General features: G+C 30.8%; 3 protein-coding genes and 1 pseudogene across 5 annotated transcripts; 1 reads left to right on the top strand and 3 right to left on the bottom strand.

The window, feature by feature from the left end:
- Positions 1-12,166: 12,166 nt before the first annotated feature.
- LOC117908403 (cold-responsive protein kinase 1) lies at positions 12,167-17,205 on the bottom strand. Its single transcript, XM_034821983.1, has 7 exons — positions 17,026-17,205; positions 15,236-15,382; positions 14,960-15,075; positions 14,635-14,845; positions 14,003-14,240; positions 13,243-13,393; positions 12,167-12,762 (listed from the first exon to the last, which is right to left on the bottom strand). Exons 2-7 carry the CDS (start codon positions 15,303-15,305, stop codon positions 12,391-12,393), a joined length of 1,158 nt encoding a protein of 385 aa, XP_034677874.1. The 5' UTR covers positions 15,306-15,382; positions 17,026-17,205; the 3' UTR covers positions 12,167-12,390.
- Positions 17,206-42,018: 24,813 nt separating this feature from the next.
- On the top strand, positions 42,019-50,419 carry LOC117909613 (renalase). 2 transcript variants are annotated; one of them, XM_034823686.1, is made up of 9 exons: positions 42,019-42,129; positions 42,217-42,316; positions 42,642-42,822; positions 43,993-44,065; positions 44,161-44,340; positions 46,185-46,282; positions 46,531-46,619; positions 46,731-46,904; positions 50,049-50,419. In XM_034823686.1, exons 1-9 carry the CDS (start codon positions 42,087-42,089, stop codon positions 50,218-50,220), a joined length of 1,110 nt encoding a protein of 369 aa, XP_034679577.1. In that variant the 5' UTR covers positions 42,019-42,086; the 3' UTR covers positions 50,221-50,419. The 2 variants fall into 2 exon arrangements, with proteins under 2 accessions (XP_034679577.1, XP_034679576.1); XM_034823685.1 differs by having other exon boundaries at positions 46,170-46,282.
- Positions 50,420-51,029: 610 nt separating this feature from the next.
- LOC117909617 lies at positions 51,030-53,061 on the bottom strand (annotated as a pseudogene).
- A 2,150-nt stretch (positions 53,062-55,211) lies between these two features.
- Positions 55,212-64,504, bottom strand: LOC117908393 (release factor glutamine methyltransferase). 2 transcript variants are annotated; one of them, XM_034821971.1, is made up of 4 exons: positions 63,773-64,504; positions 60,676-60,921; positions 57,804-58,008; positions 55,212-55,520 (listed from the first exon to the last, which is right to left on the bottom strand). In XM_034821971.1, the coding sequence occupies exons 1-3, from the start codon at positions 64,463-64,465 to the stop codon at positions 57,877-57,879; spliced, it is 1,071 nt and encodes a 356-aa protein (XP_034677862.1). In that variant the 5' UTR covers positions 64,466-64,504; the 3' UTR covers positions 55,212-55,520; positions 57,804-57,876. The 2 variants fall into 2 exon arrangements, with proteins under 2 accessions (XP_034677862.1, XP_034677861.1); XM_034821970.1 differs by lacking the exon at positions 55,212-55,520 and adding an exon at positions 59,015-59,133 and having other exon boundaries at positions 57,885-58,008.
- Between the last annotated feature and the right edge of the window lie 7,585 nt (positions 64,505-72,089).

Below are 72,089 nucleotides of genomic sequence, written 5' to 3'. Positions count from 1 at the left end.
AATAATTAATTAATTAATTTAATATTATTAATATTTTCCTAAATTGCCCCTAAAAAAAAAACTTGGGCGTTACATCAACACACAATAAAGACATAACCATGCAAACACTCTATCTGCCTCCTTTGTTTTAAATCCAAACTCTTCTAAAATAGAAATTTCAAATTCTTGCACTCACATCTCAAATTGACCCCCATAGAGATAAAGTCTCCAAATTTTGAAAGCAACCACCACATCAACTAACTCTAACTCACAAATAGGATAACTTTCTCCATAACTCTTCAATTTTCTTAACATAAGCTACGACTCTTCTCAATTGTAATAAGATACATCCATGTTCATTTCCAAAGTCTTCTCAACAATCAATACACAATTTCTCCTCGCACGAGGTAACTAAAACAAAAGCTACTATTAGTCATTTTTTTCCACTTCTTAAAAAACTTTGTTACCTCTTTCCTTCCTTTAAGATATTACTTTTTTTTTTTTTTTTTGTTAATTAAGTAAGAGGAACTACCATTTGAGAAAAATTCTCTACAAGTCTTCTTTAGTAACCCTAGAAAATTATTATCTTAAAAAACACTCAAGTTTCTAATAACTTCTAATCTAGAATCCTTTCCATACATGTTTTAAACCTTCTTTTGTCCCCAAATTTGCCTCAGTAATTAAAATAACTTTTCAAGACATCATCCAATCTTTTAGGTTTATTAGTAAATCTTTTTAAGACTTTTACCTAGAAACCATTCCCCCTATTACTTTTTACCATTCATTTTAGGTCACCTTTATCAATGTATTTTTAATTTTTATTTTTAAGTTGTGTCAATGCTTTCAACATCTATCTATGTTGCTCAATTCCATCAACAAGTTAATTCCAATAAAAACATAGGATATCCCAACAAAATAAAGTATACTTCTAACATGAGTAACAAATTTCACACAATAATTCTTATATTCAAATGTCATGAACAATTAGAATTCTATATGTTCATACTCCATTCTACACACAAAACCATTTTCAGAAACCAGATTTAATGAATACTTTTTATTCAAATTTTTCATAGACAATCGGAAAATTAGAGATTTCAAAACAACTTCTCTACCTATCCGACAACTTGATTAGCCTCAACCTTTAGCTTTTTCCTTCACTTCCCTTTTAAGTTGTCTTTCAAGTTCTATAAGAAACTCTCTTCTTCACTTTCATATTTCAACTTTTATACCCAAAACAGAGGTTGAACTTTAAACCGCTACCAGATATTCCCCTTGGAACCTCTCTTAGTATCCTTTCTAACTCTGGTTTTCACATCTAGACTAAGCTCTTTTTACTTGAATCACAAAACAATAGTTAACTCCCGTCACAACCAAGTAAAACAACAACTACCTATTGAAATTTCAACCACTCAGCTTAGCCAACTAATTGACTAAACAACCAACTTACTTTCAACAAAAAAAATACCACAAAACAACCATCTACACACAAAACCGTTTTCAGAAACCAAATTTAATGAATAATTTTCATTCAATTTTTTTTATAGATAATAAAAAAATCAAAGATTTCAAAATAACTTCTCTACCTATCTAACAACTTAATTAGCCTTAACCTTTTTTTCCTTCACATCCTTTTTAAGTTGTCTTTCAAGTTCTTTAAGAAAACTTCCCTCTTCACCATCACATTTCAACTTTTATACCCAAAACAGAGACTAAACTTTAAACCGCGACCAAATGTTCCCCTTGGAACCTCTCTTAGTATCCTTCCTAAGTTTGGTTTTTCAAATTTGGACTAAACTCTTTTTACTTGAACCACAAAACGATAGTTAACCCCCCTCACAACCAAGTAAAACAACAACTTCCTATTGAAGTCTCAGTCACTCAACTTAGCCAACTAGTTGACTAAACAACTAATTTTTGACAAATAAAAAACCACAAAATAACACTTAGTCTTTGATTGCCTTTCACTTAACATAATATGTCAATTATCAAAATAACCAACTTCTTTTGCTAACTAATCAAACACTTTACTTAACCAAAGCTCTAAACCTCATTAAAAAATTAAGTACTCTTAAATTATTCTTTTATAAAATCTAGACCATCACACAAGGGATGTCAAAAATCACTAGTATCTAGTTTATATTAGACACTAGTTTCTTACTAGTATCTAGTTTATCACTAGTATCATCCCTTAGTCCATTTAACATTGGGATAAGTAAAGTTTCATCATTTGCAACATAAATCACTCATTAATCTCTTTATTCCATTATTTTCTTAGTTTCTAACTCTAGGTTTTCATATTTCACACCACAGAATGATCTTTTAGCCTCTTGTATAGGTGTCATCATAAACACAATCCATAATAGAGTAAAAAATAAATAAAAATACAAGAATTCAATCAATAGAAACTAAAAAAACAATATTTATACTATATGTAAAAGTCGAAATCCAGACAGTTTTGTTATAACTATTTTTTAACCCTATTTCCTTCAAATATTTACCCACTTGTCATCCTTCCCCAGTGCGCCTTCTCATTTGCTCCCACATCATTTGCATGACTTTTTTTTTGTTTTAATCGAAATCTAGACAGTTCTGTTATCAGTGTATTCAATCTCACCACCAAACGGAAAATCTCAAAACCAAAACCATATTTTCGACAAACCTCCACTATTGAACCCACCACCATTGAACCTAAAACCCCCCAAAAAAAAACACTCCACTTAGATCTGTTTTTGCTTCAAATTAGGGTTCTGAAAAGCAACTCCGAAGTTTACTTCAATGCCAGAAGAGACAAAAAAGAAAGTTGGATCAACGAAAGATAATGGAGGGGAAAAACATATCGAGAACTGTAGAAATCAGTGGATCACAGGTAACAAACCTTTTATATGTTTGATTTCAAATATATATATGAATTATATTTTATTAGGATTAATATTTCTTTCATTAGAGGAAAACCCAGGTCAGAAATTTGTTTGGTCATGTCCTTAATTTTGGTTGTTCTTTGTTTAATGTTTGGTTGTTGAGAAAATGGTGGCATTAAGGGTTTGAATTTTGGAGTTTTGTTATTTGGGACCCGAGAAAATTAGTGTCTCTCATGAGTCTCAACTCGCCCTAATTTTTTAGTTGGGTTTTGCATTTTATTGGAAAAATATAATAGATTACATCTGATTTTTAAGTTGAATCTTGCAATTCCTTGCAAATTTACAAGAATATAGTAGATTTTCTAGTTGCGTTTTGGATTTTCTCCAAACCATGGAAGATGGTGTCTTCTGTTGACATTATTTACAATTTTTGTTTGCAAATAATCTTGAAACTTTATTCACAAAAAATGTTGGTTTTGAGATTAACGTGGAGTCATTAATATGACGGTTGGAAATTGTTTCTCTAAGTTTTTATGGTGGATCTACGTTTTCTTTGTGAACTTCTTGTTGCTTGAATACTCTTAATTCCATTTTCGCTATTTACATAAAATATAATAATTTTTTAATTACCAAATAAAAGGCTTGGGTGGAGGCGAAAAAGGCTTCCTTTTGGGGATATTTACCTGCAAGTCATTTTTTTCTTCTTTTGGAGTTTGCAGCCAAAATAGTTTTTACTTGAAAAAAAAAAAAAACTAAAGTAGTGCATATTTCAAAATAATTGTCAAACTAGTCTTTTGAATCCACATCAGCAAGCTATCTTTGACTTTATTTTCCATTCAGCAGACTTTTATTCTAAAAACCCATTTTTTCATCCGAAACCATTTAACAAAGTTATTTTTATCTAAACCCTAACTATTATTTTCTCTTCTCACATTTGTGGCTCCCACTATCTGTAGCTCCCATTTTCTCTCATCATCGTCTGCGGCTCCCACCATCTGCGGTTCTCACCATTTGCGGCTCCCACCAACAGCTCCCATCAGCAATGTCTTGTAATGGCTAGGTAAGTTTTTGAAGCATTTTAATTTTTGGTAAAATAATAGGCAAATATTTAGGTAAGTGGGTTTAGGACAAAGTGATTCATGAGTTTTTTTCCTCTCATTTTCCTTAGCTTTCTCACTAACCAAACAGAGGAAAACGAAACATTAAAAACAATCTTTGAAATTTTTAAAAATTTAAGGGCTTGTTTGGTTTCAGTTTCCGAATATTGTTTTTTGTTCTTGAGAAAGCTGTTTCGAAACATTAAAAACAATTTTTGAAAATTTTAAAAATCTCAAGTTGTTTTTCGTGTTTTCTTAACTATGAACGAAAGAAAAAAAAAACACAAAAAAATCATGGAGAAGAAAAAAAGAAACACTCGCGGAGAATAAAAAACCATTCACCAAAAAAAAAAAAAAAAAAACACCAGTAGAGAACAAATCACAAACCCTAAAACAATGTGTCCTACAACAAATTCAATCAAATCCCAAATCCACACATAGAGAACAAATCCACAAGCCCTCAAATCAAATTTGTGCTCTCAAATTTTTCTTTTCCAATTTCCTTCTCCAAAAATTGACCGGTTGTGGCAATGCTGCAATCTGAACGGAGGTGGGTGAATGCATGTGTGTGTGAGAAAAATAAGAGCACTGGGGAAATTGAGGTGAAGCTTGAGCTCCTTTTGCATTCGGAGGTTGAGCCTCACGGCTTGAGCCATTTTGCGGTTGGTTTCTGCACTTTGGGGGTTTGGCTAGATTTTGAATTTGGGCGGTGGAATGGTTAGCTTCTGCACTTTGAGGGTTTGGGTAGATTTTAAATTTGGGCGGTGGTGGGTTCGGGTTCAGAGTGGATTGATCTAATTGAATGATTTGATGGAGCAATGAAAGAGGAAGAGAGGAGTATGAAACGAGAGAGAGAGAGAGAGAGAGAGATCGTGAGAAGAGAGACGAATGAGAGAGATTTGAAGAGAAAGAAGAGGTGCAAGTGAAAAATTAGGGTAAGGGGTAGGTTTGAAAATGGGTTTTTTTTTTTCTAAAAAAAATAATGATTAATTTTTAATTTTATTATTAAAAAAGAAAGGATGTTGGAGGGATAAGATTTAGTAAAAAATAGGAAATAAAAAAGGCAAATAGTTAAGAAAATTTCAAATAATTATATTTGATTAATAAATATCCTTATAAATCATAAATCCTTTAATTAATAATATTTCTTACCAATATTTAAAATAATAAAATATGTCTAATTTTACATAATTGTCAATATTTTCTTTAAATATTTGTATCCAATGTTTTTACAATCAATTTAGAGTGGTAACAAAAGTTTTAAATTTGAATTATAACCTTTAAATATTTGTATCCAATGTTTCTTACCTTATCATTAATCCTTATTTAGTATGATATTTACTTGTTTATTATTAAAATATTTAATCTTCTTATTTATTGTAATTAAAATAAAAAATATATGACCAAAATTTAAAATAAAATAAAAACTAAAAATATAATTTGATTTCCCATTCAAATCCTTCACCCTCTTATTATTATATTTTATTGAATTTTTTTATTTATATCTTTTTCTATAAATAGAGAAGAGTTATGAAGAAAACATTAATTTAAAAAAAAAAAAAAAAAAAAAAAAAAACCAACTTCTAAACATGTTTTTTGTTTTATTTGTTATAAAAAAACATTTTTTATTAACACAACCAAACATGTTTTTTCTATTTTTAACAACAAAAATTGTTTTACATACTTCAGTTTCGAAACACAATTTTATTTCTAAAAAAAAACCAAAAATTGTTCTTAAAAACTATTTTTCATAACAGTTTTCAAAAACAGCAACCAAACATGTTGTAAATTTCATTTATTTTCAATCTATAAATGTTATTGCTAAGTATGTGACAAATTTTTTATTTTTTCTTTTAGCACACCCATTATTTAATATTTATATTCCATTAATATTTATTTTAGATTTCTCATTGTGGCCAACTAAATAATTCAAAAGTGAAATTGGTTAAATTATTACTTAAGAGTGGATAACATATTTGTACATAAATCCTACAAATGTTATAATATTTAATAGGAAGAAGAAAATAAATTGATATTTTAATTACTATTTTTGGACTTATTAAATTGTATAAAAGTCAAGGATGTAAATGATAAAAATGTCTTTATTGGGTATATTTTAATTTATTTTTCAAGTATTTTAAATTTATTAAATTGGTAATAAGTCTTAAAAATGGACTTTGAAATGATATTGTATGAAATGTTAAATATTTTCAAAAAAAAATCTAAAAAAACACTTAGTCCTCCATTTTAAGCAAATCAAATTATATTTTAAAAATATTATTATTAATGTTACATTTTATAAAACTTTCATTAATTACATGTAAAACCATTACCAAAATGTTAAATTATATACAAAAAATAAAAAATAAAAAAAGAAATAACACTAAAAACAAATTTAATATATAGAAAATATTAGTTTTTACTTAAAATTTAACTTATTAAATTATAAATTGTAAAAATTGAATTAAATTAGAAAAATTAAAAAATTAATAAGATATAAGAAAAAGTGTATTAATATGTCTATTCTGCTTTCTCAATAAAGAACATTTTCAATTAATTCTTAGTTGTAAGTATCCTATGAAAAGAGGGAATAAATTTCAGCCTTGCCTAGTAAAAAATGATAGTGTTGTAGCTCGAATGTTAGAAATGCATAACAGATTTGGGATGGATGAAGTTGAGTTATTTGTTGAACAAGTACCTATTGACTTACAAATGAATTCACCAATTGGTAATTGCATACCTTTGTTACTTGGTGAAAATGATGGTACTAGTAATGTTCAAAATCCATTTACTTTTGAGCATAGATCAAAAGATGATGAGGAAGACGAAGAAGGAAGACAATGTGATGATGACAATGTAGGAGTCGAGGATGTTCATAATGATGATAATCAAGATAGGGAAGGTAGCTCGCCTTTTTTAGCTGTTAGTGAGGCAATTGAAATAGAACAAATGAGATATGTGGTTGTGGATGGGGAATGATGTAACTTGTCAAACAATCCAGATACAGAGGATTTAGATGACCCAATTGAATTATCTCCAGTGCAATATCATTTGGCACCATCACCATAGTTTGAAAATGTTGAAAACATTGGTCATGTTGTGTCAAGTGATTGGACCCCATAGGAAAACACTCTTATGGGATATCCAATCAGAGAGTTCATAGTTGGACAAATATTTAATTCCAAAGGATATTTACAATATGCTGTAAAGATGTACTCTATTAATTCGCACCAAGAGTGCAGTGTTGGCATACCTATATAGAAAGCTATGTCGTGCAAGTTAGGATAGTGCCATAGAGATTTATGGACCTATCACACTATTACAAGTATTTCTACATAAATATCTATTCTAATTAATTGACTCACATTATTGTTGTAAGTTGTATAATTTTGATAATGCTATCTAATTTTGTAGTTGTGGTCATGGAAGAGACTTCATGTGGGTTGACCTAATTTCGATCGTCCTCCAATGCCTATAGTAGTCCCATATGTGCATGATGATGTAGTTGATAGTTTACATGATCATCTATTGACATATGAGGCACTCCCAGTCGATCCATTGTGCCATAGGTGGAGAGTACCCCTATCTTGGTCTCATAACCCATCACCACATGTGTTGACATTCTATCGAGATCAATTGGATGCTCAAACACAAGATCAGGTAAAATGTTGATGCGTAAGATTACCTTTGAAACATTTTCCACCAATGTGACTAATTAATTTTTTTTAAAATTACAGGTATTATGGGAACCATATACAACATATTTGATTGCACATCTTCCGTCTATATGGCTAATAAAGAAATTTGGCGAACTATGTCACCTCTAATATGCTTTGATATTATCGAGTGGCATAGACCAGAGCGAGTTTTACGCCAATTTTGTATGCAACAAGGGATTACTCCACCTTGTTTGATAAATATGGAGCTACATTTAGTGGATAAGCGAGGACGACATCAGTATGATTGGGTGCCATTCCATGCTCAATATATTTCTCTTTGGGCTACTCGTTTTGAGCGTATTGCGACAACACCACTTGCTATTACTACCATGGATTTTTATGATCCATATATGCAGTGGTATTGACGTATCACACGACGCCTGATCGCACCTGTTTTGCATAGAGATCATATGAGGTTCCATAGTACAGCTTCTGCCACTGAGTTATTGGTGAGACCATTTGAGATACAAAACCATTTTTTAATGAATGTTAAACTTAAATTATGTGCAAATGCCTCATGTTTCATTTTCTTATACAAATCACTATCGTTTCGTAGATAGTTATTTCAAATGATTTGGAGGAAACTCATCGAATTGTTATTGATGTTTTACGTGCTATAGGAGGGGACCATCGCATACACTCGACACATGAGCCATCCACATCTTCAGGGCCATCTATGAGACCACCATCATTGATTACGCCTGTTAGGGTACCACCCATTAGAGGTCGAGGGAGAGGTGGTCATCGAGCTGGTCACCGACATGTACCTCTGGCATCTACTTTGGTACAACCCTCACATCCACCAATTACATCTACCTTTCCTATATTTCAGCCATCTATATCATTAGAGTCACCACTCCCTCCCCCTGATGTATCCATACCAGCCCATTCATCTCGAGTTGAGACTACCATACCATCTACCCTTACCCCTGTTGAGCCATCTATATCATTAGACTTACCTTTCTTCCCTCATGTTACATCTATACAAACTTTTTCACCTTCATCTCCACCTCCATCTCCACCTCCACTTCCACCTCCATCCCAGCCATCTATATCATTGGATGCACCCCCACCTGTTATAGAGCCTGTTGCACCCCCACCTATTACAGAGTCTATTGCACCTCCACTTGTTACAGAGTCCATTGCACCTCTACCTTTTCTTCAATGGACAACTCATGTCGCACAATTACATGTATGGGTACCTAGAGGACATCGAGCTCCACGTGTACGTCAAGTTCTACCTCCATCAGTTCCATCTAACTCAACAACTCATGTAGATGACGTGTCACAGTCTATAAAGATGGAGACTTTTCAGATAGCACATATGGATACAACAAATATGGCCATCTACCGTAAATGTTCACAACGAAAGAGAAAGATTTCATCATGCGGGACACATTGAGAGCTTTTTTCATGTTTGTAGAACTATAATACATTGGTTCATACATTTAAGGTTATATAAAGTGTTAATTCAAATTAGTGATGTTATGTTATTCACATGTTTCCTTGATAATTTAAACAAATAAAACTCAAATGCATCCTAAAGTCTAAATGAAAGAAATTCTAACTAAACAAATTGTTACAACCATTACCTATTTTTTCTTTCATATAATTAAAAATATATACATTTTAACCAAGACATAAGTTCAGATCATACTTAATAAGGAATAACCTAAAATCATAATCATTGGCATTAATTTTCATATGAAAATATAAAATTTTAAAATAATATGAATAAATAATTTTCTTTAATTCATATGTGAAAATATTCATAAAACAAATAAATAGTTTATTTACCATAAATATATAAATTTTTATGGGAATGCATGTAGGCCAAATTATTTTCTCAAAATTTCAAGGAAAATATGAAAAAATAAAGATATATATATATATATATATATATATATATATATATATATATAATTTTAAAACAGTCGTAATGAAAAATTTTATTAAGGATAATTTGTAAAAAAAAAAAATAATTTTTAATTGACAATGGAAAATTGTATGAAATCTTACAATTTTTCCTACTCCAAAACGAACTTTAAGGAAATTTGGTACATCGTTAAGAAATTTTAGTACATCCATAATTTACACTAAAATTAAAAATAAAAAGCAAAGTTCTACAATATCATTTTTTTTTTTTTAGTTATGGTTACATGAATTCCCCTTAAAAATATTTGTGAAACCACAGTTAGTAACTGTGGTTTGAAAGAAAATTATAAAACCACAGTCACGGACTGTGGTTTTATGGTTATTATGATAAAAAAAATATTTTAAAAATAATATTAACATTGCAATACCATTAAAACGGACGTGGATTAAAAATAATTTTGAAACCATAGTCTGTGACTGTGGTTTTAAGGATATTTCTGTAACTTTTAAACCCACAGTCACCAATAGTGGTTTTTTGCACTAAAAAAGAAACTCATGTGGATGCTTATATGGATACAAAAGATTCATTTGACAACTATTTTGAAATGGATACTATTCTTACCATTTTTTTCAACCAATAGATTATTTTGGACTTAAACTCCTTTTGCCCCCACGTCACTTGCAGACTTTTTTTTATTTTAAAATAAACATAAAACCATAGATCATAATTATGAGTGATCAGTGGATATAGTTCAGCATCCAAATAGGGCATTGCAAAACTCTTAGTAATTTTTTTTTTTATATCCATTCTAGCAACGTTTTTCTCCTTTTATTTTTCTATAAACAATTTCTTTATTTATATGAAATAAAAACCATTCGTAAATAATCATTTTATAATTAATTTTTTAACTATTGTAAATGATTATAAAATTCATATATAAAAATTTAATTTTTTTTCTTAAAATTAGAATTTTCTTAAAATCACGTCAGAAAAGTGAAAAATAAAGAAATTATATAGTATAAAATAATTACACTTATTTGAATAAAATAATATATTTTTGAAAAAAAAAATCTCAATCACATTCTTTTTTTCATTTTATTTTTAATTAAAATAAAATAAATAAAATTTCATCATAGACAAATAATAATGATGGTAAAATTAATATTTATCAAATTTAACTTTTTAAATTCAAAACATAATTATTTTCTAATTATAATAGATGTCACAACATTAAGACCTATTTTTTTTTAATATTTATAAATGTCCTCACTTTCATACCAATATCAAACCATGAACAAAGAAAGATACTAGAAAAGAATATACTTTTTTTACTTCCATAAGAGTTGTAAATGTTATTTGAATAAAATTATTATTATTTTTTAAAATCCAATAAATAATCAAATATGTTTGTTTATTAAATAATAAAAATAAATTAAATTAACTATAATTCATTAATTATAATTAATTAATTTAATAAAAAATATTTAATTACCCTTTATTTAATGTTAAATTTTCTATTAAAAAAATATAAAATATAAATAAATAATAAATAAAATTTAATTTTATCTTCTCTCCAAAAAAAACCAATATGATTTAACATAGTAATATAATTATTTAATAAATATAAATGTTTTAAAATAAAATATATTAAAATACAACCATAAAATAGATAAATGGTAATTTAAAAAAAAATTAATTAAATATTTAAAATTAAATTTAAATATTAAAAAAATAAAATAAAAAACCAACACTATTAGCTAACACTTTACATGTTTTGCTCGTACAATAAGCCTAGTATTGATCAAAGTAAAGAGAAAACAAACCAAAGTTGTATTTTTCCTTGTCAAGAAAATCCAAGAAATCCTAGAAACCCTAAAACATTGAGTTTTTATAGTGAAAGTGAAATTCTAACATGAGGTAAAGCTTCTATTATCCACTTATTCACAAAAAAAAATACATAAAAATAATAAAAATTATGATTTCCAAATGCCCAGAGCCACTTGTACAATTTAAAGTGGAGAAGTTGATTTTGAATTTACAGAGATCAATTTCGAATTTTTCGAAATTGACTTAAAATGGAGAGTGGTGTTTTCCAAATGTCCAATGAGTGATTTTGAAATTTTCGAAATGGATTTGAAATTAAAAGTTGAAGGATCATTTCTACAATTCGAAATAATTGCAAAATGATTGACTACTCGGTAACCGTATAACTTCTTTGTTTCAACTCTAATGATATGTGATTTGTCTCATAACTCTCACAAGAATCTATTCAAAATGAGTGCAAATTTAGAGTTGACTTTATTCAATTTCAACTATCTTACCTCATCCTCTCAAATCATTTTCCATGAATTATGCTTTTGGGTTTGGCTGGCTCTCACCATTTCCACAAGTCTCAATTCTTGTCTTTGCTTGATCAACCTTCTTCAAAATATACATAATGAAATTCATGAAAACATATAGACTGCTCTTTCTGTCTCTGTGCGTAGAAGCCTACAGGAAAGAACGATGATATGATTGTAGAGGCTGACAGAGGAAAAGAGAAGGGAGGGGGATTGGACAAAAAATGGAAAAGAAAAGAGAAGATGATTGTATAATTTACACAAAGCAGAAGCCTAAAATAGCCTAAAAACAGGATGAACCAAATAAAACTGCCTAATCTTGTAGGCCATAATCTGCATTCATTTACCAAACCTTATCCATTTACAGAAGAGTACTTTGCCCGTGACATCTAGTGGGAAATTCTATCAAGAAGAGAAAAAATAAAAATGGAAAAAGAGGAGAACATGACTACAATCTTTACAAAAATAAGAAGCCTCAAAAGTCAAAAATAGAATGAACTAAATAGAATCGATGAATGTTCAAATGCTCCGGTCGTATACTGCAGTGAAGGTGATTCCTGATGACATAGTTGAATTGTCTTGGTTATCCGAGCCAGATGATAAATTATCAGATACGATCTTCGCATCAGGGACAGGTTTGGGTTCACTTCTGATTTTGAGGTCCATGAAATCAGAGATTAGGCCAGGCTTCGTAATCGCTCTGGAATCAACATCCATGTCACCAATTAGCATCTTCACTACACTTGACATGGATGGCCGGAGCTTTGGAGTGTCCTGGGTACAGAGAAGACCAATCTTTAGGAATCTACAGGCTTCCTCTGCATCAAAATCCCCATTCAATGACTCATCTACCAGCCCTACCAGCTCCTTTCGCTCATAAAGGTCCCAGGTCTGCAATCAAAGAATCCACATCTCATTAATTCTATGAAAAACTATCAGACAGTTAACTGCAACATTCCCAAAGAAAAAACAATGCCAACAGAAAGAACAAATTGATACCGCATCGATGATAGTTTTGGTATCAATCTGTTCTCCAGATAATTGAAACCCGACAATAGCTCTTATTCTCTTGTTGGATCTTGTTAGACGTTGCCAAAAATTCTGGCACAAACAATCAGCATCCAGCTAGTCAATGTTTACTAAAATACCTTGGTAGGCATTGAATTAGTTTCATTTTCAGAGGAGCATAAGTAAGCCAAAATTGTTGCTTGATTCTTTGTATATTTCAAATGATCTAAGGGCAAATTTTCAAAGGAAAATTTCTGAATTAAGATGACATGGGCTAATGTGCTAGTCAAATCACCGAAGAGCCATGCAATCACCATCGCAAGTAAAAGGTCTATGGTGGCAAGGGCTTAAAAACTCCATTACCCTTTCAAGAAGATATTGTTCTCCAACAGGTAATCGTGTATTTGTGTTGCATCTCCCACAGACTATTTCCACAAGGAGAACACCAAAACTGTAAATATCAGCTTTCCGTGTCAACTGCCCTCTTATAGCATACTCCGGTGCCAAATAACCTCTGAAAAAGAAAAGCAAAACGTAAGTACAAGATAATACTTGTTTCGGACAAAAAGAGATAAAAAATAATGATGATGATAATAATAGTAACAGATTCAAAGGGGGACAAATCATAAGGAAGAGTTCTGACATTTTGGTAAATGAATATGAAAGTCAAAAAGGTTTGGTAAATGAAGGCAGAGGGACAGAGTTCTGAAATTTTAGTAAATGAATATGAAAGTCAAAAGGTTTTCTTTGTTTAATTATATCAAATATCTCACCACAAAGCCACAGAACACAATCAAACAAAGACTACTTTTTTTTTTTTTTTTGATAGGCAATCAAACCAAGACTCTACTTGTGATAGTAGTTGGAAAGTAGTTTCTAAAAATGTTGATTTCCATTAGTAGATATCACATGTGGGACTGTAGATTCACTGACCCTGAACCTATGACCATTTCATGTTGAGTCACTATCCTAAAAACCAGTACAATATTTTTTGTAATGGCAATATTTCTAATATTGTAACTCAGATGGACTCGGTTTCCAGGCAGTCCTGATTTCAGAGAAGACTATAAATTGAAAATGAAAGCATGACTTAACCAAGAGAAACGGGAATTCTGGAACTCACATTGTTCCTGCCACGCGTGTGCTAACATGAGTCATGTTGGACGGGATAAGCTTTGCAAGACCAAAATCTGCAATCTTGGGATTTAGATTTCCATCAAGGAGGATATTACTTGCTTTGATATCCCTGTGAACAACATATGGTCGCACTTCCTCATGAAGAAAGGCAAGCCCACGTGCAACCCCAATACAAATTCTATATCGTGTTCGCCAACTAAACTGCATGCCACTGTACCCTCCACCTGTCAGTGAAAAGGTTCTAAAGCCTTTAGGCTCCATTTGATTCAACAGAAAATCAAATACGGAACAGTTGTGTTGTGCTGCAGGATGAGACATGTGCCACTGAGATTTGATACTTCTAAACTTAGACTTGTATTCATAATTTGAAACAAATTATTCCTAAACTTATATTCTAAAAACAACTTCCCACATATTATCAAGTACATTTCCTTTATTTTTTACTACTATACATTTGTTTTAACATATTATCAAGTTCCAATTCTTCCAAACACAACAGCAGTGGCAGCCTTCTAGAACAATTTCTTTGATGTGAACCTCTATTGCAATAAGTTCATCCCCAATAAAACAATTAATGGAAAATTGATATCCAAGTCAAAAAGAAAATTAGGTAATTACCAAGAAGAGTTTGTGCTAGGCTATTATTCTCGAGGAAGTTGTAGACCAAAATTCTATGATTTGCTTCCACACAACAGCCATAAAGCTTAACTAAGTATTCATGCTCTATATTTGAGATTACATTAATCTCTGTCAGGAACTCCCGCACCCCTTGTTTAGATTCAGCTGCAAGAACCTTTATAGCAGCAATTGTTCCATCTTTAAGCCTTCCCTGACCATCCAAAAGAAGGTGTAAGTCATTGGAAGAAGTGATAATTCAATTACCATTTTAAAATGAGATAATAAAGTAAGCATTGTTAATGTAAAACTATTACTTCTGCAATACCTTATAGACAGAACCAAAACCACCCTCCCCAATTTTATTGGCTGGACTAAAATCGTCAGTAGCATTCTTTAATTCTTTGTACGTGTAAAGCCGAACATTGTGTATACCAGAAACCTCTGTTCAGAAATCAAACTTGATTAGAAGCTTTTTTAAGATGGAATAAGCAAGATATCAGGAGACGTGTGACAGCAAGTTAACTTTTCCTTGAGGCAATTATTTGATAAAAGGCACAAATTTAATCTGTTTGGAATTATTATGAACTGTTTTTCAATTTACCTTCATCAACTTTATCAGTTTCACCAGCTGGTGAACTGGCCCTCCTACCAAAGCAAGAGAACCAGGTCATAACTGTATTATACACTGATGACTATCCCTTCCACGTCAGTTGCAAACAAAAGCTTCAGATGAAAGCAAGTCCAAGACCTGCCAACCAAAACCATCAGAAACACATTATTTCATACACGTCATCCCGAACAATAAAAAGTTAAACCATTGAACGTTCATAAGTTATAAACCATATATGTTTAATGTGGAATCTATGCCCCCAAGAGTTAATTCTTTACTCTTTTGGGTACTTTTCAATCTCTACTCTTCCTTTAACTTACAAAATCGGCAATTAGTTGAAGAACAAAAACATTTTTTGACTTGGACAAAGACTAAATGTGTACTTATTGAACCACATGGCAAATGAAAATACCTTTAATATCCGAACTTTTATGTTAAACTTTAAAATTAGAAAATACAATTCCGTTTTCAGCTTCATAGTTAACAACATAGCCATGTGATTCTAGGTTCTAACAACATACATATATTGACATTTTTCTAGATTTTAAGAATTTACTACGTAATATTCAGAAGTTCTCTTTAAAGAATTAACCAAACAATAAGGAGGATTCCTAACTTCAATAATGCATGTTATAGTTTAATCATATGGTGCACAGGTGTTCCTCAGACCAATAATTGTGTTCCAAAACCAGTCATTGTATGGTACATGTGATGTACAGTTCTTCCTCAAAACACTCCAAACCAAATAAAAAATAGGCTTTCTAGCTCAGTGATCTGTGTAGCATACATCTAACATTTAAAAATTGGGGTAATAAAAAACTTGCATCAGGAGGAAGTGATCTTAGTTGGATGCAGAAAGGACTTTCTATCATATGTCTAACAATCAAAATCTTAACCCGAATCTAGCAGCTCTTGGTAAAAATCACAAGCATGAAGAAGAGAATGGAAATGAAAGAAACTAAAATTTGACATTGTATTCTATTACCAGTAATATTTGCCCCATTGAAATCTTGGACATAACTAGGGAAATGAATGGGAAAATGCTGAAACATACCTACCTTTCTCGAGTTACTTTCAACTTTTTCTTTTCCCTCATTCCCTCTTATATCCTAAAGGACAATTTTCCTCACTATTCTCCACTTTAATCAGTAAGTGAACAACCTCAAGATTTCAGAGTTGTGCCCATAAACTTGAGGAAAAAACAAGTCTAATCAAATGGGCAAATATCAATATCAAATGTCTAAAACCCAGTTTCATTAAATCAGAGCAACAGAATACAAATTGCAGGTTGTAAAGTTTGCAGTTGCTTTGCATACCAACAATCCAGAACAGAATTCAAATTCCATAGAAGCCAAATCTACAAAACCGAGTCCTCTAATTCCACAGAATTGAAAACCCAAACCAAATCGAATCAAATCCAATTCCATTCAAACAAGGAGTCCCATACAATCATTTAAAAAACAAAAAATTTCAACAAACAAAAACAAAATTAATAAGATCAGATACCAATTTTTCATCCAAATCCCAGCAGTCATTCAAGTTTGACCACAGACCCACTCATTTTTTCCCCCAAGGAACCAAAACCGACATAAAAAACAAAGCAACACTTGAGCTAAAAAGACCAACATGGAAGAAAAGGCAACAACTGAATTCAAATCAGAGCTGAGTCCCACCAAAACGGGGCAAAGAAACAAAGACCCACATAGCAATAAGAGTTCAAAAGAGGCAACAACAAGTAAAAAAGAGCAGAGAATGAAAGGGAAAAAGAAAAAACAAATCACCTGATACCCAGAAACTGAGAGAGAGAGAGGTGTTTGTGAGGGTTGGTGACAAGAGGATACGCAGGTTAAAGGAATTTATGTAGCAGGATGGGGGTGTAGGGTAAATACGGATGAAGGGAGTGGGGAAAGGTTTTGTTGATGGCGAGTCTTGGCACAAAGTCCATGAAGGAATTGGCACGCCCTTTGAATTTTCTATTTGCCCCCAGCCCCCATGTTCATTGCCATTCCATTTTTTAATGAAAAAACTATAAATATAACTCCTAACTCACAACTCACAAGAAATGTTAGTGTTTTTTTTTTAAGTTTTAATTTATTTAATATTTAAAATTGGAGATTTAATAATTAAAATTGAGTTTTTAAATTCACTCATCAAATGGTTTATTTATTGCAAGAAAATAATTTTTTTCTAATTTTGAACACAGGTTAATTTCATTCCTCTCCTCTAAGACTTTAACTAAATAAATCCAATCTCATAGATTTGAAATTTTATTGTACATCTTTTTTATTTTGAGTGATAAATGACTATGAGTGAAAATAAGAAATAAAAATGATAAAAATTGTATTTAATAAAATTTTAAAAATATGGAAACTAGATGTAATTAACCGAAATCTCAAGACAGATAAAATGAAATTAACTATTTTGGATATTAATACATCAAAACAATTTCGATTTAAAACATAAGTGTCTTTTTTATAAAGGAAATTTTGAACTCCTATATTTTCAATAGTTTAGAACTTTTTACATATTTCAAAAAATTTCTCAAATGGGTCCAAATTAATTTGAAAAAAAGAAAGTCATATCATTCTTTTATTTGAAAAAAAAAAATTGTTTTTAACATTTGAGTCTCCAAATAAAATTTTGTTCTTGAAAACAATTAACAACTTTAACTTTTATCATAATTTTTATCACTAATTTATATTAAAAAATTATAATTATTATAATTATATATATGATAAAATGTGGTTTTTATTTATTAAATTAAAAAAATCACTATTCACCTACCAAAATGTTAAAATGAGAATTAATTATTTTTTTAATAAAAATCCAAAATATTTAGACATTTTGGTATAGGGTTTTCTCAAACCATAACATAAAAAATAATTCTAAAATTATGATACTTTCAAATTTCAAATGAGTGAACTTTTCTGTTGAAATGACACCTCAGTGATGTTTTAAGATAAAAAAATAAAAAAATAAAAAAATAAAAAACGAATTCAATATATAAAGCAAATTTATAAGAAAAGACGAGTTCAATAAAAAATAAAATAAATATTGAAAAGTATCGTATTTTTATAAATAATTATATTTTAATAATATAAACTCAACTAATAATTTAACACTGAAAGCAATGGATAAGGAAAAATAAACTAAATGAATATTCAAAACAAACCGGAGGAAAGTCCACGATTTTCCACAAAACCCCAAAATAGAAAACAAAAAAGGTGGTGTTTGTGTGAAGGAGGAAAGGGGAAGGAAGAAGGAGTCAGAGATGAGAATGGGTCAGCAGTGGTTGCACACGTTTGATTGTATCACCAAACAATGCCTTAATTATAATAATACTCATTCCTCCCTCGTCTTCTTCCTCTTCTTCGTCTGGGTTGACATATTTTTTTGTATTAAATAATAAAAATAAAAGGCGTTGGAGTTCTGTGTAGCAAAGAAGAACCCTCCAACCGATGGTCAATGTTTCACATTCCCCACATTTTACACAACTTATAGTTTTTAAAGAATATATAGTATAGATGGATGGCTGCGTCTCCTAGTCCTAATTGGGCTATCATGGAAGGCTAATCCCTAGGGTCATATTTAAGTTGAGAAAAATAATAATAATAATAATATATTCTTACGTGTGGATTAATTTTTCAATGGTCCGGCGTGACACCACGTGTGAATTTGAGACCGTAGCCTTATTCCTTGTCTTCTTGAATCTTCGTCTTTGTTTGAATTGAATTGAATTGAATTGTACCCTGATCCCTCAGCGTCTTGAATCTTTGCCTTTGAATAGAATTCCAAGAGAACATAAAAGCTTTTTAAAGTTTGTAATATTATATATACATATATACTAAAACTGACATTTAAAGAAGAAAAGTTATCGACTCATAGTGTACTAATAAGACTGATGATTGAACTAAGTTGAGTTAGTGATATGATAAATACATAATTTATATATTATTAAAATTTTTAAATATATATAAATAAAATTTTTAATAATATTTTATTTTTTATATTTGATATATCAAATTAAATTGTAATGATAAATATAAATGTGCTAATATAATAAATTTTATTAAATGGATCATATTTAACTATAAAATTATATTTAAGATGAAAAGAAAGTTTTAATATTTAATTTTATCTTCATCTATTTTATTATTTTATACTTTTAAAAATTATTTTTATACTTATCATTATGTAATTATTTAAAAATAATTGTGAATGTAAATATTTATATTTTTTAAATAGACTTAAATAAAAAAAAAAATTGAAAGAAAAAAATATCAATATTTTGTATATTTCATTTTATGAAACATTTAATAATTTGGTTGCATAACCTAGTGGTCCAATTATTAGGTTTTTTAATCCAATTATCAGGTCATGATTATACAAGGCACATTGGTTCCAAATAAAGGGGACTCGCATTATGATTTTGATCAAAATAATATCAATCATTTTAAGGAAAACTGTTAAATTCAAAGATCAAATTCGTTGGTTTAAATAGTTCAACAAGAGTTTCACTCTAGTCAACCAGACCAAAGAGGTTGTCGAGGATCCAATCGTTTGAACTAGACAATCCATTTTTAAAACTCCATTTGGCTTCTTCTTTTTTTTTTTCCTTTTAATTTTTGGAATTATTTATTTTTAAAATTACATTATAATACTTTGCTACTAATTTGATGAGATGAACTAAAATAATTATTTATTTTATTGAAATAATATTTTCTTATATTAAATGACATTTTTTATATGTTGGAAGCCAAGTATCAAATTTAAAATAATATTGTCACAAAATGATATGTAGGTGTGGACCCACATTTTCACGTGCGTCCTCACTTGACGGCTAGACTCAATTTTTATTTATTTGTGAAAAAATGATTTTTTTAAAAAAAACTTTGAATTGCCACTTATTTTTGTTTTATTTTTAAAGAGAAAACAAAATAAAAAAGAAAACTCTAAGTGTGACTCCTTATTTGGAAAAAAAACAATCTATGGAAAAACCAAAGTTGGGTATGAAGATCAGGTTACCTATTAGGAAGGTATGGTGATGAACCATAACATCCTCTTTAAATCCGTATATATACTATCTCTACTAAACAAATTAAGGGAATTGTGACAATTAATTCATTAATCATGGATACCAAGATTAAAGGAACAAATCAATATACACAAAAAAAAATAATGATTAATTACAATAATGTACAAAATAAATGACGAAAGAATTATGCAAAATGATTTACTAAACTAAATAAAAAAGATATTTCAAAAGAATTAGTTTTCTGGAAATTTCAAAGGATTTTATTAAAAATAATTTTGAATTAATAATTTCAATTTATTTATTTACAAAAAAATGTTAATTCATTTTCTTCAAGTGATTTGACTAAATTTCATTTGTATTCAATTTTTTTTTTTAAAAAAAGAAGTTAATTACACTTATGGTTATTAAAAGAATTATTAACAAAAATTCAATTTGACAATAAAAATGATTTTTACTTGCTTTTACTAGAAAAGAATGAATTTTTACAATTTTATTTACAAAAGTTTTTCAATTTGTTTTCATTTAAGAAAATTGATTTATACAAATGATTTAAAAAAACATAACTTTATTTGCAAAAGGAATTTTAATTAAAAAAATTGCTTTTATGGCTTTATTTGCAAAAATATTAAAATTCAATCCAATTTTATTAATAAAATGATTTCTACAACTTCAATTTACAAAAATAACTCTCATCCTATTTTCATTAAAAAAAATTATTTAAATCCTCTATTTCTAAAAATTACTTTTAATCTCATTTTAATTAAGGAAAAAGAATTTGTTTTTAAAAAATAATTTTTGGACAATTTTATTAAAAATTAATTTTTGGGATAACTTGTTGTACAAAATTATTTTAGGACAATTATTTTATAAAAACAATTTTTTTTTAAAAAAAATTATTAAAAACAATTTTCTAGATTTTCCTAAAAACATTTTTCTAAATTTTTATAAAATAAAATAAAATGAAACTTTCTTTTATTAAGAAAAAATGTTATAGAATTATTATTTTATTAAAATATGTTTATAGAATTGTTCCTCTTATTTAAACAAAATTTTTGGTTTATTCAATGTTCAATTATGTAAATAAGTAAATATATACAAACAAATATTTACAGAAACGAACAAAAATAAAATCAAATAGTAGTGGAAAATAAAATGCATACCCAAATAAGCTTACAACAACTTTAATTCATCAATTAAAATGAACCAAAATTAGCAAATATAACCCAACAAAAATATTTCACATATCATGGGCCTTAATAAAAAAATTTCAAATTAATAACCAAAATATAAACTCAATTAGTCAACCCAAATATAACAAATCAAAATAAATTTAATTAGATACAAAAATCCAAAATAACATCCAAAATATATCACAATTACCTCATGCCAAATTAAATAATTCAAAAAATCAGAACCACATAAATTATCAACTAATGTAGACCAAATTAGAAAATTCCAAATTAATTAACAAAACTCAAATTTCATATTGATTAACAACCCTAAATCTCATAAACAATTACTATTTAAATTGAATCAATAATAATAATAATAATAATAATAATAATAATAAGAAATAATAAAAATAAAGTAAAATAAAATAAAGAAATACATAAATGGATTTATACATTTCTTTGAAGAAACTATAGGTGGCCGAAATTGCTAGTCGGCGGCGATTGTCCTTAGTGGAGTTGAAGAGTAAAAGAAAGAGAAAAAAAATGAAAAAGGAAAATAAAATAAAATGAATAATAAAAAGAGAAAATGAGTGAGGTGAGATAGTGAGAGCAGGGAAGGGGGATTGCCGGAAATGGTGTTGGCGTCACGTCGCCGCCGGCAGTAGCAACGATGAAGACTGACGTGAAAGGTTGATGGGCTTTTGAGAAACAAAAAAACATGAAATAAAATAAAAGAAAGAGTAAAAAAAATGAGAAATGCGAGAAGAGGAGGGAGAAAAGGGGTTTGTGTGGGTGTGGAGGATGTATTTGGAAGTGTCAGTGTGATGGAGGAAAAGAAGAAAAAAAAAATGGAGGGAAAAAGATTGGAAGAAAAATGGGTAGAAGAAGAATAAAAATATAAAAAAATAATAATAAAAAAAAAAGGGGGAAGAAGTGAGAGGGGAGATGTCTCCATGACGTGGCAGAATGGAGGGTAGGTGGGAGAGAGAGAGAGGAGAGGGGAGAAAGAAAGCGGAGAATGAGAAGAAAATAGGGGAAAAATAAAAAAAGAAAAAGATAAAATTAAAATAAGATAAAATAAAAATAATAAAAATAAAACAAAATAATAATAATTAAGATTTAAAAGTTATGAGTAAACCAAAAATATCATATGTAATCGAGGTTTGAAATTTAAAGATAAAATTGAACTTAAAATTAATTTAAAAATAAAATTGGAACAAATTTTGAGGTCTATAGTAACACATACACTTTGTGTTTGTATTAACTGATTTAGTATTGATAATTTATCTAATGACATAGAAAAGCTAGCCACAATTGTTGATAAATGAATTAAAAATAAAATAATAGAAAGGAAGATAAGCATGGCGAAAGAATTGGGTTTTCTAAAATTTTTATTATATATATACAAATTTCTTAGTTGAAAAAGAAAAATAATTAATAAATAACTAAACCAAGAGCTAGAAGAGACATATCAGTGCTTGAGGAAAGTTTTACAGGCATGGTTAGCGAGCCTCTCATTTTCTATTGTTCATATTTTCTTCTCTGTTGATCTATGGATATTATTTGATGCTCTGATATAGATTCTGGATGCCCCATTTCATTTTGTTGATCATCGGTTAGTTACAAACTTGTTACTGTGTTACTCCTCTTTTCTTTTTAAGTTAAATTTGGAAAAAAAAAATATGAAAGAAGACTCATCTTTGTTTTTGGTGCTTGAAAGTCATGACTATGTTCTTCTGTTGAGCTCACTTAAATCTTTCCACCTGCACTTTAAGCACATAGACAATCCGTGAAATGGTACTTGGCTTGAAGGGTTTGGTTTGTTTTGTTTTGTTAACTGTATCCTCGTTTCTCTCTCTGTTTTCTGGGAGATATGTTTGGGTTTGAGGTGAAGGGGGAAACCCAAAACTTCCTGGGCACGAAGAGGTGATACATGGCCTCTGTTATGTTGCTAGCAATAGTTTGGATGAAGCTTCAAAACATGAAGCAATGGGCAACGATTGGTGGAAATTGGAAACTACTTGATTGCTGAGACACATCGGGCTATGAGCCATTTCATCCCAATTGTTCCCAAGGCACTTCAACCCACTCCTAGCATGAAATTCAGGTGCCCGAACAGCACTAACACGGATTGCTGCCTGCAAAATGCGTGTTATTAGTGTATTAAGCATGGCGGCAAGGGTTCCTTTAGGAATACAGGAGGAACATGTAAGGGCTGCAAGGTGTTTTTTTTTTTTTTTTTTTTTTTTTATACACGAGCAGCACGCACCATAGTAATTCCTCCTACACACACAGGTTGTTGCATATTGAAAGCACAGACTACACCTTTAGATACACCAAATACCATCAAATTTTGAGGAGTGTGGCTGCAACTGTGTTGAGGTTAGCAACGCTTTGATGTTGTTGTTTTTTTTCTTTTTTTTTAAATCGATGAAATGGATTGAAAATATATGTCGGTTGTGAGATGATGTAATGCTTGCTTTGAATTTTACAAATCAATAGATGAATTGAAGGTAGTGTACAACCGGTTAATGGAGTTGTTAGTGCTTTGATGTTTTAGGTTTTTAAATTTTGAATAAATCAAAGGAATATAAATGTGTGGCTGCATGCATGAGTTAGTGCTTTGATGTTTTAGATTTTTTAATTTTGAATAAATCAAAGGAATATAAATGTGTGGCTGCATGCATGAGTTAGTGCTTTGATGTTTTAGGTTTTTAAATCTTAAATAAATCAAAGGAATATGATTGATTGGCCGTGTGCATGAGTTGTAGTGCATTGATGTTTTCTATTTTTTCTTAAATTGATAAATCAAGGAGAATACAATATATGGCCGGCCATGAGATGTTTCAAGTATGTTAGTGGTTTGTTTCATTTAATTAAAAATCAAAGTGGAAGTGGTCGGTCATGGTGTTTTGGTTTGTATTGTTTTAAATTTAAAATGAAACAAATGAAAACTAATATCCATGTAGCTTTATAATATTCGTGAAATGTTGTTTGTTTATTTTTAGTTTATTTTATTTTATTTCAATATTATTATTATTATTATTATTATTAGTATTTTTTTTCATTTTCATAAAATCATTTGTTGTTAATTTTTAAATATCTACGTTATTTATATTGCTCCTTAAATTTTTATTCTTATTTTTGATCGATCCGGGTTAATTTGCATTGTCATTAAAATTATTAGTTATTATTTTTGGTTGATCCATGTTAATTCTTTGTAGTCCTTTGAATTTTTTAGTTTTTAATTTGATGGCCTATGATAATTTGTATATACCTAGGAGTTTTTAATTGTTGATTTTAATAACTCATGTTAGTATATATTGCTTCTTGAATTTTTGGTTTGGGTTGATCCATGTTGATACATATTGCTCTTTGAATTATTCATCGATATTTCAGTTGATCCATTGTTGGTCAATAATTTTCTTTAAATCTTAAGGTTTTAGTTTTTATTTGCTTCTTATTAGTTTGGGATTTGAATATCCTTAGATGTTAGTTTTTATTATTTTCCAATTATTCATTCTAATTGAACCAAAATTATTTCATGTTTTTTTATTATCTCTAGCATTAGTTTGGTTGTTCCTCATTAATTTAGGTTTTTAATATCCCTAGTTGTCAATTTATTTTAATGTTTCATGTTAGTATATACTCTTAATAATTTTAAGGTTAGTTTCCCTTAATTAATTTTCTCATGTTCTGATATTCAGTTGTTAGTTTTCAATATTTCATGTGTAAATAGTATTAAAGTATGTGAGGTTGAGATTGTTTTATTATTATTATTATTATTATTATTATTATTATTATTATGTTATAAGATATTCCATCCCAGGCCCACGCTTTGCATGGCCACTTTCGGGATGCGAGTCCCACCGACTACGTACCTTCTTTTTATTTTTTATTTTTATTCTCATACATCAAAAATATGATTTTCAAAACTTCGATCTTCACGTTTCGATTTTCAAAAATTCCAATTTTCCAAAAATTTCTATTTTCGAAATAATTTTCCAAAATTTCATTTTTTAAGTTTAATTTTCCGAAATTCCATTCTCGAAATTTCAATTTTCCAAATTTCCGATTTTTAAATTTAATTTTTCAAAATTCCATTTTCAAAATAATCTTTCCAAATTTCCAATTTTTTAATTTAATTTTTTCAAAATTCCGTTCTCGGAATTCCCATTTTCCAAAATTCAAAATTTATTTATTTATTCATTTTTTATTTAATTTTATTTTTATTTATTTATTTATTTTGAAATACTATTCTCAAAGAGATTTCCAAAATTTTCAAACTTATTATTTTTATTTTTATATTTTAAAAATAAAATAAAATTCCACACTTCCGAAATTTCAAATTTAATTTTCAAAATTCCTCTTTTCAAATTTTTTTTATATAAAAATGAATAAGTTTTCATAATTCCAAAATGATGGAATTTATGAGAATTAATTCATAGCAAAAATTAATTGGGCTTTGGTGGGAGCCCGACATTCATAACATTTTTTTCAAAAATAATTCAAGTAAGTTGTGCTCTCCATTTTGTTCGATTTTGATTTGGTTTTGTATGAGATTTTTTTTACACTTGTCATTGTACACTAACCTTATTTTCATGACAGCGCTTTATTACCTACTATTAAGGTACACTCTCACTCTCACTTCGTTTATCATTTCGTCATCATGACTTATTTTTGAACTATGATCATTTTGGTATCCATTGATCTTCTAGTTAATTGTCATGTTTGGTTCACCTTATTTAGTAGAGACCCATTTTTTTAGGGGCTTAGAGGGGTGCTATGGTCTTTACCGTACCTTCCCAATAAGTAATCTGATCCCCGAACCCAGACTCAGGTTTTTCGCAGACAGCTTTTCCAAAAAAAATTAGGAGTCCATTTAGGGGTTTTATTCTTACTTGTTTTCCCCTTTAAAAATAAATAAAAAGTAAGTGGCGACTCCAAGTCTTTTCTAAAAATCATATTTTTCACCCGAATAACGAAAAACGAGTCTCGCCGATCGAGTGGGAACGCATCATTAAAAATACGGGGTCCACAGATATGGATGATTGGGATCACACATTTGATGATGGATGATCTTAGGTTATCCAATTTTCCGATCTACCATACATCTGATGTCATACTGGGGCGTGTTTCCCTTTTGGTTGAGATTTGTAGGTTTTCATGGAGTCACATGATATTCATCGCTCATGAGAGGCATGTCGAGTTAATAGTCTATTGTTATCTTATCATGATCTCCCATGGGAGCCTCTCTTGAGCCATTTAATCAAACTTACACCTTACGGTATTTGGATGTCATCATGCTTCTCCTTCTGGGATACGTCTTTTTGACTTGTGGGTCCGATTCAGTTATGGACGTGGATGATCAGGATCACACATTTGATGATGGATGATTTGATATCATCTGATTTTCTAACCTACCACACATCTGATGTCATACTGGGGCATATTTCTGTTTTGGTTAAGATTTGTAGATTTCCATTTATTTGCATGATCATCCCCATTTACGAGATACATATCGAGTTAATGATCTGTTTTTATTTTACAATGATTCCCTAGTGGAGCATTTCTTAAGTCATTCAGTCAGGCTCATACTTTCTGATATTGTCGTGATTCTATGATGGAGTTATCTCAGGTGCATAGACTCTCATATCATTATTTCAGTGGAGTACATGTCAGATCTCTTATACATCCTCATTGAGTTATTCTCGAGTTATCAGGACGACCAGATGCCCTAGTTGCTATACTGGGGCATATTTCCCTCTTAGCTGTAGATATGATTGTTTTCTCACAGACCTGTTACAGTCTTCATTACTCGGACGAGGGATATTTTTTTGCATTACTGGTCATAGTTTCGATGATTTTGGCCTAGATGAGCCTCCAAATGAGCATGACCTTCTGGGTTTTGACTGCCCTACTATCCATGACTTTTCAGTAGATTATTGTGTTGAGGTCGCGATAGTTACCCCGACGGACTATTTTCTTGAGACTCCCCATTGGATCATTCATTTGAGATGACGATGGATTCCTCCAGCCAAGCATTTTGAGTTAGAGACGTTCAACTTTGTGACACTTCTTCAGGCCTTGTGATTTAGTCAGATGGGCTGTGAGGCCATATTAATAGTCGATTTGACCATTTTGACTCGCTAGCGGAGCATCCTATTAGACTCATGGAATCTTTTTCAGACCATTCTAGTGGATTGAGAGTCATGGCGGCACGTTACACTAGGGCATATTTTCCCCCTCATCATTTCCTCGCAGATCAACGTTCAGAGCCGCCATGTTTTCTTAGTTACGACGTTTAGAGTCATTCTTTTCAGCTTGGCATTCAGAGCCGCATCTTTGGTTTGACATTCAGAGCCACCATCTTTTTTCACTTTGACGTTGAAAGCCACCATCCCTTCTTAGTTATGGCATTCAGAGCCACCATCTCTTTACAACTCGGTGTTCAGAGCCGTCATCACTTCTTAGTTACGGCGTTTAGAGTCGTCCTTCTTAGTTTGACATTCAGAGATGTCAGTTCTTAGTTACGGCATTCAGAGCCTTCATCTTCTTTAGTTTGGGGTTCAGAGCCGCATATCCAGTTTGGCGTTCAGAGCCATCATCCTATCACGATCAGGCATTCATTGCCACTTTTTCGACGTTAAGAGCTACGTTCCTAGCATTCAGAGTTGTCAGTTCAGTTTGGGCGTTCAGAGCTTCGTCTTTAGTATTCAGTGTTATTAGTTTTTTTAGTTCAGCGTTCAAAGCCACGTCTTTAGTTCTACATTCAGAGTCATCATGTCTTTACTTAGGCATTCAGAGCCATCATGTCTTCAGTTAGGCGTTCAAAGACATTATCTTTCCATAGTTTGGCATTTAGAGCCTGTTGTTCGTAGTTAGGCATTCAGAGTCATCGTTCACATTCAGGCAATTAGAGCCATCATCTCTCTACAGTTTGGCGTTCAGAGCCATCGTTCACAGTCAGGTGTTCAGAGCCATTGTTCACATTCAGGCTTTCAGATCCATCATTGTTCACAGTTTAGCATTCAGAACTGTCGTTTACAGTTTAGCATTCAAAGTCATCATGTCTTCAGTTAGGCGTTCAGAGTCATCATCTCTCTATAGTTTGGCCTTTAAATCCTATTGTTCGCAGTCAAGCGTTCAGAGCTATCATCCACATTCAAGGGTTCAGAGAGATCGTCGTTCACAGTCAGGCGTTCAGAGCCATCGTTCACATTCAGGTGTTCAAAACCATCATCGTTCACAATTTAGCGTTCAAAGCCATCGTTCACAGTTTAGCACTCAGAGTCATCATCATCTCTCCACAATTTGGTGTTTAAAGCCGTTGTTCGCAATTTGGCGCTCAGAGCTATCGTTCACAGTTTGGCATTTAGAGCCCATCATCCACATTCAGGCGTTCAGAGTCATCGGTCACATTCAGGCGTTCAAAGCCATCATTTCTCCATAGTTTGGTGCTCAGATTCATCGTTCACAGTCAGGCATTCAGAGCCATTTGTCAACTTGGCATTCAAAGCCATCATATCTTCAGTTTGGCATTTCGAGCCATTAGTTAACCTGGCATCCGGTGCCACCATTTTCCTCTAGTTTGGCGTTCAGAGCCACAGTCCTAGCATTTAGAGTTGTCTTTATCTTTTAGTTCGGTGTTCAGACCCACATTGCTAGCATTTAGGGTTGTCATTTTCTTTTAGTTTAGCATTCAGAGTCATTCTTACTATCTAGAGCCACTTTCATCAGTTTTAGGCATTGAGAGCCATGTCCTCAGTTTGGCATTTAGAGTCATCATCTTCTTCATTTTGGCATTTGGAGCCATTGTCTTGCCTGGCATTCGATATCGCCATCTTCCCTTAGTTCTGATGTTCGGAGCTGTTGTGCATACTCATTCCGACATTTTGAGTCATTTCCTCTCATTTGGAGTTCAGAGCTGTGTTTCCTTAGCCTTGTCATTCATAGTCATGGCTCATGGCATTCATATTCACTGGCATTGCACATCTTGCCTTCATGATTTTACATTCGTCCTCATTTTCCTCACCTCGTTACCTTGTGCTTATCGCTTGTTCATCATGCTCTTCTAGACTTTCCCTTCCCTTGCACATGACATAGTCCATTGAGTTCATGACACATATTTCGATCATGTTGTTTAACACTCTACACTTAGCATTCTCATGTAGTTCACATAGGGAAGTGCCCTTTGGACGTATTCTTTCTTGTACTCTAGGGTGGTTCAACCATTACTCATTTTTTACATCAATTTTTGAGTCACTTTAGGAGAAATATCAAATAGAGTCTGGATCCCTAGTGCATCTTTGGAGGCACTCTGAGAGCTACATTTCTTTAAGGATTTTAGAGCCTTAAGCGAGCTTGTGTTTTACTTATGTACCTTTTGGTGGTCTTTCTTTGTTTTTCGGTAAAGTTCACTTCATTCCACTCACTTTTCACTTTCTTTTCACTCTAGTGTTCATATTCCTTGCACTCGTGAACTCTACCGAAGAGGGGCATATTTGTAAACCCCCTCAGATAGAAATGTTTTGTTTTATTTATTTTTTATTTTTTTATTTTTTCTGGCCACCCCGAGAAGGAGTCGTTCTTGGGCATCCAAAGAGGACTGAAAGTAAAGGAAAACGATGGATGAGTGAGTTGTATTAGGCAGCCATGGGGCTGATGGGTGAGCTGTATTTGGGCGGCCATAGCAACTGATGGGTGAGCTATTTTTTTGGGTGGCCAGATGGGACGGAAAGACAATAGGGGAAAGAGTTTTAGTGAGAGAAGGGAGAGATTTTTGTTGCGGTTATAGAGTGACATTTGGGAGAGCTTTAAAAAAAAAAAAAACCATCTGAGATGGTGGGCATAGGGAGAAAAATTTGAGAGAGCTTGGAAGGAAAATCTAGAGAGTGGGTGCTGGGTTTTTGGTGGCAGCTGAGGGATTTTAGAAGGAACGAGAAAAAGAAGAGAGGTGAGCGGAAATTTGAGAGTGACGTCTGAAAACAGAGCAAGGGGATGAGCAATTTTTTTTTATTTTTTTTTGTGAGGGAAAAAAGAAAAGAAAAAAAGCTCAAAGCATGTGATTTGGGGCTTTGAGTGTCTTTGCTCAAGAAGTAAAGTAGTAGAAGACACCATTTATTCAAGAATGCAGTTCAAACATTTATGAGCCACTTGGGGTTGACAGCAAACAGGTTAGTGAATGTTATGCTTTCGAAAACAATTCTCATGTTTTATTTCCTTTTTCCGTAGGTATTCTCATGTTCTATTATGTTATTATTTGTTCAAGAATTGATGCTTCATATACTGGTGCATGAGATACAATATGGGTTTGAATGTTTCAATTTTGAGAAACAAGTTAATGTGACTTTAAGATGGGATTTCCACTACCTATTTATGCTACAAATATTCCCACTTCTGTTCTTTTCTACCCCACTTAGATAAACCAAACAATGGGAAATGGAGATGGGAGAAAAGGAAATGGAAGGGGTCTTATAGAGGGGACGTCTGAAAACAGTAGCTGGGTGAGAGAACCAAGAAGAGAAAAACAAGGGAACGGGATTTTTCTGGGATTGGGAAAAGGCTCTCCAGATGAAAGTTGTGTTTAATCGATTTATCCTTGAGGAATATGGATGCATCATTTTCAAATAATCTCATAGGTTTCATTCTCGCCTTTGTCTCTAGTGTCTTCATCTAATCCAACTTCATCATCAAGAAGAAGGGTCTCCAGCGAGCCGTCGCGTCGGGGCCTCCAACTAGTTCAGGTGGATTAGAGCCGCTTTGTTGGATTGGCATGGTGAATATGATTATTGGGGAAATTGCCAATTTTGTAGCTTACATTTTTGCTCCTATTATGCTTGTAATGCCTCTTAGAGCATTGAGTATAATTGTTAGTGTTGTTTTAGCACATTTCTTACTGAAAGAGAAACTGATGAAAATGGGGATATATGGGTGTATTCCGTGTATAGTGGGGTCCACACTGATTGTCCTTCATGCGCCTAATGAACATAGTTTGAGTTCAGTCAAAGAAATCTGGGAATTAGAAACTCAACCAGCCTTTTTTTTTTTGGACACGACCTTGGCAATAGCTGTAGCTTTGGTCTTGGTGTTGTATTGTGAACCACATACCATGCATGGACATCCTTCAATGCATCACCCAAAGGGCCATGTGTTAGATTTTTTTTTAGTTCTTCATCATTGAATGTTAAATATTCAATTTTTATAAAAATTCCATTTCCGAATAATTTTCTAAAATTCCAATTTTCACATTTATTTATTTAATCATTATTATTTTCATTATTACTATTATTCTATTTATTTATTTTTAAAATTTCATCTTTAAATAGCTCTTCAAAATTCCGATTTCCAAATTTAATTCTCAATTTCCAAAATTCCAATTTTCACATTTATTTATTTAATCATTATTATTTTCGTTATTATTATTATTCTATTTATTTATTTATTTATTTTTTTAAATTTCATCTTTAAATAGCTCTTCAAAATTCCGATTTCCAAATTTAATTCTCAATTTCCAAAATTCCAATTTTCACATTTATTTATTTAATCATTATTATTTTCGTTATTATTATTATTCTATTCTATTTATTTATTTTTAAAATTCTATCTTTAAATAACTCTTCAAAATTCCGATTTCCAAATTTAATTCCCAATTTTCAAAATTCCAATTTTCACATTTATTTATTTAATCATTATTATTTTCGTTATTATTATTATTCTATTCTATTTATTTATTTTTAAAATTCCATCTTTAAATAATTCTTCAAAATTCCAATTTCCAAACTTAATTCTCAATTTCCAATATTCCAATTTTCACATTTATTTATTTAATCATTATTATTTTCGTTATTATTATTATTCTATTTATTTATTTATTTATTTTTAAAATTCCATCTTTAAATAACTCTTCAAAATTCCGATTTCCAAATTTAATTCCCAATTTCCAAATTTCCAATTTTCACATTTATTTATTTAATCATTATTATTTTCGTTATTATTATTATTCTATTTATTTATTTATTTTTAAAATTCCATCTTTAAATCATTCTTCAAAATTCCAATTTCCAAATTTAATTCTCAATTTCCAAAATTCCAATTTTCACATTTATTTATTTAATCATTATTATCTTCGTTATTATTATTATTCTATTTATTTTTTTTTTAAAATTCCATCTTTAAATAATTCTTCAAAATTCCGATTTCCAAATTTAATTCCCAATTTCTAAAATTTCAATTTTCACATTTATTTATTTAGTCATTGTTATTTTGGTTATTATTATTATTCTATTTATTTGTTTATTTTTAAAATTCCATCTTTAAATAATTTTTCAAAATTCCAATTTCCAAATTTAATTTCCAATTCCTAAAATTTCAATTTTCACATTTATTTATTTAGTCATTATTACTTTCATTATTATTATTTTATTTATTTTTAAAAAATTCCATCTTCAAATTTAATTTCCAAAATTCCAATTCTTAAATTTAATTTTCAAAACTTCAATTTACAAATAATTTTCGAGACTTCAATCTTCAAATAAATTTCAAAACTCTAGTTTTCTTTCAAATAATTTTAATTCCACTTCAGTTTTCGAATATTTCTTTTATTCTACCACTTTTCATCTTTCCTTAAGGTTTTGGGTCACAAAAAAATTCCGTTTTTAACAAACTTGTTGCCTTTTTCTTTCAGGCAAACAACTTCATAAATTTTTCTTTGATTTTAAAACAATTTTTTTGTTTTTCTTGATTTTAAATAAGGAAGAATAAATTTTTCATAATTCCAAAATAATGGAATTTGTGAGATTAATTCATGCAAGATAAATTGGGCTTTGGTAGGAGCCCCACATATGAGTTTTCTCTTCTGATTGTCAATTGTTATACTTAATGAATATTGTTTGATGTTTGTTTTGCTCTTTGATATGCATGAGATAATTTTATACTTGAGCTAACCTCGTTTCCATGATAACGCACTATTACTTGCTGTCAAAGTACACTCTCACTCCCACTTTGCTTATTCTCATACATGATTCATTTTATTATTTGATTATTTCATTGGTATCTATTGATTTCCTAGTTAATTGTCATGCTTACTCCACCTTATTTAGTATAAACCCATTTTTAGGGCTCAGAGGGGTGTTACGGTCTTTATCGTATCTTCCCAATAAGTAACTTGACCCTCGAACCCAGATTTGGTTTTTCATAGACCACATTTTTCAAATAAGGAGTCACACTTAGGGTTTTCTTTATTATTTTGTTTACCCTTTAAAAATAAAACGAAAATAAGTGGCGACTCCAACTATTTTTTTAAAAATCAAAATTTTCACAAAATAAATGAAAAGTGAGTTGTGTCATCGAGTGGAAACGCATCGAGCGAAAATATGGGGTCCACACACACCTACATGAACACAAAACCTAAGATGTATATAAAATTTGTGCTATTGTACAAAGTTATTATACTAATTGTACAAAGGAAATATTTCAAGTGTACAGGGGTGTACAAGACTCTTAATTGGTTTTGTACGATTTTTAAACAATTTGATCTTGACGTTAATACGATTACGATTAATGATAGTTTTTTTTTTTTTTTTACCAAACTATGTTATTAAGACCTTCCTTATAAAAATTAACACATAGGAAATAAAATTACAAACAATTATGTTTGAATTGTTTATTATAAGTAAACTAAATGAAATATATATATATATATATATATATATATATATATATATATATATATATTCACTATTTTGCCTTTTTAAACAGAATTTTATTGTTATCAATAAAGATTAAAAAATCATATTTAAATGGAATTAAAAATAAACAAAAATTATTTTTTGCAACGTTTTTATTTTTTTAAATCATTAATTTAAATTATGAAATTAGTTTTAAAATTAAAAATATTTGTTGTAATTATAGTTTTGAAGATTTCATGATTTTTATTTTGTTACTTTAAAAAATATTGCTTTAATAAGAAAATATTTAGTTTAATAGTTTTAAATATTTAAATATTTATTTAAAAATATTTAGGATTAGTGTGGGGAGCAACTAGGTAATTTTGGAATTGAGAAATTTTGAATATCTTGAAGACTTTAATTTTGTCAATTACCCTATTTAAACTTTCAAAATTATTGGAAGGTTGGTAAATTAGTCTTAGAAATATTGTTTTCTTAACTAATATTATATATATATATATATATATATATATATAGCATGTGTGTGTTTACATTATTTCCAAAATAATAAAAATTCTATGTCTAATTTGCAAGTTAGAAAATAATAATAATAATAATATTTTGTGAGGTATTTAAAAATTATTTAATATATATATATATAAGAAATAATGTACAACATATTTATTATTTTGTAAGTAAGAAACAAAAAAAATATTTGCTAAGGTATTTAAAAAGTATTTATTATATATTCTAGAAGTTTGAAAAAATAATAATAATATTTGATGATGTCTAATTTGAAAGTTAGAACAAACAAAAAATACTAATATTTTATGAGGTGCTTAAAAATTGTTTAATATATACAAGAAATAATATAAGTTTGAAATAAAGAATAATATTTATTATATATTATGTAAGTTTAAAAAAAAAAGAATAATATTTGATGAGATATTTAAAAGTTATTTACTTCAAAAATGCATTTAGTAATGACAATTTTTAACCATTTATCTTTAATATTCAATTTGATGGAGAAAAAATGATTAGAAAATTATTCAACTTGGTCTCACTATTAAATAAGTGAGAGAATGGTGAAAGAGCTAAAAAGGAGAATGAAAAAGGTGGGGTGACGGGTTAGTTTTTTCATTTCATAGTTAAGGGTATTTTAGGAATTTTTAAAAACAATATCCTTCCCCTCAATTTCTACTCTTTCATTGGGTTTTGTTTTAAATTTAATTATGTGTGATAAGATGACCTTATCTACACAATTTTCCCTAAAAGTTTCTATTTTAATATAAGGAAATAAATATTGTATACTATTATTGGAATCTCCTCATATACAAAGGGTTTAAGTATACATATCATATGGGTTGTGGGACATGATCATTTTGACCTTGAACCAAAACCCAAGTCTGGTCTTTTCCAATGGAGGTGGCTGCCACTTGCATCAAGCATTTAAGGCATGTGCTTAAAATCTGGAGTTTACTTCAGTCTCCCATCTTCCTCTCCCTTTCCTTGCGCATCCGAGCCCTCCTTTTCTTCGTGAAGAAGGTACTAGGAAATGGTGTCTTAGTACAAATTTGAAATAAAATAAAATATTGTAAAGATTATTTAAAATTTATTTATTTTGACTAATGATGATAATATTTGATACGATCCATCAACATAATATCAACAAAATACGTTTTTTGCAAATTTTGATTAAATATAAATGAGTTTGGATCAAATTCATATTGACTTGTATAATTTTTTTAATAAATAAATAATTTTTGGATCTATATAATACGAATTTAACTCGTTTAATAATCTCATTATTAACTTAATTATATTTTTAAATTATTTAACTCACATTTGATTTATTTTAAAATTGATTTTAAATAAATAGGTCAATTGAATTATAAACATATTTAGTTAAAACATTAATTATATAAACATATACAAGACTTTATTCAATATTATTAAATAAAATGACCTATTTATTAAATTAGTTAAATAGTTTACACTATATGTTACATGTTTAATAATTAGATGTCTGGTTTGAGTTGAATTATATAGTAAAATATTTAGGCTTTGACATAATATGAACACGACCCACTAACAAAAATTATTACCCTAATTTTGATCTCATGATTCTCCTTTTAATATCAAAGAAGAATCGCAAATGTTTGAGTCAAAAGGAAATAGGTTATGTAAGAGCAAATGGGCTTTTGTAGGAGTTCTAATTAACTCAAAATTATATTCTTTTTAGTTTAATGACATTATTTTAGTAGTTTAATCTATTAAGTAGTTAATTGAGTTATGGACTCATTTTAGAATTATGATTTCATTAGGATGTGTAATTGTAACGTTATTAGAATTACATATTTGTAATTTTCTATATTAATTGAAGTGTAATAAAAAATTTCTTATTTTCTATTTTTAAAATAGAAAATAATTATAAGTTTTTTATAAAATATAAAAACTCTTTTAAAAATTATCATTATATATAAAATATAAAATCTGTTTAAAAAAGAAAAAAATGAGATATAATTTTTTTTTACTATCTTAAATTTTAAAAAATTTAAAGTAATTTTTAAAATTATGATGTAAGTTTATATTTTATAGAAAAGTTATTATATTTTACATAAAAGTTACTACTATTTTTAAAAAAATAAAAAATAAATGTGCTCAATAAATACTTTATCATCCTCTACGTAGTTTATTCTTTTTTTTCTCATATATTTCAAGGGGTTTGATTTTTTTACTTGGTTTTACAGCAAGATGATTAAAGATATAAATAATTATTAATAATACAATCTAACCATAGTTTAAAAAGTTAATGAAAAAATAATTATGAATTTTGAACTGCCCAAATTTGTACCTTTATTATTTGAGTATTAAGATATTTGGAAAGTCGTAGATAAAAAAAATAGGTTATTTGATTAAAAGAGTTATAGAAAACTCAATTTTAAAAATTTAACTCTTCATCATTTTTTTGGTCTCGTTTTGATAAAAATGTCTTTATTGTTTTCTTGTAAAAATAATTATTTCTTTTAAAACATGTTGTAAATACTTAAAATAGTCAATAATATTTACGTCAAAAATGGATTATTCTTCAAACAAAAACATGTAAATGAATAAATTCACAAATATGGAAAATATTTCATCTATTTTAACCAATTATTTTTAAGAAATTTGCGGTATCATTAGATTAAATTTGACATCAACTCGAACAAGTACAAAGAGAAAATTTGTCAAGTTCTAAAAAAAAGCTTTGAAAGTTCATCTCTACATCCATCAATAGAACCATCTATTTTTTAAAATATTATTAACGAAGCTACAACAAAATATGTTTGAAACGTCTTCGGGGATACAAATAGAGTAAAAAAAGGTGAAGAAGGTCTAGTCAAAACATTGATCAAAAGAAGAAATCAAAAAAGACTTTTCCAATTATTTTCACATATTGATTCTTGTCAATCATATAAGAGCCAATGACAAGAAGATTCTTCCAAGTCGTGAAGAAAATTTTTGACATCTTAATATGAATGTCAAGATTAGGTGATGGTCATTAGAAAAAGTCAAAAGATCTTAACAAATGTCATGTTGACTTAATGAGTTTCTTACAAGCCTTTGAACAATGTTTGGGTAGAAGGTTCCATATTGAGGTAGAAGTAGCATTGCAAAATCAAGGATTTGGAAAATTCTAGATTATGCTCAATAAGATAAAATTAGTTTAAAGAAATAATAAATCTCGTATTTAGTATTATAATTATAGAAAAGATGGTTATTATTTGAATGTAGAGTTAGAATATAAAATAGACAGAATTTGTAAGATAATGTCATCGAGATAAATGTAAAAATTATAAGCATATTTCTAAGTTAAATGCATCTTTGTGTCAAGAGAAGTTTAGAAATGATACAATAATAGTAATTAAGGGGAAAGACAAGATTTTCATGGAAGTGAAGTGAGGGATGAATTCTAAAATCATATCTCATATTATATATCCTAAATCTTCATCAAAATATCTAGATGGTAATCGAGTTCGCAAAAGACAAAAATTGTTGAGTTTTATTCTCTTAAAACTCAAGTTATATAGACATAGTTAAAACATTCCTCAAGTTATCAAACCACTTGGGGTAAAAACATTTCTCATGTTAACAAAAACAATGTTGAGTACAATCAAATTTGTAGATTATAGTTTGAGATACAAAACCAATATAAGATTTTTAATTAAACCAAATCTATGGTTTTGTTTGAGAAGTGTTTTTAAAAATAGTTTTAAAAAATAATTTTCGAGAACAGTTTTCAATTTAATTAAACCAAAACTATGGTTTCCTTTGAGAAGTATTTTTAAAAAATAATTTTTAAGAGTTGTTTTTTAGAACTATTCCCTATTATAAGTTTGTTTTAAAACTTGAAATGTTGTTAATCTATTTTTAATATATATATTGTAAGTAATTTTTACCATCTAGTTGAAATGTTCTATACATTGAAAATAATACAAAGCATTTACGGAAATTACAAACGATGACACATATTAAACAGGGTTGACTCTGAGTAGGGATGGCAACGGGGCGGGTTTTTTCGGGTACCCGCCCCGCCCCGCCCCTAATGGGACGGGGTTAAAATTTATTAAACGGGTTTGGGATTTTTTTTTTTTAACCCGGGGCGGGTTCGGGTATTGCCCCATCCCGCCCGTCCCGCCCCGTTTACATATAAAATTAATTTTAAAATTTAATTTAATTTAATTTTAAAATTAATTTAATTTAAAATTTAATTTTAATATTTTTAATATATAGATAATAATAAATTTTTTTAATAAAATAAGTTATAAAAAATATAATAATTTTATTATTTATAAAATATATTTATTTTAATGTAATTAAAATTTTTTAAAGTAATTAAAAAAAAAAAAAAGGTAAACGGGGCGGGGCGGGCGGGTATGGGAAATTCCCATACCCGCCCCGCCCCACCCCGCCCCGTTTATTTTTTTAAATGGGACGGGGATGGGAATTGGTTTTGCTAAACGGGGCGAGGTTGGGATAGGGGCGACCCGTCCCGAACCCGCCCCGTTGCCATTCCTAACTCTGAGTGAAGTCAACTTCCTTGGTTTGCATGCCTCGTCCTTAGCTGCTTCCTTCCTACTTTTTCAATGTATTTTCCTGAAAAAATGTCTCATTTTAATCCTTGTTTTGAATGTACCATGCATCCAAAAATCACAAAAAATTATGTAATTAAAAAAAGCCTCCACATGCCTCATTTTATTAAATAAAAAATTATGGTAATTGACTTAAAATTTATTAGTTAATGATTTAAATTGACTTTAAATTAAATTATATTTAAGTTATTGACTTAAAACTTATTACTTAATTTTTACTTTAAATATTAAGGTTGTTTGATAAAAATAGCTTAAAATTTATTGTAAATTATCAAATTAACATATATATCCTCATAAATTATAATTAGGATAAAAGAAATTGAATAACAATAGAGGTCGTGAAGTAGTAAAAGAAATTATGGAGGTAATTAGAACGAATGAGAATAAAAAGGTAAAATGAAGACGTAGACTTAAGAATAAATTAATTGCTTTTACTTATTACTTAAAGTTATTTTTTCATTAAGTTATTAAGTCACTTTAAGTTATTAAGTTGGTTTACCAAATGCTCACTAATATTTAATAGGAAGTCAGTGAATTTTGGTATATGATTGATTCAGGACATAGTCATTTTCTTGTAAATCTACCTTATGTAGTAACTATGAACAATTAATTTTTCTAAAAGTTTAAGTTTATAGAATTTTGATTTAATATGCATATCACGCTCTTTAACACTCTTCCTCATATACGACCATATATCTGCATGTGGAGAGACAACATGCATGTCGGATTGTGGAGAGTTAGGCATGCATGCAGTCACATATATGAATGTGGAGAGATAAAGACCCCATACCCGTAGGTGGAAATTGGATTTATAAAAAATAAAAATAAAAAATGATCTCTATAGTGTACTTGTATTTCCTTTTAGTTTTTAATTTTTTTATTTTTTTTGTGAAAATATCAACCTTTACATATCTCCAAATGTCAAATATGTATTTCCAAACATTATAGCATATACTCAATTAAGTTACAAAAACCCTTGTATTGATTAAGCAATCCAAAGGCATGTAGTACAATCACCTTAGTGAATATTTGAAATAAAAAGTATATGTGTATTACTTTATTTGTCTATGCATATTCATTATGTTGAATATTTGTAAGAGATATAGTATATGTGGAAATTTGAATTTTGTTGAAACTCTTGAAGAGTTTACAAGAATAGTTGACATTTGAAAAGTAACTTTGAAATGAAAGATATTAGAAAACAAAATTTTTGTCTCGACCTATAAATCGAGTACTTTTAAAATAAAACATTAGTTTATTAGTCAACATATACAAAGAAAGTCTTGAAGCACTTTCATGAATAAATCACATCCATTAAGTTCTTCGATGATAGTTCATTTACTTGAAATGAAAAAAAGAACCCCTTATATCCTAAAGAAGATAATTAAGAACTACTTGGTGCCCAAGTATCATATTTCAGTACTATTGTTGTGTTGATATATCTTACAAATTATACATAACTAGATGTTGCATTCCTTGTTAACTTACTTGCGAGATATAGTTCTACAACAACTCAAAGACATTGGAATAGAATCAAACATGTACCACAGTGATATGAGTTTATTTTATTTGAAATGAACAGAATCTCAATTGTTTGAATATGTAGATAGTCAATCTTTCAAACCCTTACAAAACTCGATCTCAAATATATGTATTTACCTATAGTGGTACGACAATATCATGGAGATCAATCAAACAAATAATGGAAACATGTGGACTACTCTCCATCAGAGATAATGCTACCAAGTTATATAAAGATAATGTTGTATGCATTGCATAGATTAAAGAATGACACATTAAGGGTGATAAAATCAAGCATATATCGCCCAAGTTCTTTTACACTCATCAGCTTTAAAAGAGTGATCAAATTGCCATTCAAAGAGTAAAAGTAAGATCAAGTGACAATTTAACAAATCTATTCACAAATGCATTTTCAACTATAATACTCAAGAAACTCATTGGAATATGTCAACTCAAAGATCTTTGTGCTACATTATTGGAAAAAATATAATCATGTCAATATGAGAAGAACTAATTAATAAGAATATCACTACACTATACTTTTTTTTCCTTCATCCAAGTTTTGTCTTATTTGGTTTTACTTACAAGGTTTTTAATAAGAATATTGTATTTTTTTTTTCCTTTACTAGGGTTTTTCCTAGTAAGGTTTTAATGAGACATTTTTTTATGATCATTCAAAGGGGAGTGTTATAAAATATGAGAATTTATCGGATTGTGGGAACTCATAAATGATCATCCATATTGATGTATATCCCTTTATGACTTTATATAAAAGTGGAGAGCTCTAATGAAATTTCATTTCATTTTCTTCCTATATTTTAATTTCTCTTTTTTCGATTTTTTATCCTTCCACTTTATTATTTTACAACACTATGAATATATTTCATGTTTTTTTAAAAAAATTTTAATTTAAAAAAAAATTATATAAAATATAAATTTTTAGAGTTTTATATTGAAAAAATAATAATTTTTTACTTAAAAAAAATTAAACTAATTTTGAAAGGTATAAAATAAATCTATACTTCTTTGTATAAGAAATTTTACTTTTTATATATAAATTTTTTATTTTTAAAATAAAAATTAAGAAAAAATTTATATAAAAAGTTTATTTTATTTGAAATAATATAAATAAGTAAATAAGTGACAGAAAATATTAAATCACCCATAACCAATAAAATTCTTTTATTAAATATTTTTCTTTTCAGAAATTTTTTATATTTTATTTCATTTCCTTATCACAGGGCCACAGTGGAAATGGGTGTGATCCAGCAAGAACAGGGCTGAAGAAGAGAGAGCAAAGCAGGGATAATCACAATGGCTAGTCCTGTTTCACGGGTTGCTGTAGTTGGAAGTGGAAGTGAGTATTCCCTTCTCGTATTACATTTTATAATTTGGAAAAGAATTCAAATTATTTGATAATTCTTGGGTTGGGTTTCTTTTTCAGTTTCAGGAGCTGTGTGTGCCTCACTGCTTGCTAGAAATGGGGTGTCAGTGACTCTTTTCGAGTCTGCTAGAGGACCTGGTGGTCGAATGTCTTATCGAAAGTGAGACTTTCTTCTTCGTTTTTTTATTTGTTTTTCTATGAAGAGAATAAAGTTTAGTTATAAATTGAAAAACCCATGAAATTTTTCGTTTTTCCCCTAAAATCTGAAATTTTATTTGCTACGTTGCAAAATATGAAGTGGGGTTTGTCCCTTTTCTCTCTTTTATAACAAGCTTTATAATGAATTCCTGCTGAATAGAATAGAGTTTTGATTACAAATATGTACTTTGGTTTTGTTTCTAATTTTTCGTATATAATTGTCTAGTTTTTGGGTTTCTAGTGGAAAATGGGGTTACTGATATTGATGTATTTCAAATTTCACATAGAGAAATTACTGAAGATGGGAAGGAGCTGGTATTTGACCATGGTGCTCCTCTCTTTACTGTGAGCAACCCTGATGTTTTGGGTATTGTTAGAGAGTGGGAAGCAAGAGATCTTGTTGCTGAGTGGAAAGAGAATTTTGCGTCTTTTGATTGTATCTCCAGGAAATTCATTGACTTTGAAAAGGTTTACCCTTACAAATTGAACTTCTCATGGCACATGTTTCTTCATTTATATTGTTTTAATAACTATAATATAAGTAAAAATAGATAGTTGTCAACAATATTTGGCATTTCTCGTCTGGGTGTGTCTGTATGCTAACTCATCAAATGTGACAATTTGTTGGGTCTCAGGAAAACAATTATACCTCTCTGATGTTTGTAACTTTTTCCTTGCTTGGTTTGCTGAGAAAACAATAGGGAAATCTTACATTTTCATCACTTAAGCCCCAGTCAAATCTTGTTTGATTTGTCCAAGGTTGTTATATTGCTTACCCTTGATATAGCTAAATGGTCATAACTCATAAGTACAAGCCACAATGGGCAAATATACATTATGTGTGTTAAGCTACGAATTCTTAAAAGGTTTAAGTTGTTAGGATATGTGCCCACAATTTATAGTAGACTAACAGCCTCCCTTACATGTGGGTAACAAGAGACAGGTCAACAATAGTACAGATAAATAGATGGGGGGATAAATAATAGGGGAGCCTCAAACTAGAAATCTTTAGTTAAACATAGTCCTGATACTATGTTAAGCTACCGACTTTCCTAAAAACCTCTCCCTCATGTGTAGGTGCAGCCCCATGCCTGCATGTGGAGTGAAGCTACCAATTTTCATAACAGCTTCATTCCTACATGTGGTTTCATACCTGCACTTGCTTAAAGGGACCTAGAGAGGTGAGCAGGTTGAATAGGACTAATTAACCTTTATTTTTTTCTTTATAAAATGATTAACAAACAAAAAATATTTTGAACAATCAAAACACTTATTAATAATCAACAATGATCGATTGATTTACTTGGCAAAAGTTTGCAAGATTAACATGAAGTCTCTAGAGGATGAAGTTGCCTTGTTGAAAAAGGCAATCCATGGATTGGCTACATTTTTTAATGTCCAAAGGTCTGGTGCCATAACATAAAGCTTTAATGGTATGAGGAATCCCAATAAACTGGGCAAGTTACTGTGTTGAATACTGAATCTATTTTAGGGCTGTTTTTGCTTCATTTGAACTTATACATTTATAGTTTAAACACATGCAGAAATTGCATGCAACCTTTTCACTTTCAGTCTATATGCATCTATATGCCACCATTTTTGTTTGCAACACATTCTCTAAATATCAGTTTGATTTAGGAAGGATTAAGCAAGAAATATGTGGGTGTCCCAGTCATGAATTCTATTTGTAGAGCATTATGCCATGAACCTGGTATGTACAGACCTTTTCTCATTCTCTTTTAAAATATTATTACAGATTTAATATTTGCCTATAAAATTTACTTTCTCCTCCCATTTTGTCTTTAGGAGTGGAAAGTAAGTTTGGTGTGGGTGTTGGGAGCTTGGAGTGGTTTGATGAAAAGAACTTATGGTCGTTGACTGGTTTGGATGGACAAAATCTTGGCAATTTTGAGGGAGTGGTTGCATCAGACAAAAATATATTTTCTAAAAGGTTTACAGATGTAACTGGACGACCACCGCCTCTTGGTAAGTGCTTTCCTTCTTTATTTTGGTTGATTAATATATACATATGTGTGTCTTCACATGCACATGTATATAATGATCCATTTTCTTTCTTTTATTTTCTTATGACTGAGTTACATCTGTCAAGAAACAATGTTTGATAGGGTGTCTCACTTCTGGTAGTCTATACTTATCTGTTCTCTATCCAACTGGTGGGCCGTGTCAGTGGATCCATTCAATTGATGAACTGTCAAACTAATGTGATAACATAAAACTCTCTGGAAATAAAGGATGTACTCATTTAATAGACTATCCTTGAGAACAATTTGAGTTTCTTGTATTTGATATGACTCACAAGGGCCTTTGAGAGGATTAGGTAGTATGCTTGAAGCAAGCAACCCTTCACTAGTAAATTCAAAGTTTTATTAAAAGGTCACGTATTTAATGGCTCATTCTCAAAAGGTACAGTTTTTTGAGCTTTGGGCTATGGTATACCCCAGTATATGAACCTTTTTCAGGGTGGTTTTATTACAACAAAGATGCAGAATGATGTCACTTGATTTTATCGTATAGAAGACAACATCTATGCTCTAGTTTACAGATGTCAATCCCATCTGGATTCTCATGGGCATGTCCATCTTCTCCCAATGGAGTTCCTGCCAGTATCCTCTAGCGAGCAGGGTTTTCAAAGTATCTGGCTTCTCTTGGGCCAACGAACATCCTGCAACTTCAATTAAGGTTGACCAGTTTTTATTGATTTGAGTTTTTCATAGTTAAATCTAGTAACTGGGGCAAATTTGGAGTTATTGAATTAAGGTGCTGGATATTTTAGCAGTATTATTTTGAGCATAATGAATTTTTCTTGCTATGCATCTTTTCTGTCTGATAGATAATGTATATTTTTAAGTCTATTAACAGTCATAGAAGTTAATATTAGATGGTATTTCTTGCTTGTAGTGACTTAAAAACCAATATACCCATTGTAAATACTGCCTATATATTCAATAAAATTCTTAAAAGGTATGTAGACTGTTGGGATAGAACTCATTGTAAACAATGCTTTCATACCATCTGAAGTATATTAGGACTTTGCTGAGGCATTGAAAGCTGGATCCTTGTACTTGTTGAGAATTAATAAGGTTGGGCAGCTTTTGCCTTTAATCTGTTAGTTTAGGTTGGATGATAGGAAAAAGAGCAAAAGAGAGAGAGAGAGAGAGAGCATGAAACCCATATGCTGAAACTAGTACACTTTGTCTGCTATTGATAATGGCAGGTCCCAATGCATCTGTTGGGAAGCATGAATAGATATCCATGATTACTGGAGGATGCCTGTAGAACACACTGGGGAGGTCCCAAATCCTGTTCAGTACTTGTTGACCTCTTAGATGGTACTTTACCTGTTATGTTTGCTGATCTACTCATATTCCTGTCCATTATATAGAGCTCTTTGTTTATAATTTTCTCCTGAACTTGTCAAATAGCTCTTGTTCACTTATTGTTTCTGCCGTTAGTTGTTTGGACTTAGTTATTTGCTTCTATATGATAATCGACAAATTGTTATGTGTGTGTGTGTGTGTGTGTGTGTTGTATGGTTAAAGCTAGTAGCCTTTGTTGCCTCTTGTTCTTTTTTATTCACTTCTCCCACCATTACCCCTTCCAACCACCACCAACACCAAAACAAAACAAGAGCAATAGAGCCCAAAGGTTCAATCAAGGAGGTTAATTTGAAGCCAGGTTTGTGGTAACACCCAAAATGGATTTAAGTGATTTTATTAGTTTCTTTTCTCATCACTCATGTATTGATTATGCTAACCAATAGAAACAACAAAGTTAGCATCATAACCATTTCTCAGTTATGATCCATACAGATTTGAATTTGATTCCAGAGTTGGCAGCAAAATTGCAAGAAGTTCCTGTTTGTTCGTGTTTTGTTCTCATGCTGGCATTTACAGAGCCTCTGTCTTCTGTAAGATATCCACTATGCGTTTCTGACAAAATGTTCCTGGTTCTTTGAAAACTTTGGCTATTTTTAAAAATCTTTAGTTCAATGATTCAAAGTGCTTGTTTGATTCACTCCTTTTTTGCTGCACTGCCCTGCTTGTTTCAATGATTGCAGCCTTTGTTTTGCAATTTTACTTCAGCAGCCAATTTATAATATGGGATACATAATTTCAAATGATCAATTCTCTCTCTCTGATTTTTTTCATGATCCAGATATCTGTAAAAGGCTTCTCATTTAAGAATTCTGAAATTCTGAGCTGGGCCTTCTGTGACAGCAGCAAGCCAGGGCATCCTGCTACTAGGTAAGTGCTATTATGTTGGTTACTCTGTGGACTAGCAGGGGAGAATGGTGAATTTAAATATCTGTTCCTATTCATTATTCAATTTTACTTCTTTTCTTCTGTGCCACAAAGTGAACGTTGGGTATTGCATTCAACAATGGAGTATGCAAGGGGCGTTGTTGCTCAAATTGGATTACAGAAGCCATCAAGTTCAACATTAGCAAAAGTGGCTGAAGAGCTATTTGAAGAGTTTCAGAGGACAGGACTTACAATATCTCAGCCATTTTTCAAAAAGGCTCACAGATGGTTAGTATCTCAATTAAAGTCCTCATTTTAACAGCCAATCATTGGTTTATTGCGAACAGATTTTTCCTTTTAAACATTGTACTGGAAGCCTTTTTGGTATTAGGTTTGAGCTTAGCTTGGAGGCCTAAAAACTTGGTGATGACCAATTTTAAAGGCCTGATTTATTTATTTACTTGCATGGCTTGGGCTAGGAAAATTAGGTTAGTCAAAGGATGGCTTTGCTGCAATTACATATAGAATTCAATAGATATTAAATATCTTAGCATTTTTAGGACTTCCTGCTGATTGTATTGGAGAATGGTGAGGAGACTCTTAAATCATAAAAGAGAGGGGGGAAGTCCTAGATGGTTATACCAGTGGATCAATTGGTCCCATCATAGGTCCACATAATAGAGGAGTATTCTTGGGAGGGTATGGTGAGCCCACTTGGTTTTAGCCTCCTGGGATTTGGGTCCCTGAAATTTTGTGTATCTGGTGGTATTCCAGTCATTTTCCAAGTTTGGGCCTTAAGATCAAAGCGAGTTTGTATTTTACTTTATTTCTAGGCAACCCATTAGACAAATCAATCATTCCTTCATCTTCAATTCAGTCTGAAAGCCTAGCCTTGATCAATTTTTCAAATTTGGGCTCGGACATTGTAGTTGGTGTTGTGCTTTGTTCCTGTACCTACTGTTATTCATATAAGTTTTTCCTCAGTTCTAATTTCATTTATAGAGCCCTACCCATTGATCATGGACCCTAACCCTACTTTTGTACTCCTTACATTAACTTCAGAATCTTGAAATTCCCTTCATCTCCTGAAATTCTAGCAAGCTTTTCATTTTGAATTCAAGCAGCATAGCCAATCTAAACCTTAGTTGATCTATAAATCCTAATTCCTCATTAGCCTTGGTAAACTCTAAAAAATTAAGACCTGGCCTGCCTGCTGTTTGTTGATTTTTACGCATCTATTTGAAGGGTTGTTCTATGTCAGATGTGGTATCAGAGAAAAATACTTGGATTGGAAGTGTGTGAAACCAGGGAGCAGGACAATTACACGAACATGAATTCTACAATTTAGTCCAACATGCTATCCACCATATAAAATCACAAAGAGAAACAACTGTTGAACTTCTCAGCTAGATGGGATAATGAACTCATGGAAAAGTGCGAAGGTAAATGGTAACTTCATGATAATGAAGAAATTCATCACTTTGAACAATTATTATGGGACCACATGAAAGATGATGCAATTTTGCACAGGAAATTCAGAGAAAGGCATGATGGAAATTGATCAATCATGACCTTGCATGTAATGGTTTGAAAAGTATGAACATGCTGATAATGTAATGAATAAGGCACATCTTCCAGTTCACAACTTCTATGGAAAGTTTTATCTGTCGGTTTTGTGTAATTGGTACTCCATGCTCAAAATTAGAAGGTTTGCTTTGTTAAGGCAAAAGTTGGAGAAAGTAGCTTTATGAGGGCATAGCATTGAGGAATGACAATATAGGCCTGATCGACTACCTATAAACACAGGAAGAGATAAAATTAATGATGAACACTCTATTTACCAATTATGAACAAGCCCAAGATGTTTGATCTCAAACAAGACATGGGTTGTGGAGCACATGGAGGATATTCACCTGTTGATTATTTCTAGATCCTTCCAATGAGGGCCATCTTTGTATCAAAGGAACCTGCCATGGGGCTTTAAAAGGCTTTAGAAACATCAAGGCTTCATGTTATTAGCAACAAGGATGCCAAACCAAATCTGCAGAGTATTGCAGAAATATGAACCTGCAAGTCTTCCTCAATTGGTTGACAAAATGTAGTCCTCTTCAATTGGAGTAAACTGAGGGAATGAGGGTACAGTTCACTAGGGCCAAAGGAAAAGGGTTAGCTTAAATGCTGTGGGGATGAACTCAAGAGACCCATGGAAGGTGTGGTAGAGGTGAAGTGGCTACATGGGATGAAATTAAACCCAAGGGTAGGTTTCTTGCTTATGTAGTGTGAGCAAGTCTCCATGTGAAGTGTAGTGCCCTTTCAACTGGGAGACGACATCCTTGTTCAGACCACAGAAAAATTTTAAGAGCCATTCACAAGAGTAGGTGAGGAAGGTAAAATAGAGTGCTGGGTTAAGGAGAGCTATTCATGATGATTTAGCAGTATTTGTATGATCTGTGGAGCAGGCATACTGGATTTCATTCTGGGTTGAATGAAGTGTCTCTATTCACTATTCAATAGTCTTGTTTCTGCACAAAGATCAATATCACTTAAGTCTAGAATTTTAGAGTATAGATTACTTGTAGCTAGCAAGATCTGCATTTTCCAAATGGTGATATGGGTTGCATGGTCAGCATTTGTCTAACCATCAAGTGACTCTGCTTATGAAAGATGCTGCGGATAAAGAGAGAACACCCAATAGAAATGACATGCCTCATGAAGAGGCTCTTGGGATATGGAGAAGTGCTCATGTGAGAATAGAGCATGGTTGCCAGCAAGAATGGCCAATTGTGGCTTACTGCATAATAACATTCTACACCTGAAGCTATTTGTTGTAGATTGTGTTAAACTTGGATCATGGGCAGTGCCAGTGGAATGCGTCAATCACTACCACTGCATTCATTAGATTAATACAAAATAATGGTTAGTGTTTTGGAGATCACTTTGACCATAGGAAACAAAGACATATGAGTGCACTAGAAGAGATTTGATACCAATGAGGAAGACCGGTAGAGCTGTAGGCTGAGGTGGTGAGAAAAGAAACAGTCTCTGATGGTTGTACAGCCATAGACAAAGCTAGTAGCAAAAACAAATTCTTCGAACTGACCTCAACTATTTTGGATTTAATGCCCTGATTTGGTCAATGTGAAAGGCCAAATACATGGTGCCATTTCTCCTCACTTCTTAGCATCATAACTTTCAAAGTTCATCATTTTCCCTGATCTTCCCCTCATATTTCATTACATCTTCAGTGAAAATTTGCATACAACTCCCTCATATTTCGCTATATCTTCAGTGAAAATTTGTATACAACTGTTCTTTATTCATTTTCCTCTTTTGTCAAATTTTTTCACCTTCAACATAAGAATTAGTAGTCACTTCCTTAGTTGAAATGTTTTGAGGTTGAGGACTTGTCTTTTTTTTGGTTGCTGTATGCAGGGGAAGTGCTTTTCCAGCTGCAAGCATAGCCAGGGAGGAGAAATGCCTCTGGGATAGGAAGAAGAGAGTAGCCATTTGTGGAGACTTCTGTGTTAGCCCAACTGTTGAGGGTGCTATACTTAGTGGCATGGCTGCATCCTCAAAGCTCACAGAATTCCTTAGTTGCTTATAATGATAAAATGATCAGGATCTATAATTTGGATTAGCTTTGCTAAAATGATGATTATAGAGTTGATAGACTACTGCCATTGGTTTAAATTTTATGAATTGTGTATCGATGTGAACTAAACCCGAATTAATGCACTAATCATTCTGTAATAACACTGCCAAGCTTTTCTTAATTTCTCAATGCATTATGATGTATGATTAAACAATTTCCATAAAAATTTGGGAAAATAATGTTAAAATGGATGAGTTGAGTTTTCTCCAATTCCTATTATTTCGGAATTATCTTTGTATTTAATGTAAATTGGGCCGGTTGGCTTGAGCCCAGGCTAGCTGAAGCCCAAGCCCAAGCCCAGCTGAAATAGGCTCAAGCCTTGGGCTTTTCCCATGCAGTAAGTGGGCCAAAATGCCCACAAGCTCCCGTTATGATTTCTTGATTGTTTCACATCCAAGATCGCCCATTGTCAATTTTCGTAATGCTAACTCAAACCAATCCAAACCCTACTTCCACAACTAGCCCAGCCTGAGCCTGAGGCTATAGTCTAAGCAATTCATAGAGACGTAGGGGTCGGAGAGGGTTCCCTGCCCCGTCTCGCTTGTAAATTTTTTTCCATTCCCCGTCTTAATGGGTCGACGATGAGGAATCCCCACTAAGGGGATAGGTCACAAATTCCTTCTACGATGGCATGGACTATCTATCTATCTATATGTATATATACGCACCATTAAGCTAAAATATTACATGCATCCTATGCCCATCATAAGGAAAAACTATAAAGGTAGGTAATAGCCATGAAAATCAATATGGTTCAAGCTTGAAAAGAATGGAAAACATAACCCAATTACAACATAGATATAGAAAAAGGGGCAATAGTATGTGTAAGGTCAAAGAGAGTGGGGTTGGAGAAGAATGGGAGGTCCTTGGGCTGGAATGGGCATCATTTCACCTACAATCTTCTCATCAGGAACCATAGCTTCCCACTTGAATCACTTCAGTACATGATGAATAAATGTGAGGATAGCTACTCTAGCATACTCTTTTCCAAGGGTACAGCCTTGGTCCTCCTCCAAATGGGACATATGTGTATGGAGTTTGCACACCGTTTCCTTCTTCGAGCCTCATTGGATCAAAGCTTTCTGGGTTGGGAAAGTAATCTGGGTTCTTGTTTGTGCTGCTCACTGTCCAATATACCTGACCAAACAAAACTAAAAAACATAAGCTCATATATGTATATAGGAAGCCTAAACAACTGCAAATGGATTTGGTTTCACATCACCTTCCATCCTTTTGGAATGGTAAAACCTTCATACGTGAATTCCTTAATGGCTTCTCTAAATGTCCCTTGAAGAGGAGGCACTAATCTCATCACTTTACTCACCACATTCCATGAATATTTCATCTTTTGCATGTCCTACCAATCCAGAGCCTCACCCAACTTTTTTGAAGCTGCTATCTCCTTTTGCTCTGATTCAGTAGTGTATCAACCCCATCAACATTTTAAAATATTTACATATAAAATAGCAATTGAAAGTTAGGCCTGCAACGAGGTGAAAGTTTTGTGGGAAAGCAGCACTGAAGAATAATCTTGAATGAACAAAATCACTAGTGTCCACACAGGAGTTGAACAAAATAAAGAACAAGACAAAATGACTTAAGAAAAACAAGGCTATAATACCATGCTAAATCATGGTTTCACCGAAAATATTAAGTTGTTAAATGATTGAGAACAATGTATATGAAGTGGAGCTAAAGATGGAATATACTTAAGTTGGAAGTTTATTGCCTGCAAGGATTTTATCCTGGATTTTGGGTCTCTCCCCAACATATTTCATGAAGAAAGTTATGGCCATGGCAACTGCATTGTAGCCTGCAGTTAGCAACCCCATAATCCGATCAGCAATCTCATTTTCCGGCATAATCCGCACGCTGGAATCCCCGGCTAAGATCATATATGATAGAACATCATGCATAGTGAAGTTTCCTTTTGACAAAGCCTCTTTCCTGTCCTTAATTATGGATCGGAGGTCCTTCCTTATCACTTCCGCCGCCTTCTTAGCGAGATAGAAGGCGGTTCCGGGAAAGGGCAAGGCCATGGAGTGTTGCCCAAACGTCAAGCCATCAAACTTCTTAACGAGCTTTACTATCCGGTGTTGCTCAAGTTCTTGTAGCCCCATCAAGAAGTCAGTTTCAAGAGTTCAAGTGAATATGGTGGAACCTGGAAACACTTCTACCACCTGCCTTCCCTCCCTATACATCTTCAGGTGCTGCTGCGTGATGGAGTCCATTTTTCTCATGTAGTTTATGAGACGCTGTGGTTTGAGAAATCCCGGAGAACGCAACATTCCATCTCATTCTCTCGCGGGGAAAGAGCAGCAGCAGGTGGAGGAGAAGCAGTGTTTTTGTAAGAGCGATAGAGTTTCTGCATGGGATGCGGGCGCCATGCCACAACAAGCTTTTGCTCATTGGCGAAGAGGAACTTGTTTCCGGCTGGGCCGCAGATAACTGCAGTCTTCTCGCCCAGTATCTTTGTCTTGAAGACGTGTGGGGAGTACTTCTTCATCCTTTCTCCCACAAACTTCTCTGGTTTTCCATAAAAGAACTCAATGGTTTCGCCGATAATCGGCCACCCGAAGCTACCCGCTGGAAGTTTGGTCTTAGTAGCAGAGCTTTTCTTAGAAGTGAAGATGCCAAGAGCAAGAGCAGTTATGGTGAGAAATGCTGACAGAGAGAGCAAGAAGAGCTCCATGTTTGATGTCTATTTGCATACAAAAGCCCTACTCACACAACTGCTTAATAGAAACCTAAGTGGGTGACACTAAGCTCTGGACAGTTTGTTTATAAAGATTTTAAAGAATTAATATTATTTTGATGGAATAAAAGAAATTGGAAGAAATGGTGACAAGATAACAAAAGGTAGGACAAAAGGGATTGATTTTGATTGCCATGCTTAAGAGTAGCGGTATTGAGTTGACAAATCCTGAGGTGCATCGGTCCCGGTATATCACATCAGCACAATATATTAGTTAAAAACTATAAAAGGCTAATGAAAATTTAAAAAAATTAATTATAAAGACATGAATTAAAAAAAATTTAACATCCATTTAATATTATCTAAACAATTATTACAAAAGCATGTTGTGAATTAATTTATGATAATGTTTAGAATTTAAAAAATTTAAAACATTATCATATTCATTTAACATTTTTTAAGTAATTATATTTTGACTTCAAGGGGTGTTTGATAAAATTTAACATTTATTACTTAATAACTTAAGTTAACTTTATGTTAAATTATACTTAAGTTGCTAACTTAAAACTTATTACTTAATTCTTATTTTAAGTATAAAGTTGTTTAATAAAATTAACTTAAAATTTATTTTAAATCATCAAATTGCCATATTTATTATCATAAATTATAATTAAGATAAAGAAAATTGAGTAACAATAAACATCGGGAAGCAGCAAAAGAAATCATGAGAGTAATTAAGACAAATATAAATAAAAATGTAAAATGAAGATGTCAATTTAAAAATAAGTTAACTGTTTTTACTTTAAGTCATACTATTAAATTATTTTATCAAATATATTTAATTTATTTAATGACTTAAATTAAGTTATTAATTCATTCTATGCTATTAAGTTGCTTTATCAAACACCCACCAAGTGTCACACTAATTTGAAAACTATGGTTTGGCCTAAACTGCAACCCATAATTTCAAAATTCAAAGTTAGAATAAGAAGATAGTTAATAATATTCATATTAATTAGTCTCTTTTTAATCTTGCAAGTTCATATAGACAGCCAACATCCAATCGATTACTGTCACTTTTAAGAATCATTAACTCTTTAGACATACTAGTAACTGACACTTTTAAGAATCATTAACTCTTTAGACATACTAGTAACTGACAAATTTTTTTAACATTCATGTTCAATGGGCTTTGTTGCTCAAAGGAAAAATTTTATTTTTATTTTCTTACCTTTTTTTTTTTTCCTTCCACTTTTCCTCCGCATATCCTTTACCTATCATTTTCCAATAACCAAACATAACCCTAAGATTATAATTCAGAAAATTTAATAAAATTCTATTAACCAACGTGAACAACATGGTTAAAAAATTAATATTAAAATAAAATTAAAAATAATTTCAACTTATTAAAATGTTGGTTTTTGGTATAAAAAAAAATTACCATTTGATGTAAATAAAAATAAAAAATAAATTAAAAGGCTAAAAATATTGTTTTCTATTCAACATCCTTTTCTTTTTTTTTAATAATCGAACAAAGGGTATCATCAGTTATATAATTCAAACTCAGGACCATGTGCCACTTATTGGATGGACACTTTCCACTGTTCACCCTATCCAATTAGGCTACTTTCACGGGTAAGATCCATGATTATATAAATACTAAATATGAAAATAAAAAATAAAAAGAACTAAAACTCATTATATTAGTAGATATCTCCCCTCCCACTATGTTTTTATATTCTTATTCTTATATCTTTTGTTATATTAGCTTGAAATTCAAGAAGAAGAATTATTTTAATTCTTTTCAAATATTTATTTATTTTTAGTTTTTCTCCATTTTGTTTTTTATATTTCACAATTGATTTTCATCTTATATAATTGGAGGGCTTAATTAGAGATTAGAAGTAGGTTGCTAAAAAATTTACCCAAGTTAGAACCTAGAAGAAAATTAACCAAAAATACATATTAATGTAAAAATTATGGGAGCTAATATATATATAAAAAAATGTTAAAATAAAAATATTAGAAAGTAAATTAAATGCTAAAAATTATTTAGAAATAGTAAAAGAGAACACAAGATTAGAAAATTTTAAATTTTTTATTTGGATTTTTTTTAGTTCAATTTTATTTTTCATTTAACGAATTTAAATTCTAATGCCACATGATAAAATGATGAGGTGGTTTAACGATAGACATTAAATTGTTAAGAGTATGCATGTTGGAATAATATTAAACATTGGACGATTAAGGAAAATTGTTTTCCTTGAGGTGATCCACTTTCTATACATATTGTATATAACTTCCGCGATCATCGTAGTAAAAGTATTTATTATAGTCATTATGATCCTAAACATAGTCATTGTGATTCTAAACTTATAATCACATTCATGAAAATTTAAAGAACAAATGCCCACATCGAACATTCCATTTCAAAGAGATATATGACCATAGAAAAATTGTGATCTTTCCAAAAGCTCGCTATAGCTGAGTGCATCTAAGAACAATGAACATTTAATAAAAAATCATCGGGCTTGTTCAACTTGGTCGACATCGTCACCTGAAGTGAATGCAACTGATTAATAATGTGGACTAGTCATCTATCTCATAAAAGAAAACCATATAAATGTGGTAAAATAATAATAATAAGAAAAAGAAGAAGAAATGTTTGTAAAATAAACTACCAAAGATCTTAAAGACGATTGTTAAAGATATGACATGTAAGAACACTAGGTGCACATATGTCCTACGCTAGAGCATTTCATTGATCCTTAGTGGGAATTGTGGAGCTTCCTATTTTTTGCCTCCAAAATGCACAACTATTAAGGAAATAAAAACCACTATTATTCTTTAATGTTAAAATTTACCGAAAAATATAAACAAAAATTATAGTTATTTCTACTTAGATTATTTGCTTGTCTTTGCCCAAGAATTTAATGTCAACTTCATCTTGGGGTTTATCGCCTTCAAGAGAGGGAAGAGGTTGAGATTGAATTTGAGGCCACTGGTTTTGCCTTTGGGACACTGAGCGAGGGAGCTAAAGGTGTCACAGTGGAAACGGGTGGTGAAGCATGAGCTATTGATTGAAGGTGAGGGCGATGTTGGAGGATTCTAGAGGGAGTGGGTGCATGATTTGGAGTTGCATAGACCGAGAGGTTCAGTATTTTAGACAACAAAATGCACTCCAAGATCATGAAAATAATAAACTTAAGGTATAAGAGTTTTAATATAGCTGGATTTAGCGTATAGAACATGAATGATTATGATTTATATGATGAAGATATTCTGCTATATATGATATAGACATACATACAAATAGATATAAATCATGTTCTATCTTTTTATTTAATTTTTTCTTCCCATTTTTGTACTTACTGGCTACTTCCTTTATTGAGCTCAAACCCTGTTTTATCTTCTTCTATATTTTGTCATTTTCCTATTATTTTCACATAAAGTCCGATCGATCTTTAAGACAAACCATCTGCCCTTTGATTCTTTGACAATAACATAATTCCTTCTTAATGGTAAGAAACAATAACAAACACACTGTTCATGATTCGACAATTGATCTTTCCCCTACCCTCTCAAACTTCCATGAGAGCCCCTTTGCTCCAAATGGAGCATTCTCCATGCTTCCATTTTTTTTGGAGAAGAAGAATCTAGCATTTTTATTCTTGGGCATCATATGAAAAATAAATAACAAATAAATAGAAGAAGAAGAAAGTGGTGGACACTACCTTTTGAGATGCTTTGGAGAATGAGCTCATGCCTTGTGGCTCCTCCTGAGTGGGGATTAGAAATCCTGCACTGCCTAGAGCTGCTACATTACTAAATTTTTGGAGGGTGTTTGGTCTGTTGATAGAAAACACTACACCAACTTAGAGGAGCAGTTATGGCATCTTTGCATATCCTCTAATTGCCTTTCTCCCAATGCCCTATACCTATGGGAGAAAGAACATGGTGACCTTTCTTTGATGGGAAAGTTCTTCTACTCTGGTTCATGGTTTCTCTTACATATATGGTTTGTCCTCAGATCTCAGATTCTTCTTCCTAACAAGTTCACTTAGTATAACTTCTTCAGTAGCATTTCGATATCCTAATCCTACTGCTACCTTTCTTGTGTAAGCTTGGGTCATTGAGGAGGATTTCGACTAATCATATCCTTCTTCACTATGGTGTAGCTCATGGTCTTATAACATCTATCATTCTGGCTTCCTAATGTATAAATTTGGTCCTACCTCATATGATGAAAAAGGTGCTTTTAAGATGGCCCAGTGGCTTTATTGAGAAGAATCAAAGAAAGGCAAAGTATAGTACTATTGGTTTATTCTAGATTATTTAGCAAGAGAGAAACCCAAGAACTTTTGAAGACTTGAGCAATCAGTTCAATCGTTAAAGGATTCTATTATCAAAACACGGTGGGGTTGAAGTAGAGTGTTTACTTTTCCTGTTTCATGCCCTTTGACATCCTTTGTATAACTGTAGTGTAGTTGGGCAGTTGGGCTGTCCTCTTCTTATTGGTGTTTTTTATTAAGTTGTTCTTTGGCATAAAACAAGTATATAAACCTTTTCTAGATTGTCGAATATAAAATGTATGCAGAGACTACATTTCTTTGCATATACTAAAAGTATTAAATTTCTAGGGCAATACACTGGAAAAAAAATGTAAGCTGAAGTCCTATACTAATACAAGCAGGATTAAAATTGGAGAAGCCCACATATAATTCAAATTTCTCCAAAAAAAAATGCATATCAATGTATCAAACATAGACATGATTTTAAGCATACTCGTGAATCTCATAAATGACTATGATACATTTAACAATAAATGGAAAATAGATACCTATTTTTTCCCCTCAACTTGCTCCCATGACTACCATTTTCAAGTGTATGGAGTGATCCACAGCTTATATCGTTTAGTGATGGAAGCCAGTCACAAATCTTTGGATACCAGCAAAATCTGGTACTATTTTAACATCATAGAAGTTGCCTTTGGATTCATTTTCCATGTAGTCTACAAGAAACTTGCATTGTTTCTCCCCATTTGTCTGCAGCAAGATGTAAAAAGGAAAAAGAAATTTACAAAACAGCAAAAAGGAAGCGGGCATAAAATGCATATGTACCCACTATGCACATGAATATACAGAAATAAATAGAGAGTATACAAAAATTGACAAAGAGAGGGTTAATTCTCATAAAACTCGACCATTTTTCTTGCCTGAGATTTTTCAATTTTGTAATTATAAGCTCCATTGATTTCAAACCCTTCTATTCTTTCTTCCCAAAAGAGCCCAAAAATTCCACAAGTCGCCTCTCATACCCTACTGATCATTGTTCGAGGCTCTAGTAGACTGAAAAATGAGGCATAACCCAATTCATTCCACACCAAAGAGGAAAAAAGGGGGAGAAAGACAAGGTCATTTGTGTTTTTACACAAAATCTTTCACTGTCCACCCCCAGTAAGCTTAACTGCATAAATCTCCTCAAAGGACTAACTCTTTCTAATTTGAAACCATGAAAATTTATGATAAAAGTGATGTTCCATGTTAACTCCCCCTTTCCCCATTCCATAGTTATGACTAACCTAGGCTTCCTCACATCCACCACAATTCCAAAAAAGATCTAGAAAATCTTCATTCAGGAAAATTTCCACATCAATGCTTCCCGCACAACTTCAGACAAGCTCCCTCCCGCATCTTGATGAGAGTTCTTTCATAAGAGAATCTGGCCAATCATAATGACCATCCAAAAACCACACCATGACTTCCTCAAACCTTTCAAACCTAGCAATCACCACTAATGCAACCATATTTTGAATAAGATCATTTTTTTTCCATAAACAATCTCTGTCCACAGCTGAAATTGAAATTCATAATCATTTCCGTGAAAGGGTGGGTTCATTAAAAACTCACCAACAATTTTAGGTAAACAATACAACAAATGGGATTTAAATTCGTCTCCTCAACTTGTGCAGAGAAAATCACATTAAAGGTTATCTAACCTTGGTGCCGCTGAAATAGGAAACTAAAAGAAAGACAACAATTATAAACTCACAAAGAATGATTTGCATCAAGGATCAGCTCCTTTTGAAAGTTAAATGACTGTAAGTATTCATCCACCTGCCAAGTCTCACTCTCACACCTCTTGATAATTGCATCCAATACTGTTGCAACCTTAAAAGAAGGCCCCAGAGAGAGGCCAAGTTAGGACACAAGACACTCCACACCACATCAAAGACTTCCTTTTTCTTTTTTTTTCAAATCAAAGTCAACATATTCATTGCATTCAATGATAAATACAAAGAAAGACAAACAATCCTTCCAAGATGAACAATTGTTGATCTGAAAATAGAAAAGTATACTACTCCGCAATAACCTGAAATCCACTCAATGGACTACAGCCTTTTCTTGTGTTTTCTTTATTCCTTTTTGTTTTTTAATAACCCTACTAGCTTCTTTAGTTTTTCACCATCAGCACCAGTAGACTAGTTTTTCATTTCCATATGCAAGCAAATCTCTATTTGCATGCTTTACTTTTCACTGTCTCAGTAACTTCCCTATCTATTTTATTTGATTAAGAATCTAAGAAATAATTATTATACAACCTTTACTTTTTTTATCAGTATTTTATTATACAACATTTACTAGCCCATGTTCTTATTTTAATTTTAATTTTCATGATTAATTTGTAGATTTCCTTTAATAAAAATTTATTTATTGAACACTTGGTTCAGCAAAGATTAATTATGAAAATCAACAAAATCAGTCCCAACCAGGGCCTGAAAAGAAAGATGAGTCAAAGGAGATTATCAATGTTGATGAGACATATACTGAGCAGCCTGAATGCCCCTGATGAGCAAAACAAGGGAGGGCCAGATGTAGAGCCTGAACAAGCCAGTCTTATGTGCTGAACAAAGGAAAAAATCGGCCTCAACAAATGATATAGAGCTAATGAGAAGTCAAAACTTGGGACAATGAGGAAGTCAAACTATTTTGGATTTAGAAAAAAATGATTTCTTTTAACTTATTACTTTGAGTTAATTTTTACTTTATGGAGTTTCATGAAATAGTTTTACCAAACATACTTACTAATTTAAATTAACTTATTGTACTTAGCTGCTAGCAACCATCATCCTCCTAATGCTTTTTTGTAGATAGAAGTATTAATAACCGGGATTTTACCTATACAATAAGTTATGTATCATTTTCTGAACATTAGTTACTACATTGTCTTTTTGACAAGTTATACTAGTTTGCCTTTAACTTTCCCTTATTTTCTTCAAATTTTCCTGAATGCAAATAGTTATTTTGTGAATAATAACTTCTTCTTTTTTCCTACTTATCAAAAAAAAAAAAAGTTATTATTCGCAAAATACATCTAGATAACATAAATCCATGGAGATATATATACATTGCAATCTCACCATATCTATGAACATCAACATTTAAAATCTTGTTGACCATATCCACGTAAATCAACTGTGTAAAGACTGCAACAACTCATTGTTAAATTTTCTTCTTCTTTTTTTAAAAAATTTTAATTTTAATTTTATTCATATTTTTTATTTTTTACCTTTCTATAAGCAACAGCCCATTGTTTAAGTATTATTAAGAAACAAAACACTAGAAGAAAAATAAATTAAATCAGTGACTCAACTATGCAAAATTTCAATGAAGCCATTCAAATTCTAACTTAAACAAAATGGAAGTTGGTACCTCAAAAATAAAAAATCCACCAGGTTTCAACATTGAAGCAGCCCCATTGCAGACATGGAGAAGAGCATCTATGCCATCCACACCACCATCTAATGCAAGTCTTGGTTCATGCCACCCAACTTCAGGTTGTAGACCAGAAATATGATCACTTGGAATATATGGTGGATTGCTCACAAGACCTGAAAGTTTTCCTTCAACATCCTTCAGAGGTTCAAACCAAGATCCTTGCCGTATCTCAATTATATCCTGGCAAGCACATTGAAAACAGAAACTTCAGAATCATGTGATATTTTGAGAGAACTTTAAGTCAGTCACAAGAAAAGACAGAAAAGATGTTAAAGGCAAAAATAAAAATAAAAAGAAAAGAGGGAAGAAGTACTACAGAAAAAAAAAGGATCAGGAAATATGTATAAAGCAAATGTATTAGCATCTATTTGTTATACTATACAGCAAATGTATTTATATTTATTTGAATAGTCGAATTCCCAATCATATTCTTTTCTTTGCATGCACAATTTTGAAATTGAAAATGCCTCCAGAGAGTGAGATAGATGGTGCACCTAGACTTAATGTTCATGGAACTTTGACATGCATGTTCCAGAAAGAAGACATCACGTGATACGTGGAGATTTTATGGAGAGGTGGAGAGGATTGTTTGACATGGTTGCAGGAGCAAGGGGTCCTTACAGGAGGAAATGTTGCACCATCTGATAAAGTTAGTGGGGAATTGGGGAACGTATGTCAAAAAATCTAAAATAAGGTCAAAAGTAAAAATGAGAGAAACATAAATTATAAATAAATAAATAGATAGATAAATCAAAAATAAAAATAAAAATAAATAGAATTGAAGCAACTTCTAGGAAGTAGGAAAATGACAACGATGATAATTGCAAAGGATTTATTCAAGGTGGAGGACTCAAGGATAAGGAGTTGATCCTAGCTTAATGAGATGCAGCTCTAGTGCATTGATACCTTCAGGAGGAAACAGAAGAGCTAGTAGTATGACTTGCTTGGTTCCTGGATGAGTTAGAGCATACCAAATTTTTAGATTGTGAGTGTAAGAGGGTTGTAAAATGGCACACAAGATGCCAGGGCCATGAAATTTTTCTCAGACAAAATAAATGCCTAGATTCTCATTATGTCCATGCTTTGCCCCTAGATTTCCTCACATAACACTTTTTAACGATTCCTAAGATTTGTTTTTAGCCTATCTAGTGAATTTTATATTGATTTTTTCCTTTCCATCATTAGAAAGAACTATCAAACGTTAACATTCACAATGTCACAACGTCTTTGACTAGAAGTGTAACTAAATCAAGAACGTGTCCATGCATTCATATAAATACCTATTTAGAATGCTGATATGAGCATGTCTATCCTGTATTCACCATTGTGGAGGATCCTTATAACCTCTATCCCTGCTGGCACTTTTGAGTTTGGATGCTAGTAGCTTCATTTCCTTGCCATACTTACACAAAATATATAGGAGCAATCCATGCTCTCATCATTGTTGAAAATGTATAGTGGAGAAATCAGGAATAAGCATAAGGCAGCTAAGTGTATGTTGAATGGAAATGATTGAAGATAACCACATGTCTGATGTGTGTAATATGGCAGTGCCAATGTAAAATTTTGTGGACTAATGTATGGTTAAAAAAACTAAGTCAAAAGTCACAAAAAACTCCCACCTTTCATGCTATATGGACCCTCAGATGATTCGCAATTTACCCATCCATTTTCTCTCCCTTGCCTCACTCCCACTCTATCCCCTTCATTAAGATACATCAGGGGCACAGGTCCAGGCATTCTCGTATTATAACCATCAAGAAGAGCTTATGATTGATAATCTTAATTGCAATGGCCAGCTTTACCCTATTCCCTAAAGCTATAACCATAACCTTACTGCTACTGAGACTAATTTAAAACATAAAATTTACAAATTACAATAAAAACTTAAGAAACATAAACTAACAAATATTTCCATTTGGGATCTGGTGGAAAAGCTCTGGGAGGTAATCAAAGCCTGACAAGCACCCTAAAAACCAGTCAAAGTTCCCAGGAAGTTGCCCATTGGTCAAGCTCCAGATAATTTATTTCCATACCTTCTCAGGTACCTAAGCTCCAAAATTCAAGGCTCATGATTCTCATTATTGAGGTCAACCTATTCGAGCTCCCTCCAAAGCTCATCCAGAAGCTGAGCCAAACACCCAAGGGTGGAACTGAGACCCAAGCAGAGCCTTGCCATAGAGCCAAAAGCATACTTTGCCTGGCTTCCTTTCAATTAGTCCTGTGAGGTAAGTCAACTTGCCCCTTCTTAGACCATCTAAGAACACCACAGCTTTCTGCTTTCCACAACTTTCATTTTGATCACAGATTGAACGAAACAGGGGTGCTAATGGTCTGTTACCAGCAACCCACGCAATGTAGCATCAGTAGCACCTTGCATGCTCAAAAATAAAATAAAATAAAATCATTACATAATATCATATAATATATTGATACTGTATATTGAGTTGAAAAGATATGATTGGAAAACTAGTCTACATTGTTTCTTTATTCCTGCACAAATCAAGCATTGGAAGGAGAATGAAGAGCTTCCATGGGCCTGAAAAATAGTAAATGTCCCTCTCCAGCTTAGCGACTAGGGCAATTTGTGGAATAGAATAAACTTAAATTCCTATTCATTTTCTCAACTATGAGTGCATATCAACATCCCAATTATCCTTGACGCTTCTTCACCCAAGCATATTTTTAATTAATAGTTAAGTCGTATTTAATTTGTATTGTAAGTTATAGTTTTTAAACTACTCCAAAAGCTCAATCTTGAAGGGAATAGTCCAAAAATGTATATAGAGCTCTAATTAATACCCAACACTAGCAACCTCCTCTTGCATCCAGGCCTCTACAAACTCTGATAACAACTTAATCTACCAGTTGCCTCGATCACTACAGCTCATTGAGAATATGCCAGGTATGCATATCAAACAGACAAATATTCGATAAGAACACCAGTGGACTCCCAACACATGCGTTTGTGCATCAATATATTTATATGAAAATAGAGGCAAAACAGTCGATAAATTTTCAAATCACAAACCTGCAAGCTGTACCTCTGCACATTAAAGGAAGCAACAGAAACGGCAACAGGGCTCAAATCCGTGGCAATGACCCTCCCACGAGGCCCCAAAATCCTCCCAATTCCGATGGCAATAGCCCCACTTCCAGTCCCCAAATCAGCCCACAAACCCTGCGTCAAATCTCCATTCTGAGTCACCACATCCCCCACCAAATCCACAAAAACCTCCGTTTCAGGCCTGGGAATCAAAACCCCATCTTGAACACTCAACACTAAATCCCTCCAATGCTCACACCCAACTACATACTGAAAAGGCCTCCTCTCCTCAATCCTCTGCCTCCAGACAGAGTACAACTGCTCCAAACTGGTCCTCAATTTTACGGGTCTGTCATCACTGTGACTACCCATCTGGGGAACTGATGAGTGGACTTCAAGAGCGTCCTCTAGGAGCCATTTCAGCTCTCTGCGGAGGAGGGTGGGGTCTGGGGGGTCGTCTGAGTGTGGAACTGGGAGGGTTTTGGCCCAGTGGTGCCATTTTTGGAGGTCTGAGAGGGTTGCAGAGTGGATAGGTGGCCTGAGGAAGAGTGGGACTTGGGGTTTGAGAGGGGAGGACGATGGTATGGAAGAATAGAAGGAGATGGGCTTGTGGAGAGTGGTGGAGACAGGAGGAGATTTACACCAGGACCCACATGCGCGAGGAATGCTTAGCTTCATGTCTGAGCATATTCAAGCTTTGGGGTGCTGCTCCACTTAACCTGCATATGGGACTTTGTTGAGAATTTGGGAGACCAATTTTTCCACTATTTGTTAGGGGTATTTGATTAAAATGGTCGCCTTTGGATTAAAATGTCTTCGTTCTTTTTAAAAAATAATAATAATAATAATTTTTTAAAAACTTATGTGTAAATACTTAAAATACTCAAGAGTATTTATGTGAAAAATAAATTATTCTTAAAAAGAAAAAACATAAAAGAGGTTAAAATCACAAATATAAGATTATTTCATCCTTTTTAATCCATTAATTCAAATTTATTATTCCTATAGATGATCATGAATATTTTTTAAGGTTATTTGATTAAAAGGGCATTAAAAACACAATTTTGGAATTTATCCATTTATCTTTTTTACCTCATTTTAATAAAAATACCCTTATTTTTTCTTATAAAAATAATATTTTCTTTTAAAATATATATGTAAATATTTGAGATAGTCAATAACATTTATGTAAAAAAAATGAGTCATTTAAAAAAATATATGGAAATGATTAAATTCACAAATATAAAGATTATTTCATCTCTTTAATCAATTAATTATTTTTTAAAAAAATTAGGATTACCAATTTTAGAAAAATCCAAAAATATTGTGTCTAATTATTAAAATAATTCTTTAACTTGAAAAAATAACTTCAATAGATAAACAAAAAAAAAACCTTATTTAAATTGAAAACATGATTTTATAAAAATGACATTTTTCTTTTGAAAATGTGATATGTGATATATAATATTTTAAAATAAAAATACCTTCTAACAATTTTCTTTAAATTTTTATTTCTCATCAAACACTTTTTAGATAAAAAGCCCAAAAATAAAAATATCAAAATAAGCTTATATTTGCAATTTTCAAAACAAAAAAGTTATGTTTCCAAATATAGATATTATCTCATTCCTTTTTAATAAAATGTTTCTAGAATAAAATAGAATTTTGAGCCACAAACCCTTATTAGAGCAAAAATAAATAAACCATTTCAAACATTCTTTGAAACATTTTTCATTTTAGCTTAGCTGATTTTGACAAAAATATGTTTTTTTTATTTTATTTTATTGAAATGTGATATTTATTAAATATTACAGTTTCAAAAGATAGCTTAAAAATTTAATTGAATTTCTCTAGTTGTTGTAAATTTGAAAATGTTTTTAAATTGTTATATTTAGAATGAATTTTTTTTTATTTGATTAAAATGGTCATTGGAAACCCAGTTTTGGAAATCTAACCCTCCATTTTATTTTATGTTTTGGTCAAATTTAAATAAAAAAATATTTTCATTCTTTTCTTATAAAAATAACTATTTCTTTTAAAACTTAGATATAAATACTTGAAATGATCAAGGACGTTTATATATAAAAAAAAAAAAAATTACTCTTCAAACAAAAACATAGAAATGATTAAATTCACAAAAATGGGGATTATTTCATTTTTTTAATCAATTATTTATTTTTATTTTTTAAAGTGTCATGTTGACCTTTTTTTTTTGGCTTCCCATTCCTCCCTTTTTAATTCTAAATACATTTTATTTAATTGAATGGGAAGGTGAGATTATATATATTTAAACAATTTGGATAAAAAAAAATCGATAGTAAAATAACTTATGAATTGCACTACATTTATTTATTATGAACTATTTATGTTGTATTTTTTTATTTTTTGCAACTTTTTACTCTAAAATTTGTTTTCATTAATTTTTTTATTAAAATTATATTACTTAATACTATAAAGTTTTGAAGAAAGGAAATTGAAAAATAAAAAAAATAAAATATGAAGAAAAGTTTTTGATTATTCATAAAAAAAAAATGAAAGAAAATTAAATAGATGAAAATGTCATAGAAAATATTTTAAAATTTTCTCTAATATTTTTATTTTATTTCCTATATTTTTTTCTATCTCATTTTCTATATGTGAAAAACAATTAATTCAATTTTACAAGATTTTTAAATTAATAAATACAAATGATTATAACAAAAGATAATAAGCAATTAAATCAAAACAAAATAAGTAGAGAGAAGGGAAAGAGAATTACAAATTTAAGTTCATAGTAGTTATGTCCAAGTCGTTCTCTCTTCTCAAGCTCTAATTAATTGAGAGTTGCACTAACTTCAATAATCCAAGCTTCACAAATTGATGGAAAAAACCCAAATCTCTCCGTTTATCAAACTCAGATCAAGTTAAGAACATGCATAACTATCCTATGCTTTTTCTAAATTCTGTGCACAACGGAAAAATAGCATTTTTATACTTTTAAAGGATTCAGAAAGTGTTAACGAAAACCATACCTTATATTCAAATGTTCCTCAATTAAATCCACATAGTGAATATGAATATCGAAATTGCAAAAGTCTCGTTAACTCAAAGTCTTTCGTTCAATGACTTGAACCTTGATCTTGGCACACTTTCGATGGGGAGCAAAAGAGGGTGGAGGCTACAACTTTTAATCTTTCTAAATGGTGGAAGACAAAAGCTATAGAAACCCTAACCCTTAAGAGGTATTTATAGGGTTCCTAAGTGGGCATAAGTGACTTGAGCCCACATAAGCTTGTGTCACTTAATTTAGCCTATAATGGGTTCTAATTGATTAATTAATCTAATAGTGCCTACTAGTTAATCAATTAGTTCAATTCAGAGACCTTGTTCACTTACCCATATGCAATCTTGCATAATTACCAAAACACCCTTATGCATAAAAGTGAACCTAGAGTCAATTTGACACTTGTAATCTGTGCCAACAAGATATATGAGCTCAAAGTGGGGACCATTGGGACCCATAGGAATATTGGTTCCATCAAAATCTAATTTTAAAGTTGATTCAACATTTCACTACAGAGAGTCAACTGAATTTCAATATCCTACGTAAATAACAATGAAACATCACGTGTTTTGGTTCATGACTTACTATCCATTGTGTTTAGTTTCCCTATGAACCGATGTTCATAGTCTAACAAGGTGAAAAGTATCAGTCTTTCAAACTACCTCTACCATCATTGAGTTACAAATCCTCCTATTATGTGTTCAATTGACATATTTTAGCTCTCAAAGAGCTTATGTCAAGTTTCATTTAAGTAATTACTATAGTCATACTTTCCACAAACACACCTCCTTAAGATCACCTAAGGGGATACGCTATCTCAATCCCAAGAGATACCATGATGTCTCTATTGAGAATACCTATTGCCATCGGCTTCCATCAACAATAACTCAATCCATAGATAATGTATGACCAACTTACGATCTTACCTGTAAGTCAAAGTCATTGTTAACTTTAACATAAGCTCAATATTTTTTCCAGGATGAGAAACAACACAATAAAGCAGCTTGGTGAGGTCATGACTACTTGATAGTCTTAAGTCATAACTCACTGTAGGTCCTATTCAATGTATAACCATACACACTAGTGCATTCACCATGGGAAACTCATTCTGATAGCCAAAACCAATCATCCCTTCAATTAGGAGATGATGCACTACAACCTCTAATAGATTGCCTAGACCAATGAACCGGTTGTGAACAAGTCATTTATTTGCAAGGAATTCATAACTTAGATCTTCTGTATAACTCGTAGTGTACCTAAGTCACGTACAATGTAAAATATATAGGCAAGAATACTCATAAAGTATAATACATAGAATAAAGATAGATAAAAGTGAAATCATAACATTATTAAATAAATAATAAATTTCAAATTTATTACGTCATGTCATACTTTTAAAGGCTCTATCTTAAAATTAACTATAATATCTCTCATATGATCCACTAATACGATGTTTATCGGTCTCAACCACTGATTTTTGTTTATTTATAATATGTATAGAAAGAAGTTTAATTATGGTAGGAAATCATCGCAAAATGTTTTTCTGATTTCAAATTTAGAATTGAAATGAATGACCGTTAGGGTTTCTTTGGAACTTTCCCTACAAATCATGTTTTTTTTTTTTTTTCTTAATAACAAATTTGAAATATTTTAAATCATATTTGAGTATGTTTTGAGAAAATAAATAAAATATATTTAATATTTATATTTATTATTAAATTTTTCTTCTTATCCTAACCTATCTTTCATTTTTTGGATGAAATAAATTATTTTTTTTTTAAAAAAAATTTACATAAAACTTTTTACTTTTTATAACCGTAATGATAATTTTAATTTATTTTAAGATATTTAAATCTTTTAAACTTTTATATTTAATTAAATAATAGTGAATTAATAATAATAAATATTATATTATATATAATTATTGAATATTAAGTTCCATCACTTATTTACATTATTTATTTAAACAAATTTAAATTTTACCAAAAAAATTACAACATTATTTTAAAAATATTAAGATTTTAATATAAAATTTATCAAAATAATGAAAAATTTTCTATTAAGATTTTAATTCTTTTGATTTTTTTTTTTTTTAAAAAATTTAGAACAAAACTTATTTTTCTTTTATATTTTTTCCGATTGATTGAATAATTTGATATATTATATGTTTTTAAAAATAAATTAAAAAAATAATTTTTAACAACATAATATAAGTCAATAATTTTTCCATAAGAAATTTTAAATTTAATATAAATTTTTTATTTTAAAAGAAAGTGTATGAAAACCAATCATTAATTTTTTTATTTACTCTTCACTTTTTTCATTCCAAAAATGTCTTAAAGTTATAAATTTCATTCTTTTTAAAATGACACCATTAATATAATTAATGTTATAAAAATTTATCTTTAAGAGTTTGAAAACTTTTCAAATTTCTCATCCATTATAAATTTTATTAAAGTTTGAAATTTTTTTCTCTTCTTCTATCATTCTCTATTCTTTTCAAAATTTTCCCATCAATTCTTCCAATGGGTTTTGTCTTACAATGCTGCCGGTCTAATATTTTTCTTTTTTAAAAAAAGATATATTTTTTTAATCCACGGATTTATTGCTGAAATTAATTCATTTTTGTTCTAATTTTTATTAAAAAGTTCTTATATAAAAGGAAAAAGAGTATCTAAACTATATATAAAAATAATTAACACAAAAAATTTTACAAATTTAGTGTAAAAGAAATAAATAATGTGTTTAAATTAAAATTGGTAAATGTTATGGCTAAGGACCAATGTGGTATTTTTTTTTCTTTAATTTAAGAAAATTGGTTAAAAAATAATTTTTTATCATAAAATTTGGCATCAAAAAGTGTAATCTTATTTGCATCCAATCCCAATTATTTTTTCGCATGTGCTTTGGCGCGTGTACACTTACTAGTAACAATTAAATACTCACGGTTTCATATACAATGTTTTCAAAATCGAATTGGTCATTAAACTGAAAAGTTATTGGCTCATAGTTCAATGATCAAACCAATAGTTGAACCGATTATGTTATAAATTTATAATTTACATATTATTAAAAATTAAAATTTTCAAACACATTTCATCGTTTTATCATTAATATTGATAAATTAAGGATAAACATGAAAATTAATTAAAATTTTAGTATTTCTAATTTTATTAAATATATTAAACTAATAATTATTCTTATAAAATAAGATTATATTATTTAAAGTTGTTTAGATTTTAATAGTTTTATATTTTTTATCCATATTGTTTGTATATTTATTATACTATAATATTAGATAAATCATAAATCTTTATATTTATTTTTAAGTTATATAAGTTTTTATGTATATATATATATATATATATGTCATTCACGTTTGCGTCAGTTCACTTGTTCAGCTTGTTGGGAAGAGCTTCCCATTGGGCCCCATCTACTCGATGGGCCTTTGGACAAAAATTAAAATTTTAATTGGACATTGGGCTTCTAGGTTTTGAATTTAAAATAATAATAATAATAATAATAATAATTGGAAATTGGGTCCGTAAACAAAGGACCTCAATAAGTAGGCTTTTGAAAAACAAAATAGAAAGGTGGAAGTGAACCAGTCGAATTCGCTCATCGATTTAGTGGTTAGACAATCAAGTTAACTTATTCAATATCAGTTTGACTCTATTCAACCTAATTAAGTGAATTGAATCAGGTTCTAGTTGATGATTTGATCAATTGAATTGATCAATTTACTTCGATCTAAACTAACTCAAAAATCCAATAAATCATAGCTTGTGTTTGACTGTTCAAGTAATCGATTCAATTAATTAACTGGTCATTGAGCATTAAACAACCCGTTCGATTGATCTTCGATCAATTAAGGCAGCCTCAATCGGGTTAAAACGACACTAAAGCATTTAAAGGGATAAAAAGGTCCTCTTAACTAGTTGAACCTAATTGGCTTAAGTGGTTCCCCAATACCTTAACTAGTTTCACCAAAAACACATTTTTAAGATTAGATTAAGACCTTAAAACCTTTCAACACACCTCTTCAATCCTCTAAACATATTTTTGGAAGACTTTAAGCTCATGTTTAGAGAAAAACACAAAATCATCCAATTTTAAGAAGATAGAGTCAACTTAAAAAATGTTGATTTAAAAAAAATGTGAAATACATGTACCAACAAAACCAATCTTACAATAGTTGTTAGGTCTTGAACACGAGTCTCCATCAAACTGAGATTGCTCATTAATTGATACTTGATTTTGTTTTAATTGTTAGCATTTTTTTCATCCTATAATATGTGGTCATTCGTAATTATATTTTGTATAATGGATATAAAGTCATACATATTTTATTTAAGAGTATATCAATTGATAAGTAAGTGAACAAATCGATAGTGCATCCAAAAAGAGCAAAATTATAAATGAAGAGTTAAGGAATTTTCATTTACATGAATGCCGTGATATCATTTTTAAAAATTTGAAAGATGATTCAAGCTCACATCCGAAGTGTTGTAGCATAATGGATTAAGGTAAGAATAAAATTATTATTTTTATCTCTTTAGTGCTTGAATCTACTATGATTTTCAAAAAATAATTATTTTCTACATAAAATTTGGTTTGCATTAATTTCTTAAGAGCCTGAGACTATATCATCCATATAACTATTTATGAGATATTTTTAGGGTATAATTAAAATATATTTAATCATAAACCCACATATAATCCATTTTATTTATAATTAAATTATGTTAATTAAGATGAACAAAATAATATTAAAAGTGGTGGATTTATGAAAAATATATTAAATCTTTTTTTAAATTGAAATTGAACTTCTTTTAAAACAAAATCTTTATTGTATAAAATAAAATTAGAATCCTAAATAAAACTTTATCTAATTAATTTTATTGTTATTATTAAGATTTTGAAGTTAGGACTATGCCATGGATGAAAACTTGATACTAATTATTTTCTTAGTAGAAGGTAGTGAAGGAATTGATATCTCGACATAAGCCAAGAGGTAGATCTTGTGCCACTCCGCCTAGGAATGACAATGGGGCGGGTTCGGGATGAGTTGCCTCATCCCAACCCCATTTTATTTATTCAAAATAATTCATATTCTTGTTCCATTAAACAAATTAAATGTGGTGAAGCAAGGTGGGTATGCAAATTTTCCATACTCATCCGGCCCCATTCAATTTTATTTTATTTTTTTGACAAAATTTTAATTTTTTTAATTACATTAAAATAAATTTATTTTATAAA

This window comes from Vitis riparia, chromosome 19 (genome assembly GCF_004353265.1).
Source record: "Vitis riparia cultivar Riparia Gloire de Montpellier isolate 1030 chromosome 19, EGFV_Vit.rip_1.0, whole genome shotgun sequence".
Taxonomy (NCBI): Eukaryota; Viridiplantae; Streptophyta; class Magnoliopsida; order Vitales; family Vitaceae; genus Vitis; species Vitis riparia.
This window is presented reverse-complemented; position numbering and strand designations above follow the sequence as displayed.

Excerpts from the sequence above, each read along its gene's own strand:
- LOC117909613 (XM_034823685.1), top strand. The coding sequence starts at position 42,087 with ATGGCTAGTCCTGTTTCACGGGTTGCTGTAGTTGGAAGTGGAA. Across the intron at positions 42,317-42,641 it reads GGTCGAATGTCTTATCGAAA|AGAAATTACTGAAGATGGGA; the intron begins GTGAGACTTTCT and ends AATTTCACATAG. Across the intron at positions 44,066-44,160 it reads AGCATTATGCCATGAACCTG|GAGTGGAAAGTAAGTTTGGT; the intron begins GTATGTACAGAC and ends TTTTGTCTTTAG.
- LOC117908403 (XM_034821983.1), bottom strand. The coding sequence starts at position 15,305 with ATGACCTGGTTCTCTTGCTTTGGTAGGAGGGCCAGTTCACCAGCTGGT. Across the intron at positions 15,076-15,235 it reads AACTGATAAAGTTGATGAAG|AGGTTTCTGGTATACACAAT; the intron begins GTAAATTGAAAA and ends ATTTCTGAACAG. Across the intron at positions 12,763-13,242 it reads AACAATATCTTCTTGAAAGG|ACCTGGGACCTTTATGAGCG; the intron begins GTAATGGAGTTT and ends CTTTGATTGCAG.
- LOC117908393 (XM_034821970.1), bottom strand. The coding sequence starts at position 64,465 with ATGAAGCTAAGCATTCCTCGCGCATGTGGGTCCTGGTGTAAATCTCCT. Across the intron at positions 59,134-60,675 it reads GTGGATTTTTTATTTTTGAG|GTTGCAACAGTATTGGATGC; the intron begins GTACCAACTTCC and ends CCTTCTTTTAAG. Across the intron at positions 58,009-59,014 it reads CTTGATGCAAATCATTCTTT|ACAAATGGGGAGAAACAATG; the intron begins GTGAGTTTATAA and ends ATCTTGCTGCAG.